Here is a 72,089-nt window from a genome sequence, read left to right on the forward strand (position 1 = left end):
TTTTAACTGAGGTGTAGAGAGGTAAAAGAACCTGTCCATGGCTACAGAAGGACAGAAGCAAAACTAGGAGCCGGTCCTAAAGTCTCAGCAGAGGGCTCTGTCCCCACGGTGGTGTCTCCATCCTTGTAGACGAGGGGCTGGCTGTACACAGAAGCTAAATGTTCCCTGGAGCTGTGTCTCAAGCCTTCTGGTCAGAGCAGGGGCTTACCCTGTGATCATTCCCGTTCTTCTCAGCCCTCTCGTGCTTCTGTGCAGGGTGGGAAAGGAAATGGGCAAGGCAGCCTGGGGAAGATCCTTCTGGAAACACAGGTGGCAGCCAGGAGATGGCTTCTCCTGCTAGAGAACCTTGTCTAGAAACCAGGGTCTGGGATGGCACTGATTAAGGGCAAGGTTTCAACTCCAAGGTTCTGCATGGAAGCTGTAGCCTCCACTGCCCTGCTCTGGACATGGGCAGAGGCATGTGCTTATGTGATGTTAAATTCCCATCTAGTATCTAAATTCCCATCTAATGTTTAAAGTGTACTTCTTCACACAATTCCTAAAGAGATTTGGATTAACCTTGAAGTTAAAGAGGAATGAATCTTTTTACGGGGTGAATTTTCCACATAAGGCAAACACAGATACATTAATACGCCAAGAGATTGTGTTAAAACGTCAGCTATTGACACCTGAACTTTAAGACCAGGCTAAGGCCGTAGTGGGATGTGTCTGTGGTGTTTCTGGTCCCTCCCCTACCACGCTAGGGCCCAGGTGGAATCACATCTGAGGGCAGGTGTAGCTTGTTCGTTGAGCAAAAGGAATGGAAAGCATTGCGGGCTAAAAACCTACAGAGTTCGCAGTTAGAGATGAAAGGCTGCAGAAATGTTTATTGAATACAGTGCCAGGTTTATAAATAGAACTTATTTACAATTTCCATAGAGTTGGTCCCCCATCAGAGAGGTGGTTAAATCTCCAAACAGTTTATCTCACGATTTACAGAAACGTTCAAGTACATCTCCTTTGCAAATCGCCACGGTGAAGGGTGACTTCGGTTAACAAAAGAACTACCACCATCTTTGCTACAGACATGTTTAATGAACATTATAATAGATTTGGAGAAAGAACACACACTCCACCCATGCCACTACCTTCTCACTCTGAGGAATACAGACAGCAAAGAATTTCTGTCTCCTACAGGGTAACTTCAAGGGATCAAAAAAGATAATAGTAACCGCCAGCTGAAGGGATAGATTAAGACACATTCGTGGAATCTAGTCACTGCCAAAAGGATAAATGTATTTAGGATATATAATAATTAATTCAAATGTTAAAAATAATTGAATGAACCAAGAGCAGACTTGACCAAATTTACATTCTTTGTTTAGGAAGAAGTTCCCAGTATGCTGAGGGGCTGCTAATATGCTGCTACTCCGACGGGGCCACAGCAGCACGAGGCCTACTGGGCGGCCACGTGTTACAATATGGTTACAAGTACAGTCAGACATGCATTTATAAAGAGAATATAAAAATATGTACAGTAGCTAATTTTCAATGTGTTTTAGGTTGCCGAAAGACACCAATTTAAAGTGTGCAAAAATTCGTTTGTCAAAAAATCAGAAAAAAAACCTTCCTTGGCAACAGTACGTCAAAAGCCCATCTGAAATATCAAGATACATTTGCCTTGCTCGACACCTACCCCGAACAGATGGAGAACAAAACTATGAAAGTGTATGCCAAGGACTCAGCAGTTTTTTATGGCAAGTCTCAGGCTCCAGCGGGATGCCAGTTAAACTAGTCACTATATATATATATTTATAGAGCAGTTAGAAGTAGGGGCAAGAGTTTACAGGAAGGTGCTGACCAACTTTCACAGTACTGCCACCTCATCCAGCCGTTTCCTCTCACAAACCCCTGCAGACTGCAAACACCCGACCCCTGGGCCGGTCATCCCCCTCAAAGGCCAGAGAGAAAGGCTACAGTGGACTAAAGTTCCCTCTGCACCAAAGTGGAACTCAGCATCCACTGAGTTTCAAGGGTAGTCTTTTAGGAAAGACTGCGGGATCACTAACATGGAGTCCACCCAGCTTCTAGAAAAGAACTTGGTGAAAGGGTAAGATAGAAGGCAAAGTTTCTGAAAAAACAAGCCAAATCGCCCTCAACCCTTTTTAAAACTGCCAAGAGGTCACCGGCCTCAGGCCTGAGAGTGGGTCAACAGTCAGGCTACTTGACCTCCCTGCAAGAAACACCCAGGTTATTAACTTACTCGAAGGAGAAACCCCAGTCCTGTCTCACCAGAAGAAAATCCCCAAGGTATTCTGAGATGTTCCGTCCAGATTCAAGGAGTTGTGAAAGTCAAGCCCAGCGCGTGACGTCAACCTCTCTTCTTCCAACCACCCAGTCTAAGGACCAGCGGCGAAGGCAGGTGGCCAGGCTCCTCTCCACGGCTCTGACCCACCCCTCTGGCGGGAAAGCTAAAGAGCTGCAAAATGCCAGACAGACAAGGAGTAGGAGAGGGAGAAGCTGAGGGTCTCTATAAAACAGCCCCGAAGGCACCCATTTGGCTGCCAAGAGCTTCTCACTGCCTCACTAGCAGCCTGCCGCTGTTCCCTGGCAAATTAAAACCTCTCACAGAAACACTCAAAACCCAGATCTCCTCGCTAATAAGATACAACCAAGTTAACACCCTGAAAAATGCACATCCAGCCTTCACTTCAAAAAGAGCTCTGCACTAAATCCAAACGCCTTTTAGGGAGCTTTGAAGCAAACCAATCCCACTGCAAAGTACCAGCATCTCTGAGTTTTGGTTACAGGTTTATAAAGAAACACAAAATTCCCTCTGGGCTGGGAGTTTTACTTTCAAGTTGGGAGCTAGCAGTAGTTCTACTTGGGGGGTGGGGAAGCAAAGTCAAGTCAACCTAAAAAAAAAAAAAAAAAAGTAAAAGGAGTCTAAGGTAAGTATAATCATAAATTAAAAACTGTGAATCAAAAGGTGACTGGTAGTGTCTTTTAGGCATGAAGAGCCTGGCTTAGAAAAGTGACTGCTTCTACCACACACAGCGAGGATTGAATTACAGACACACTAAATCATGTCTTTTGCACAGATGGTCTCAAGTAGTTACATAAAACAGGTAATCAGCAGCACAATTGATAAGAACCCCTAAATACATGCTTGAGAGAAAGTGGTTTTTTTCCTTCATTAAGAGCTCTACTGCCTGAATAATCATTAAGTTACCATAATTCACTCTCCCCCCTCCCCCCCCAGTGAAAATACAAGTAGACCTACATGTCCATAAATAAGATGAAGCAATCGGTATCTGCTTGGTTTTAGGCAAGGTCTCAGGCTCAGCAGTTGGTGCTGGGATTTCAGGAGGGAGGGAGGGAGGGAAACCCAATGCTGGGCTGTGGGCATTTAAAGGTACACTTGCCTCCCCTCCAACTGCCTTGTCCCCGTTTAGATCTCAGCTTTACAAAGCATTTAACACCACTTTAAGTTAATGGTCTTTTTATTGGAAAAAAAAAAAAAAAACTAGCATTTACAACTTGGAATGGACGTAAATTGTAATTTCTTGAACAGCAATGTTGACGGTTGTGCTGAAGTCCACAGCCACAGCCTACTCTGCTGGCTCCAAGTCATGGTTCAGAAGGTTTTAAAAACAGAGAGTCCAAAGATGCTCCCTTGATAAAGGTTTGTTTTTAAAAATTTGTATGAATGGTGATAGCCTGACACCCATTCCGCTCTAGCACAATGCAGACAATGCTAAACCAACACGCGTGGGCATGCCACCAGGGTGTGTCACGGTCACGACAGGTAGGGGCACGGGGAAGTTACAAGAGGGCCATCCTGCTAGTGGGGCTACGCCTGGACAGTTTATCTTCCACAGCATCCTGAGGTAAACCGATCTTAAATGTCTGTCTTCAGTAAACCAGCTATGACAATTTATGGTAACAAATTGAACTAGAACCCCTTTGAGTAGGCTTTGAATTTGTTTTTTTTGTTTTTCGTTTTTAATACAAACGCCTGACTGTGCTCAACTGTCAAGCTGCATGCATGAAAAACTGGCCAGCCCAAACAGTGTATTAACCATGAGCGGACGGACCTGCCAGGTGTCCACTAAGTGCTTCCTTATCATTAAGGTAGGACAAGTATTTATATCGGAAAACTGATGTAGCTTGATCTTTAGGGGACAGGACCACCAATCAATACATGCAGATTTTTTTGTGTGTGTGGACAGAAGGTACTCTTGACATTCAGTTTTGCTATATAGAAACAGAATGAGTAAATGAATTTTTTTTTTTTTTTTTTTGCAAGAGGTAAGTAAAAGATCAATTTGATTCTTCTAGAAGGGGGAAAAAAGGAGTTGAAAGTAGGTCTTCATTTTGCAGTCATCATCTGTACGAATTCTGAAAAGACAAATAATCATAACTTTCGGTTATCTTCAAAAGCAGCTTTAATGAACGTAACATCTCTACTCTGCATAAGGAAAAAAAAAAAAATCTAGTTCAAGTAGTTAACTTGTTTATAGATCCTAAAGGGAAATCTTAAAAACTGAGCTAAAGAAACTTGGTGTGTTACCTTCGTAGTTGACTTGTCCATCTCCATCAATATCTGCTTCTCTGATCATTTCATCTACTTCTTCATCTGTTAGTTTTTCTCCTAAGTTTGTCATGACGTGACGTAGTTCTGCAGCACTGATGTAACCATTGCCATCCTGTGAACATTCAGCAACTGTTACTGGTAGGGACTCATAGTGGTTCGGTGTGGGCAAGTAGGCCTTTGACTTAATTAAGCCCCTTGAGTTACTGCCAACTGTGGGTATGTCGACAATTCTCCGTCTCCAGTTCCCACCTCTACCTACTAAACACATGCAGTCAGCCAATGCAGACACTGCAGGGGCTTTTGAAAAGCAAACAGAAATTGAAAGTCACAATCAAGAAACTTGGTTCAAAATTTCTCTGCTATTTATTATGTTTACTCTCATCTGATAAGGTTACTACAATAAGTCAGGATATCTGACAATGAGATTACAGAGGCTCAGGCAGTTAGGTAAGTGTTCTAACTAGAACAGAACATTAAAGCTTTTAGAAATGACAGTCAGAAAGCCATATTTAAGTACATTCTGCAATGCAGACGCAGGGTTACCTTGTCAAAGACTCGGAATGCCTCGCGGATTTCTTCTTCACTGTCTGTATCTTTCATTTTTCTAGCCATCATAGTCAAAAATTCTGGGAAATCAATGGTGCCATTACCTCAAATAAAAAAACAAAAGCTCATGTAAAATAAGCGCTCCAGTGACACTACCCTGGAGTGATAGTTTTAGAACCACTTTATAGAACAGTAAGCATTTGCTAGGACAAACTGGTAAATTGTTTTATTATGTTGAGCCATCTTAGGTTTAAACTATTCAAATACTTCACAGGGCAATTTCACGGGATTCACATAATTCAAACCAGTGATCAGTGGCCAGGATAGCATTTAATGATGCAAAGGAAACTGCACATACAGATTCTTGGCCACTGAAGGTTTTGTACAGTTCAAGAGAAAAAAAAAGCCCATAGCAGTGCAAGCTGAATCTTTCTACTCCCAAGGGAGGCACCTGAGTTTGCCTTCCCCCGAGTTAGGGAGATCACTCGGATCTAGCTCTGCCTGCACTAGCGATGCTGGTGAAGGTCCATAATTGGGCCGCCAGGAGTACACAGTGTTTTTAGGGAAGAAAAGGATTATGAGCGGGAAAAAAGTTGACTTTGTTACGCAGGGACCATAAAGTGTTGGAAAGTCTTCTCCAGGAGGCACTTCTTAGCCACATTACGGTAAGTCACCTAATCGTTTTCTCCCCAACTCAGTATCTTTATTTCCCATTAAGGGCAAGGCTCAAAAGTGTTTTTTCAGCTCAGACTATTAACATTCAGGAAACTTTGTCAGGAGAATCTGTTCTGTGGCCAGTATTCCAAACAACTCCTCCTTTAAAACCAACAGCTCGATGAACACCCCAAAGACAAGTCACCAGATCAACAGTGTAACTTGGAACTAAACAGAAATAAAAATTAAATTAGAAGAAAAAAAGCCTTACGTTAAGTCACTCATTTTCACCAGTACCTTTAAATCAAAATAATAATTCAGAGATTCCTTCAAATCTATTTAGCCTCCAAAATTTTTAAGCATTATTGACATTCATGGAAGACAAAATTAATTATTTGAAATGCTCTCTTATAACCACACAGCGATGTCCTTCGGCATCGTATTTATTCATTGCGAGTACCAGATTCTATAGCTTGAGACAACTTTCCCCACCTTGTTCCATAAAACCCGAGGGCCTAATACACTTTGCCAGTCCCCAAGCACAATTTCCCCAGGGCTTACACAAAACATGAGAGCCACCCCATGTTCCCAGATGGCTGATCACCCTTAGCAGTCAAACAAGACGGAACTATGAAAAACCTCTTTTTCCAAATTACTAAGGATGAAAACGGTCTTTAGAAACAGTTCAAATGGGCTAAAGCCATTGTTAAAGAGCTGACCCAAAACCCCTGCTTCTGAATGTATATGACCAGGCAACTGTAATTCCATTTTATCACCTTATGATACCATATTTTTAAATGGCTACTATCATGCCAGTCATCAAGAAAGTAGTCTAGATCCAAATTGTTTATTCCTACCTCATCTTTTCGAAATTTACTAATGTTCTACAATGTTTGTAGATTTGATTAATTTACTTAAGTTTATTAAATAAATTAAAATTATTAATTTAATTGATATTATTTCCAAAAAACGTGTTTTCTTTGGTGGGGGGGGTAGTGATCAAAAACGACTTACTGATAGAAGTGCCCAATGAAAGGTCTATTGTCCACTGTTCTGGAGTCCAGAGGAATGACCGACCAAATGGTGACCAACTGCTAGAGGGGTTACTGCTTGTCCCTTCTGGCTCCACATCCTTCTACTAGCTTCTATAAATCTACTCCCTATGATCATCATGCACCCCACCTCCAAGCCTCAATGATCCTCAAAATTCTCTTCAATAAACACACTGACCGCTCACACTGTACTCACTTCCATACGTTAACATATGAGAATGCCCTTCCCCCACCTCACTTGGGTTTTTTCTCCTCTTAGAGACAATAAGCTTTTTAAAAAGGTCTACGGCTATTTATTTTTACTTTCCCCATAGGACTCAGCGCAGACTCGTGGGCCAGGTGATAAAAGACTGAGCTGTAGGTCATGGCGAGTGGAAAAGAACAATACTGTGATCCAATCCAGGAAATGTTCTAGACAGTGAGCAGGGCGAAAGGCAGGCCCATAATCTTCTATTTTAATTGTCAATGGCTGTAAGGAAACCACAGGAAGGATCTTTGCACATTTGCCTTGATCTGGGGACCTGAAAGACAATCTTTAACATGTCTGAACTTGAATTACACAACGCTGGCGTTCATTCATAGTTCTAAAGCCCTTACCATCAGCGTCCACTTCGTTGATCATATCCTGCAATTCGGCTTCTGTTGGGTTCTGACCCAGTGACCTCATGACAGTTCCAAGTTCCTTTGTTGTGATGGTGCCATCGCCATCTTTGTCAAATAGGGAGAAAGCTTCCTTGAATTCTGAAAACAAAAGTTTACCTTTTAGAATGAACGTCTTCACCCAACCCAGCCACAGCACGCCCGTCCCTTAACTTGCCAAAGCAAGCCATCCAAGTTGTGCAAGTTAAGGGAAACTGCCTGCTCTTTATCTGCTGAAACAAAGATCACAGCAGTTCTGTTGGACTGGCCTTCACACAGTAGTCCATAGAGCAAACGTCATTCCTGGTAAGCAGTTCCATAAAGCCACAATATTCTCACATAAAGAAGGCTAAGCTTCAACACACTTAATTTAGTCCTAGGTCCAATCTGACAAGTGAAGATTGGTCCACATGTTCCCTTATGGTCCCTTCCTGTTAAATTTCTAGAGCCACAAGAAATCCCTGTTTCACAGCTATAAGAAGAGGTGGTCACCAGAAATGTACAATCCCACGTAACCAGTGTGTTCTCTCTACACGGCATTCAGAGTATTTCAAAGGCATTCCTGGTTTCCTAAAGAGAAACCATCTCCAAAGAGTCCTCCAGGGAATATTAAAAGCTAAAATCTAAACTAAATCATTCGCTTCCCAGTTATCACAGTGGTCCTGACACTTATTTCCACCCATTCCTATTTAGAACAGCAAGTACAAGCTTTCACGGTGAATCACTAAAAGACCTGTGCCGTAAGAATTCTAAACTACACTTCTGAGTAGCAGGCTCCATGCAATCTCATTATATACAAAGCCTGGCACACCGTGACGCACAGTCAAATACTCCAGAGCATAATAAGTGGGTATTCTTAGTTCCACTTCCTTTCTCATTATCTCCAAAATGCTGACAAGGAGTAACACTTGACCTAAATATCTCTGCTTATTGTTTTCATTTAAATAAATTCTTAGAAAACTGCTCAGACTATAGGGGGAAGGGACAGAGGAGTCACCAGAACTGAGTCTGCCTAGTTGTGGTCTACTGAAACTCCCTGAAGTCATCAACTTACCAGCAATCTGTTCTTCGGTCAGCTGATCAGCCTACATAGAAAAAGAAAAGGTTATAATTCAATCCACCAGAGTTTGATCGAGGTCAACATGGTTTTTCCGATTACACTTTTAATAGTGATCTTTCAAAAATCAATCTTGGAAAAAAAATCAGCTGTTTGAAAACTTCAGCAATGTCATTTAATAAAAACAATTAGAATAAAGGGAACCCTTTACGCTATTTTAAAAACAAAGGATGGCAAAGGAAGTGACAACATCTCATTTCGGGTTTTCTTCTCTGGGCCTATGGCTATACGCTCTGCAGTCTAACTAGGAAGGGTCAGTTCATAGTTTGAAAAATGGCACCTCTAGTGGCAAAAGGCCCACTGCATCGGCTGCAGGGGCAGGCTCTGAGAAAGAAGAGCGCCACCTACTGCACCAGGGATGCCGCAGTCCCCGCTTCCAACCAAGAAGGGACCCAGCCTGCTGCTGCTGTCACCGCAGCCAGGATTGGGTCCAGGGGCAGACTTTTAGTGCACCTTGCGCATTGCTGCAGGCACTCCAAATCTCCAAACTGGCGTTACATAATGTCATTGGGTTGGATTAACAGGCTTTTATATCTATTTTATGAGATACAATTCAATGGAAAAAAAATATACAGCAATGCGTTATCCTACCAACTTCATTTCCATGTAACAAGTGCTTTCCAATCATTTAAATTAGGCAGTTATTTGTTAAAAGCCTAACATTTAGAACAGCTAAATGCCCTTGGTCAAATTATCCTGATTCAGGAGCCAGGAAAAAATGGAACTGTCCTACAGCTGAGCTGTTACAAAACTGCAAAAATTAAGTACGCAGAAACTACATAATAATTATGAGACTGTGCCCTCCCTTTTTTGGAGAGGAACTATTAACTTTGCTAGAGAATATTTACCTACTTTATGGATGACATAAGAGCTGCTCATAATAGAAATACTTGACTAGAGATGGTAACGGCCACGAAGGTAATTCTCACTTGCATTATTTGGCCTCGGCAACACTGAACCTGTGCCTCCAGCCAGGGGAATTCGAGATCTCAAGGAGAGCTAATATGTATTTTTATATTAATGAAGGACGCCTAATGAAGCCAGTTCCAGAATAAGTCCTAATAGAAAGCTGACGGCATTAAGTTTATTCTAACACGTAAGTGAAAACTTTCACAATAGGAATGATGTTCCAATATACTGATTTGGGGGAAGACACTTATGTTTTCAAATTAGAACTGGGTCTTCCTTCCTTTCTAACCCAGACATAGCACGTTGGGTCTTCTGTATACCGAATGAAGGAGACACGATAATTTACGTAATGCCAGGGCAACGTCTGTCTTGCACAACAGGAAGCGCTGCCACACCTCGCAAGAGAAGCTGTCACCTCACCGTGGAGACGGTCTCACCTCGCCGCAAAATTCTCGCATTATTGTGGTTATCGAGAGCATCAGCCTTCCTCGACAAAGAAATACACCCCGACCACCGGACCGCGCTGGCCTTGGGGGCGAAGGTGCGCTGAACCTGCCGGGAGCCACCTCCCCACCCCGCCAAGCCAGAAAACGCTGTGGGTGATGTCAGCCCTGCCCGCCGAGAGAGGAAGGGGGCTATGGAAAACACCCAGCGAGGCGCACAGCCGCATCTGGCAATCTAGAGGCTGCAGAGAAAGCGGAAACGTGGAGGGCATCTCCCTTCGGACTGGGAAGTGGCTCGGGGCAGAGAAAACGCCGGGCGAGGGGCCGGGTAGGGGAGCGGGCCCCCAGTGCAGGCGGGTTCAAGGGGGCGCCGCCCCTCCCAGGCCAGAGAGACCCCCACTCCCACCCCCAACCCCACCCCCCGGCTGCGCGGCAGGCGGAGGCCAAGTCCACCCCGCGCCCCCCACCCGCTTCTGCTCCCCGAGGCGGCGAGCCCGCCGCGCCGCCACCTCCTCCCGGAGCAGAAACTTTGCGTCTCTGCTGGAAGCCGAGCCGCGCGCCAGCTCCCTCCTCCCCCGCCTCTCCCCCGCCCCAATTAGCGCGAGCCGAGCGCCTCCCTCGGGAAGGGACCTCCTGGTGTACCGAGGCTCACGCACGCCTTTACTGCCGCACAGGGTGGGGGGCTGCAAGGGGGCGAACCGGGGAGACACGAGCCCCGGCCACACCACAGGGCCCCGCCCGGGTGCAGGGCGGCCGGCCCGCCGCTTCCGCCCTCTCCGCCCCCCACCCCGCGCCTTCCTGCCCCCACTCCACCCTTCCCCGGCTCCTTCCTTCCCAGCCCACGCCCGCGCCGCGCCCCCCGGGAGGGAGGAGGAAGGAGCGCCGGGAGAGAGTGCCCAGCGGGTACAGCAGTGTTGGGGGAAGGCTGACGGCGCCCCCCACATCCCGGCAGGAGCAACGTGCGCCACCGGCTCGCTCCGGCCCATTCATTCTCCGCTGCTCGCCCGCCCCGCTGCCTGCGAGCCAGGGTCTAGTGCCCGGCCCCGCCCGGCTCCCCCGCCCCGCGGGGCAGAGGCGAAGCGCTGCGGGCAGCCCGGGTGCGGCGCGCTGGATGCAGTGGTGCGGACTGGGGGAGGGGGATGGATGAAGACGGCTCCGATTCAGCTGGGGCCAGAGACCCTGCCCGCGGACAGCCCACGGCCAAGCCCAGCTCCAAGACGCACCAAAATTTAAATGAGGATCCCTGGCCGAGAAAACCGAGATGCAAATCCGGAATGCATCCTAAACCGCACCTGCTGCGTAACACCCAGAAAAGAAAAAAAACCCCACCAAAGAAAAGAAAAAGAAAAAGAGGAGAAAAAAAAAGGCTGAACTAAAAACTGGGGAAGAAATCATGGGCCGGCAGCTGCTACGCCGGCGTCTGCCACTCCCGACCTACCATGGTGCGAGCGAAGGGAGGAAGAGCAGAGAGAACAAGGGTGGCTGCACCTGCGCCGGGGCTGTGACCGCAGGGGTGCCTCTGCTACTGCTGCTGCTGCTGCTAAGGCGCTGTGAGCGCTGAGCGCTATGCCGCCACCGCCGCCCAACTGTGAGTAACGGCTCCGCGTCCGCGAGGCTTCCAGCACCACTGCCGAAGTGCGAACCTGCGCTCCGCGATATATATACGGCGCTCGGTATCCCTCCGCCTCAGCCGCGGCCGCCTCGTTCTGAGCTGCGCTGCGAGGGCCGGGCCTTGGCCGCTCGGCCCCGCCCCCAGGCGCGCCCGGCCTCCCGCCGGCCCCTGCGCGCCAGCCGCGGCGGGCCGCCGCTGGAGACCCACACGCGAAGGGTTAGGGTAGAGGCGCAGGGTCGCGGGGCAGGTGCGGCGAAGAGTCCCCGGAGATGCCCACCGGGGCCGGGGCGAGGACAGAACGTCAGCATAGCCCTGACTTGGGGCGGCCCTGGGCTTCAGAAGCCCAAGGCCCCTCACCCCAGCCCCACCCCCACCTGTGGGTCCCCCTCCTACCCCCACCTCACATCTCCTACCGCTCCTCTGGGGCACCCGGGTGCCCCTGGCCCCTGGCCTCGTCGTCCCCAGCTGGCCGCCTCCGTTGGGGAGCTGCGGGCGGTCCTAGGGTAGGGGGCGGCCGCGGGGAGCTGGGGACAGAGGAACTGACCGCTCTCCTTCTGCTGCCAGGGAGAGGGGTCTGGAAGGGGAAAGGCAGTGTGCCTCGTGCAAGAAATTGGTCAGACGTTTGCTTTTGAAAATTTGAAGTAATATCAGAGACAAATTAATATATGCTCAGTTGCTAAATCTGTGTCGTGTTCATATGCTTAGCCAGTCTTATTTTAATGTTTTTACGTTTTCACTGATTTTTTTTTTTTTTTTTAATGCCTGAATAATCTCCCTCTCCTACTGTTTGGTTCTCTTTTTCCTGTGGAAAATACTATTCATCCTGACCCCAGTCTTAGTGAAATTAATGTATCTGTGCATCTTCTATAGACTTTAAAACACATGCTTTGATTGTTTTTTTTGTTTGGTTTTGGTTTTTTTGTTAATTACCTGATCCTGAGAGAGATCAGATCTTTACTCATACACCGGTACAAACAAAGAAGGAGAAAAATAGATGCATAGAATCCCCTAGATTAGAGCTAGAACACACAGCTGACTGACTCTACTATGGAGCTAGACCATTTTTTAATGCACAATCTTAATTATATTCTTTTTCAAGTAGTATTTTAATCTTTAAATTTACTAATGTTCTCAATTTTCTGTATACTAGAGAAAGAACAGTATCAGTTGTAAATTTGAAGCCCAGAACTTTGTAAAAATCTTGACAAAATGCTGCAGTTTCTTTTTTGGCCAAGGCAGAGCACAGAATTTGATCTTTTGTTTACAGGGCCTGGGCAACAGTTGCAAGTTATCATTTGCTTACTGTTTCAGAGAATGTGGCAAAGTGTGTGATTGACAAGCTCTGCTTGAAAGGGCTTTGCTTGGTTATGTTTGTTTCTGGCTTTGACAAAGTCTGCAGGAAGATGTTTTAAAACAATGGAAAATGTGCAGGCACATTGTAGATGCCCCAGGACTTCTATGATAACCTCAGACAAGCATCTGTGGAACTGTTCTTACTGATATTCCTTCTGGAATGCTGCAGAAAGGGTGAACCTGCTGTACAATTTAAAGAGAAGCTGTAGCAGCAAGCCAGGGAATGGTACTGCCTTCCCTCTGCAGATGAGAAAGACATCATCCAGTTAACACATCTACCAATCACTGTCATTGTCATCGCCATCGTCATCATCATCATCTTGTGCTCACAGGGGTAACCTGAGTGGGACTAAAATGTATGTATATATATTTTTTAAATGTATATATTAATAGGAGAGTTGGAAATAGTGGAAAAGGGACTAATAAAAAGTCAATTAAAAGAATATTCAGTAATACAGTGAGTTACAGTCTAAATGGCCAAACACACTAAGGGAATTTGTATTCTTTTACCAGGCTTTTCATACAGCAGTTAGTTAAATACATTTTAAAACTTGGTATACATCGTGTAAGTAGGGGGAAATAGTGGCCTAGAAATGAAATGTGTTTGTTAAGGGTTTATTACCTTCTAATAGTCTTCCATTCCTTATAATTAAGTTGCTACAATCTATGGTTTTGAAAACCAGGCAGTTTCTAAAATAATATTTCTTCCTCTATCATTTAACCTATTTCACCCAAATAAAACACTTTGAAACTTTTTCATGATTTTACTTGCTAAAAACTGTATTTCAAAATTATTTTACTTATTATAGTAAAATTCATTATTGTGATTCTTCATATTTTACCAGCTAGAGTTCTCTTTTGGTAATTCTTTAATGTATCAAAGCACATCTTAGCTTTCAAGTCTATTGGATTTATAATGAGGTCATGCTTTACTCAGTTTTATGGCTAGTTTGACACATTGAAATATAAGAAGGTCAAGTGACTTGCCCAAGATCTTGCTCAGGGGCTCTAATATTAGATTATATATTAGTGAAATTAATACCTGAAATTTTTAAAGGTACCGTGAAGATTTACCTATTTACCTATTTCCAGAAGCAGGTTCTTCCGACCACCTAGATGATCACTGGGTTTTCATTAAAGGTTTCTTTAAGTGAATAAACTTCCTAATTTATGAAAAGATCAGGAATCAAGAAAATAAGCCACATTATTATGAAGTCATAATTTGCTGAGAACCAAAAAACTATGGAATATTTCATAATATTGATGGAAAACGGTTATTATTATTTATATAAAGTAATGTTAAATTGAAGAAAAATAGAAAGAATGCAACCTCAAGTCAGGAATCTCAAGTTCGAATATCATTTCTGTCACTAACCTGATTACTCGACCTATCTGAGTCTAACAGAAAGAATACAAATGTAATAATTTTACATACTCAGGGGTAAAACAAGAGGTTTGGATTTAATCTAAAAATTCCTTCCAGCTGTAAAACGCTGTGCCTGAGATTATAATATACATTATTATAAAATATACATGTATAATATATATTATACATATATTTCATATATGCGTGTATACACACAGATATATTCATATATTGAAGATGAAGAGGGCAAATGGAGAAATGGGAATGGTTTAAGAATTAACATTTGGACTTCCCTGGTGGCACAGTGGTTGAGAATCTGCCTGCTAATGCAGGGGACACAGGTTCGAGCCCTGGTCTGGGAAGATCCCACATGCCACGGAGCAACTAGGCCCGTGAGCCACAATTGCTGAGCCTGCGTGTCTGGAGCCTGTGCTCCGCAACAAGAGAGGCCGCGACAGTGAGAGGCCCGCGCACCGCGATGAAGAGTGGCCCCCGTTTGCCACAACTAGAGAAAGCCCTCGCACAGAAACGAAGACCCAACACAGCCATAAATAAATTAATTAATTAATGTTTTTAAAAAAATTAACATTTGCTGAGCATTGGCTATGGCCACGCTCTGTGCTAACTGTATTATTTTATCTTCCTGCCCATCCTGTGAGGCCAGTGTCGTTATTATCCTTATGTAGAAATCAAGGCACTGAGAGATTCAGTGATTTGCCTAATTTAAGTGGTGGAACCCAAAAATCTATTTCAGAGGACCAAGCATGTAAGCATTACACTATATCTCTTGTAATTTAATAGAATTGTTAATAGAATTTATTTTTAATTTTTTTGGAAGGAGCACAAAGAATGAGATTCAAATTTGGTTTTTAAAGAGATACTTCTTACCCAAGGATTTAAAACTAAAATAAGATCATAGGAATGTAGTAATAGCTGTATCTCCCACACAAGGAGTAGAATGCATAAGAAAAAGCAAAACTTTTACTTTGGGATGCTTCCTAGTTGGAGGACATTTCTCATTTTGCAGAGGAGGCCTAAAGAGGCGAGGAGACTTGCTCACTGTGAAACATTTAGTTGACTATATGCTTTCATTGAAAGAGATAGCCAAGAACTCCCTAATCCCAGTGCTATTCCATGCTGTATCTCTGGGAGTTGGAATTTTAAATTAAACACAGAGAGAGATAGATGATTGGATGGATGAATAGATAGATAGATAGATAGATAGATAGATAGATAGATAGATAGATAGATAGATAGATAGACAGACAGACAGACAGACAGACAGACAGACAGACAGATAGATAGATAGATCGATCGATCTCCTAGCCTTCATGGAGCTTACAGTCTTTTGAGAAAATGCCTATGTGTGTGTGAGAGAGAGAAAGAGAGGTGGATGGTTGGTTTGATGGTTTTTACAAAGTAACCGGTCTAAATTCATTCACTTGATATAACCATAGTCTGTTGTGTCTTCGTGGATGGATTATCTAGTTAGAGGATTTTCCTTAAGAAATTTGTAAGCTGTCTCACAGGAAAGAAATCTTGTCTTCTACCCTCTCCACCATCCCCAGCTCCCTCCTTCTCTGCCCCATGGTCCAGTATAATTTGATGATGACCCACCGTTTGGGATTCTCTTCCTCATTAATCATCTCCAATAGCCAGAACAGGTTCCTGCTGTTTGTGTGTGGATTTGCATTTCATTAAATGTTATGCAGGATTATTACACAAGCTTTACTCTCCCTATCAATGACAAAATACCTCATTATTTTTCCATATAAAATTTTGCTATTATCTTTTTTTTTTTTTTTTTTGCTATTATCTTTTATGAATGACTCTTAGATAGGTAAAGAATACAGGGAAAATTCTAACATTACATTCAAATTTGAAATGTGTTACCGTTGTAACAAAATAAGCAAGTGTTAGGCCATGACTTATTACCATGAGAAAAACATTATCAATTTTAGCATATGTCTATTTAGTGTCCCAGAATTTTAAGTGAATCATAACCAGACCACTACATGTCCTACTGTGTGTTCCAGCTTGCAGGGTTCATCAGTATATTTAGTTAATGATCTAAAGTGAAATATTTCCAAATAGCACCATTCACCTTACATATGTGCCCAATTCTCGTTTGTTTTTTAAACACTTTCTTTTGTATAGTAGAGGACACATCTTGCCCTCCATTCACAGGGCTTGTGCTTCTTTTGCTAGTAGCTGTGGTCATGGATTTGCACTATTCCCTCTCTGGCTTGGTCCACCCTTGTGACCAAGGTCATGAATATGCAACACAGCAAGTGTGAGGTCCGGGATAGAGAACAGAGCAAAATAATTGACCATAATGAGACTGGACCCATGACTTGGGCCTCGTTAGATCTGTGCTTTAATGGACTGAGTTTTAAGTCACAGGCAGCCAACAGTTATACAGACTTAGGGACCAAGTATGTGAATTCAGATTCTAAAATGCCCAACGGGATAAGATCATAGTTTTTGTGCTTTAGGTGTTTACACTAAATTTAAACTTTTTTTTTAAAACAATGCAGCTGACCTACTGAGCAATGTATTCTCTAAGCCATATTATTTTGGAAATTCCTGAGTCACCATTTTCCCCATTAATCCAAAAGTCAAGTGCAAAAGTAGCTTTAATCAACATCCAAACAGTAACCAGAAACTTCTCATTTCTACCACATGTGCTAGAGTGGGGGTCATACCAGAGAGCAGGTCTAAGACATCCATGCAACAATAGGCATTTAGCAGCTTATAGATGATTTAACAACTAGTCATTTGAGGGCTGTGTAGCCACAGTGGTAAGCTGGAATGGCAGGTTTTGGGGTGACTCAGTTTGCCTGAAGGGCAGAGCCAGTGATCAGCACAAACTGGTACTTTCACTGAGGTCTTGATATGCAGAAAACTGGACCATAATGATAATCAGAGAAACTGATGCTGATTGTGGATTATACCAAAGAATGTGCCTCACCAATTCCAACAGAATTAAGATTTACTTTGGTAACTGTGTGGTTTGGTTTTGAATCATAATGAATAGCCTTTATCCTGCCTTCTGGAGCCATGATGTTCAATACAGTAGCCACTAGCTACGTGTGGCTATTTAACTCAAAATAATTAAAATGTAAAAATGTAGTTCCTTCGTTTCACTAGCCACAGTCAAGTACTCACTAGGCCCCCATGGCTAGTGGTTACCATATTGGACAGCATAGAACATTTCCATCATCACAAAAGTTTTATTGGACAGCACCATTCTAGAGATTTAAAAAAAAAGGAAGGAGCATCATGTTTGCCTGGATCAAGAATCCTGAGGGTTCCAGATTTTTAGTACCACATCCATCATTCTTTGTTCATCCCAATGAGTTTGTTCCCTTCTGATACATGCAGCACACCGTCAGTCACCCAAATTAGCTTCATCCTGTCCCTTCTCTGCTCAGAAACTTTCAGAGGCTCCCCAATGCCTGCAGGAGATAAAATGCAAAGTCCTTGTGCCTAGCATTCAAAGCCCTTCAACAGTCTGTTGATCTACTCTTTCAGCATTACTTTTGTTATTCTACAAATATGGATTCTCTGCCTCAGACAACTTGGTTTACTCTCTGACCCCTGAATACGCATTCTGCCCTCCCAACTCACTGCCTTTTCCGTGCCGTTCTCAGTGTCCAGATGCCCGTCCAGATCCTCACCGCCAATCTAAATCGTACCAGTCCTTCACGTCCCCTTTAAATCACGCATCTTGCAAACTTTCCCGATGATCGTAGCTCTAAATGATACTTCCTCTCTCCTAAGTTCCTACACCTCTTACCCATTTCTACTTGATATTATCTTTTCATGTATTTTATCTCCTCAACCAGGTAGTAGCAGAAGCTACCATCTTATACTCTGAGCTCAGCATAGTACCTGATAATAAATATCAATAGATTATTTAATTGATTAATGGGGAGCTCAACTCACAACTGGGCTAGAGAGGATATGAGAAGTGAATTTTCCAAAGTAGAGAGAAAAGGAAAAGAAGTCTTTTGCTTTAATACTACCACTGGAACTGCCACCAGTAATGAGTCTCCCTAGATTTGGTGGCAGGTCATACTTCCTCAGGAATAGGCCAGACTGTTTCCTGCTTTGATCCTGACCTGTACCCTTCTACAGCCCTGAGCAAGTATGGACCTGGGCTGATCCTTCCTTCTTCTGCAATTCTTTCCCCACTTTCACATGACTGGATCCATTCCCTGCTTCCTGTATGGAGAAAATACGGCCAAAGGCAGGTGGTAGTTGAACAGAAAAACTGGAACTATCTCTGTCTAAGTCCAGTGAAGATGCTTCTTGAGTCTTATTCATTCCAAGTAGACACTCCGAGTCATTGGCTAATAAACCAACTCTAGGCATCACAACAAGATGACTGGATCATCTGGTCACTGAAAAGATTTGCCTTCAGGAGAGTTTTTAAGCTGTACAACTGAGTATTGGTGTGCCCCCTTTCTTCTCACATCCTCCTCTATAAACCAAAACGAAAGAAATTTTGTCTTATTTCAGCGAAAGGCTTGGTTATTTTTATTGTTTTGACAAAGAAAACAGTTATCTCCCAAGAAGAGGATAATATTGTGGCATATTATTTGCCAGGTTAAATGACTATTTCCTTGGCCAGTTAACCACACAGACTCAGCCATCTCATCTGTAAAATGGGTGTAATAACAAAACCTCAAGGGCTTGTGTGAGGGTTACATGCGAGAAAAGAATGTCGAATTAGTTTGTAAACAGTAAATACCTAGCTAGACAAATACAAGTTGTGGTTGTTTGTAATATCTAAAACATCAATCAGCTAAATACGGCAAAGGTCAGATAGAAGGCAATTCAGAACCAGTCAGGGAATCTGAAGCAGTCTAACAGTTCAGCAGTGGGAAGATCCAAGGTCTCCCATCTTTCCACGCCCCCAACAGGCTGGTGCCCAGGGCAACAAGCCCTCGCAGACTCATTCCCTCCACCATGCCAGTGGAATGCTGCTGAGTCATCACAGTCTTCTAGAGCAGCCGAAGAGATTTGTGACTCAGAGACCTGATTTATAGTTTCACGTTTCACTGCTCTAGCTCTTCTCTGCCACACAAAGTTTCCTAGTTGCACCTGTTTCACACAACGTTTGAAACCTAGGAAATGACCTCAAAACCGAATAGCAGCAAAATATAGAAGCCATGTTTTAAATTGCCTATTGACATAGTGATTCTAATAGAGGTATTTCTGACTTTCAAATCCTAAAGAAAGGTTGAGAACTGAACAAAGCCGTTCAGGACTTTGTATACACCTGTGGGGTACTTTGTATTTTGGGGTACTTTAAGACTAGAGCATGCATTTAAACCTGTGCTTTGTATGGTGATACCACAGGCTGCCACCGAGCCATTTTTACTTTCTAAACTCTGCTGCTTGTAACATTTGCTAGGTAGCCAGCTGGGTTGGGGGTTAGGTGTTGTGAAAGTCATGGAACAAGTTTTTCTTTCTGTGAAAGAGCACCATACTCTGAACAAGTCCATTCATACCTGTTTTAATCAGCTGAAGAAAAGAACCAAATTTTCAGGAACCAGCCTAAAAACTGCACAGTGAGAAATGAAGATATATCCATGATTATTCTTTATTAGCGTTTTGCAATACCCTAAAAAATACTTTGGAATGTTATGAAAAAATTATAATTCTGTAACTACTTACCCTTTCATTTGTTTGTTACTCATCTCAAAAAATTAGCTTCTTTGGGACTTCCCTGGTGGTCCAGCCGTTAAGACTCCACACTCCCAATGCAGGGGGCCTGGGTTCAATCCCTGGTCAGGGAACTAGATCCCGCACGCCACAACTAAGAGCCTGCATGCCGCAACTAAAAGATCCTGCATGCCGCAATGAAGATCCCGCACGCGGCAGTGACCTGGCGCAGCCAAATACATAAATAAATTTTTTTTTTTAAATTAGCTTCTTTGCACTACATTGTAAATAAACTACACTTCAGTTAAAAAAATTCTTTTTAAAAATTAGCTTCTCTGAGCTCTTTTGGGAATAAGGAAGGGAACCACTGCTAGCCTGAAGAAGACGTAAGTAAAGAAACTATGGTAAGGCTTAACAACAGGAAAGTGTCAGCAATTTAAACGAAGGTCAAAGATTTTAAACAAGCTGTATAGATAAGGCCTAGCACAGGGAACAATTCAGGACAGCCAATCCCTAAATGGAATCACAAAGTCCAAAGCAAAGTCATCTAGAGATTTTCCACAGTCACTTGGAGGCCTTGTAAATGATAACATTCCTCTGATCCCCTTAATGTGATTAATCTTTCATTAAAATGTTTTCAAAGGTCAAAGGAAAGATCAGTCTAGTAAGACCCTAAAGGCTGCTCTGTCCTGAACTTGTACTTCTTGGAACTTAGTTTTCTTATCTGAAAAATGGGAAAGGGGACCCAGATGGACTTTCTCTGGTGCCTCCCTGATTTAGAATTTTATGATTCTGAATATTTTGCTTGTGAAATTTGTGAGGAACTTGTGCAGAATTCCCTAGTAACTAGGAGACCCCTGGAGATGTGAATGTAAATAGAGCTAAGGTCATAGGGGACTTGACTCAAGAGTTACATCTTTTTATAAATGGTAAAAATTCAGATCATTATAGAGTTCCTACTTTGTTGAATGATACTCGGTTAAAATACTTAGAACAGACTAGGCCATGCCTACTCCCACTGACTGATCAATCCTGGACATTTATTTCCAAAAATAGCCAAAAATGATCAAAAGCTGGGAAGAGGACATTATCTCTTTACAAAGACCAGAAAAGCAACAATAAAAGGGGAAAGTGAGCAATTTTGAGTGTCACATTTTTTTAAAAAACATTTTCTTCTAAATATTTATATTCTTCAAAGAACATAATAGAATACATACAAAGGAAAGCTTGGAGATAAGCCCTGCTATTTCAAAAGATTAATGTCCCATAATGATGATATTTCCTTAACTTACAAATAAAAAGTGAAGACAATTCAAATGGAAAAAAAAATTGTGGTGTTGAAAAAAGAAACTATACCTTCTACACTGTAGACTCTCCATAAGTATTGGTTGATTGATTTTCTTGGAACTCAAAAGACCCTTTCACATCCAAGTTCTTCTTTCTACCTCTGTCCTAATTATTGTTCATTCATTCCTTCAATAAACTTTTATTGAGCTCATGGAAATGAAATTCACTAAACACTGCCAATATGAAGATAAATTTGATAGGCCCTGTCCTTGAGGAGCTCACAATTTAGTGAGCTAATGTGCTGACCACCAAAAGTAGCAGGTTTGGTATGTACTAGGATTGAAGTAAACTCAGAGGAATATTTTGTGGCACACTGATTCACATTAAGATAAACCTGGGATACACTTTACAGTAAACCTAACTTCTTGGTAAATGGGGACTCTCCCTCCAGAATGAAAATAAATGGAAAAGTGACTTTAAAAGCTTAAAGCACTATATGCAGAAGCAGGTAAGCCTAAATATAATGACACAGCTAAGTTATGGTCTAACTTCTTTGCAGCAGAATCAAATATTAGAGCTGAAAGGAAATCTGGAAATCATCTAATTCAATCCTCTCATTCAACAGAATAGAAAACTGAGGTCCAGGGAACAGAGAGGCTTAGCCAAGAATTTCCAATTTGTTAGTGGCACAGTCAGAGCTCTTATCTCACATTATGATCTGACTTGACACCAAGAAGTCATGGTACATATTTCCTATACCATACACATTGCAAAAGAAATATGATGTACTGTTTCTTTGAGTAGGTATTTTTATAATGAGTTGCTCATTTGGAAGTTCAGATATTTGCTCATTTGGCAAACATCTTTAGAGATGACTACTAGCCGCCTACAGAAAGAAAACCACAGCTTTTCTCCTTTTTGATCAAGACTTTGAGTAAAAGTCTAAGAAGCAGCAATAAACAGCAACTGGCAGCTATAGCCTTAGATCAGAGAACAACCTTTACACTGGTACAGAGCAGACACCACTACAAGTTGTAAAACCTCAGGGAAGACCATTAATAGCATAATCTTGGAAACAGGAATATACACTAGTTCAATCACAAAAATCATTAGATCATCCAAGTCATATTGTGTCAAAATCAGAGAGAGGATAAAATCACATTTAAATGAAATGGCAGTTCTAAGAAATCCACAGGATTTCATTTTCTTAGCTAGATTCTTACAGTAGTGAGAATAAACAAGTAACATTTCTTCTCTGCTAACTTTCTCTGTAGGACACTAATGGAAAATTATGTTCAGAGACAACTTAGTTCCCTTAATTCCTATACTTTCCTTCAATTATACAATAAAGCTCCCCAAATGCTTGAGCCATCTCACACTACAGCATCAGCTCCAGAAGATGTTACTATAGCAGAAAAACATGCGCTTGGGAGACAGGCAACCTAGATTCTGTTCTGCGCTCTGCTCCTCAATTGCTGTGTGACTGCAGGAGGGTCCATTGACCTTCCTGGATCTCAGACTGTTTCACTGTACAGTGAGGGATTAGAGGAACCCAGACAGACTATACACTAGGCAGACTATGGTACCAGATCTGGCACGTCTGACAGGTTAGTTCACTAAGCCTTCTCCTCTATCTAGGAGAGGCTTTCCTCAGGACACAAGAAGCTCCCCGTCGGTCTACCCAGGAGCTAACCATTGGCTCCCAGGTCACTGCCTGTTAAGTTACCCTCGTCTGTCCCGTAGCCCCCAGGCCGGCTCCTGGCGCGTCCCCCTCAGGCCCCTCCTGCTCGGCCGCGGCGGAAAACCCGAGCCCGCGGGACCACAGGAGGGAAATGGAAACGGGCCCTTCTGAAACAAAAGTGCCCACAAGGATGCTTGTCGGGCGGCTGGGCCTCCGCTCGTAAACAGGAAGGGTCGCCTCGGAGGCGGATCGAGTCAGGTTTTCGAGATAAGGGGAGGTTTTTCTTATTTCACCAGTGGCAACTGTTTCACAAAACGTGCCGGATGAACCGTAACGAGCACGGCCTCAACAAGCCAGGAGGCAGGACGAGGGTGGTTTGAGATCGCCCCTTGGAGTGCCACGTGCCACGGCAAAGGAACTCAGTATTGTTCTTAAAGCAACTCCTTACTTCCCGTCCCTCCGAGGGGAAGAGAATAGGCGAGCCTCAACCCTAAGCTTTTCAAGCGCGCGCGGGCAGGCGGGGCGGGGCGCGGGCCGAGGGCACTATATCTCCCGGCGGAGGAGCACACAGCACCTCTCGCTTTACACGCCCCAAAACGCGCTGCCTTGGAGCCGGTTGTTTAGTTGGCGCTGCCGAGGCTGCTTTCCTCGTTCAGTTTGACAAGGATGCTCTGATTGGCCAGCGCGACCCTGCAGTAGTTGGCCGGAAAGAGTCGAGGCGCCTGATTGGCCGCGCCGCACCTGCAATGCGTCAAGCCGCGGTGGGCGTGAATGCCCGTGGCTGGAGGGGCAGCCGGCCGCCTTCGGGAGGGAGCGGCTCCGCCTATGGCCGCCATCTTTACTAGTGGCAGCCGGGACGTCCCGGACGCAAAGGGGTTTTTCACGGCGCTCTTGGGCCAGTAGAAAAAGGCTTTGCGACAGAAGTTTTGTGGAGGGTTTTTTTTTTCCTTTTTTCCATTGTGGTGGGTTGTTTCGGTTTTGCTTAGGTGCCAGGGAGATGGTGGGGTTAGAATTCGAGGGCTCCCGGCTCAGGGCCGTGTGGCCATCCAGGAAGGAGGGGGTCTGACAGGACGTTTAGCCGCCGCTTCCCGAAAACCGCTGGGTCTGCGTTCTGTCGGAGAGCGCGGGGAGTGTGGTTTGACTCCTCTCCATTTCTAGAAGCAAAAGGGAGATTTGCTTCCTGGGCATCTTGCTCGGGCTGGAAAGCAGTTCTGGAAAGCTCTCCCGAATACGTCATGGTTCTTGCTCATGCTGTGCGCCTGCAGGGAATGCGTTTTTTGTGTTGTAGAGCTGTAAATCCAGCAGCCGTCTTGGAAACTATTTACCGGCTCCAGGGACAGTGGCCTGCAGGAGCAAAACGGAGCTCGCCTGACAGACATGCTACGAGACGTTGGCTGAAAATTATTTTAATCATATCAGTTTAGTTGCCTTTTTAGGCAGCTATTGTGTGTGTGTGTGTGTGTGTGTGTGTGTGTGTGTGTGTGTGTGTGCGCGCGCGCATCCGGCTTTCATTCGTCTCTGATATCCACGCCCACAAAAAAGAAAAACCCTCTTATCTTTTACTGCAGCAAAAGTGGTCGTTGTTCAGGACTCTCTTCAGTGGATATGGGTGAAAAGAAAGACTATGTTCCCTGGGTGAATTAGAGCTGGAGAAACGGGAAAAGGCCATGGTTGTCTTGGTTTAGCGGGAGTGATGTCTCTGTCGGTTTTGAGCTGCGTAGGTGCAAATTCGGTGCAGTGTGGGTATCCAAAGGTGAATTCTGGAGCTGCCTTGGTGTGGGTGTTGCCATGGCTACAGGGAGAGGTAGTTGGTGAGTTACAGGGGCCAATAAACCCAGCAAGGCCAGGCCTCTCCCTTGAATGAAGCCTTAGTATTAACTATCCAAGTTTATATATCCTGGCTTTCACCATTCCCATGCCGGTCCAAGATTCCTGGACTGATCATTACAGGCACACGTGGGTCTGTATTGATTCCTATATTGACTAATACAGGCGCAGTCCCTGCCTTGTATAGGTTTTCTAATTAGAGGCTGCATACGGGAGCATAATTTTGGAACCATTTGCCATACAATTTTTTTTTTTTTTTTGGCTGTGTTGGGTCTTCGTTTCTGTGAGAGGGCTTTCTCCAGTTGCGGCGACCGGGGGCCACTCGGGGGCCACTCTTCATCACCGTGCGCGGGCCTGTCACTGTCGCGGCCTCCCCCGTTGCGGAGCACAGGCTCCAGACGCGCAGGCTCAGTAACTGTGGCTCACGGGCCCAGCTGCTCCGCGGCATGTGGGATCTTCCCAGACCAGGGCTCAAACCCGTGTCCCCTGCATTGGCAGGCAGATTCTTAACCACTGCGCCACCAGGGAAGCCCTGCCATACAATTTGATGTGTAAGTTATTGCTACTCTTACCTCATCATACCGATTTTGAACATTTAATCATTGGCTTTTTATGCCTTTTCCCATAGGCAAACCATCACTTTACCTTAGGGTGCCTTCTGCCTAAAACTTACACTCCATTTTACTGTGTATCAGTATAATACCAGAGCACTGAGTTCATGGACATTGCAAAAGAAAAGACAATTGCAGCTTTGCATAATCGCCATATAGCAACAACCACTCGTGCCTCTGTGGAACACGCAGTAATTCAGTGTTCTTTGGCAGCTGCAGTGCTGGGAGTCCGCCACTTGGCTTGCTGTGTGAGGTAGAGCAAAGGGCTACATCTTCCAGAGTCTTGGTTTCTTCTGTAGTATGAAGAGAATCAAGTCTGTTTCCCAGTCCTTGTGACGATTGCATGAGACGGGAATGTGCCAGCACTGTGTAAATTGTCGAACTATTGACATAATGATATTCAGTTACTAAAGCATTTATTGAGTGCCAATAACTGTCTGACATTGTGAGAGGAAGATTTTCCTTCAGTATTTTCTGCTTTGTGGGGTGAACAGATTGACAAACTCAGATCTAAAATAAACCTTAAATGGCATAGTTTTTTTCTTAATTGAAGGCATAGTATTAATGTAGCCTTATTAGCATGCAGTGCCAGATTTGAGGGCCCTTAGGGTGACTAGCATATCAGTTTGCCTTGGTCTTTCCTGGTTTTAGCATCAAAGGCCCATGTCCTAGAAAGCCCCTCTGCCCCAGGCAAACCAGGACATTTGGTCATCCTTGTATTGTTTTCATTGCCACAAGATGGGAGGATGAACAGAATAGGAAATGAAGATTCCTACTGTATAGAGGCGATTAGGTTTCCCTGCAGCTGGAGGCTACTGGGCTCAAGAAAAGGGATGTCCTTGTGTAAGGTAAGTGTGGGCTGACGCCTGGAACTCAGCATGTCCAAATTCAAACATAATTTTATCCATCTTTATTGTTCTTCTCTCAGTCCCCACACAGGGCCTTCCTTCCTTCCTTCCTTCCTCTCTTCCTCTGTTTTCTTTCTTTTCTATCTTTCTGTTTCTGAACTTTCTTATTCAGTTCTAATCTTTATCTCTGGTAAAGGCTCTCCTAAAGATTTCGTCACTTTGGAGTGCAGAAATTCTTTTTTATGCCATGGACCCCTTTGTCAGTCTGATGAAGCCTAATGCTGCTACGGTTCATTGCTGTATTCATAATTGAAGGCATGCTACATTTCACTTAGAGGTTAGTGAAAAGAGATGTTCTGCTTTTCCATCCAAGTTCATGGACCTGAATTGTCTCCAGGTAGGCCAGGTTCAGAACCCCACTCCTTCTCCATTGCCCCATTGTAGTTCTCTTTCCACCCTGTCCTCTTTTATACTCTTTCACCTTTACATTCTTCTTTTTTTTTTTTTTAATAAATTTACTTATTTATTTATTTTTGGCTTTGTTGGGTCTTCGTTGCTGCGTGCAGGCTTTCTCTAGTTGCGGCGAGCGGGGGCTACTCTTCGTCGCGGTGTGCAGGCTTCTCATTGCAGTGGCTTCTCTTTGCTGCAGAGCACGGGCTCTAGGCACGCAGGCTTCAGTAGTTGTGGCTCACGGACTCTAGAGCACAGGCTCAGTAGTTGTGGCGCACGGGCTTAGTTGCCCCACGGCATGTGGGATCTTCCTGGACCAGGGCTCGATCCCGTGTCCCCTGCATTGGCAGGCGGATTCTTAACCACTGCGCCACCAGGGAAGTCCCACCTTTACATTCTTGCCATTATATGTCACCACCATAGTTCAAGACACTGTGGCTGTGTTCCTAACTATTGCAAAAATTGTTCTCCCACCCCTAGTTCCATCTTATGCCCAGCTGATGGAGTAGTTTTTCTAAAGCACATATATGACTATATAATTTCCCTCCTCAACCTCCCATGGCTTCCTATGGCCTCTAGCCTTAAGTCCATTTTCCTCAGGAATTCCTTCAGGGCCCTCCATAATCTGATCTTTCAGTCCTAATAATCTACTACCCTTTGCAACTCCTAAATTTTGGCCGTACGAACTGTTCTTTATCTTTGTGCTTTTTCCCCTCCATCTTACATTCACGTTGCTCTTTGGGCCTCGATTTCTGATTTCCATCATCTCTGCCTAGCAGAGTTCTAACATCCTTAAAGACTTACTTCAAATGCAAAGTTAGCTAAGATAACCTCTTCCTCCACTGAACTCCCTCAGTGCTTTATTTTACCCTCTTCTGTTCTGTCTACTTTATTATGAGTATTTGATTACTCATTCCATCAATGTTTTTCAAGTATCTGTTGTGAGTGTGGCCCTCTACTAGGGGCCATGCGGATATAAAATAAAACTGATTCGAACCTTGGTTTTTAAAGGACTTGTATTTTGGGTTGGGAGGTAATGTGAACCTAAGTAACATTTTTTTCAAGGTAAAAGAAAACAAGTATTTCAGGCATCCAAAGGGAGAACTCACTTTGCTAGAGGGATGAGAGAAAGCTTTGTGGAGGAGGTGGCATCCAAGCTAGCTTGGAGGATCAGTGACTTACACGGATGTACGTAGGGAAGGCGTTCAACACAGAGGGAATACCAGGAACAAAGCCACCAAGCTGAAAAGAGAAGGGTATGCCAGGGAAGGGGAAAGAAGTTTCGTCTGTTACTAAGGGGCCTCATGGGAGACAGGCTGGTGGCAGGTTGATTAAGGCTAGATAGAGAATGGCCACACATTCCAGGCCAGAGATAAGATGATGCCGTTGCATGGAATCCATTGAAGAGTTTTGACAAGAGACTGACAGAATCAGAGGTGAGTTCAGCATAATTATGTGGCAGCAAAGTGGGAGGTGAATTTTACAGTGATACTGTAGACAGGGAGACTAATGAAAGCAATAAGAATAATGGCATATATTTATTGAGCCCTTACAAAATGCCGTGCAATATCCTTCCTTGCAATATCTCATTTATAGCTCACGAAAACCTTATTATTCACTCCTTTTCACAAATAAGGAAATTTAGGTTAGAGAGGAATAACTAACCTCTAAGGTATAAGAGGTTAGTTATAATAACTAAGTTATAAGAATAACTTATCCAACTTCACCCATGGTGACAGGGTGGGAAGTTGAACCCATTTACTCTATGCAGTAGTTGGTCCATGAATTAGCCTTAATCTGAAAGTGTTAGCAGTGGAATTAGAGGAGAAGATCCAAGAAATGATATATTTTTTTAAATTGTCTTTATTATGTTTTGGCTGTGTCAGGTCTTAGTTCTGGCATGCGAGATCTTTTGTTGCAGTGTGGGTTTTCTGTCTCTAGTTGTGGCGCACGGGCTCCAGGGCACGTGGGCTCTGTAGTTTGCGGCACACGGGCTCTGTTGTCGAGGCGTACGAGCTCAGTAGTTGTGGTGTCTGGGCTTAGTTGCCCTGCAGCATGTGGGATCTTAGTTCCCCGACCAGGGATCGAACCCAGGTCCCCTGCACTGGAAGGTGGATTCTTCACCACTGGACCACCAGGGAAGTCCCTGATACTTCTTAAATTATAGTACTTTATGTACTTAAAGTTTGAAGTGAAGAATGAAAAAGCAACAAATGTCACTGTGGTTGGGCTGAATTCCTGGACTGTCTTCTCCAGTGTTGGTTTCATCATGTATCTCCTACATATTTTTCTATATGAAGGAAATAAGACCAGTAAGCAAAATATGTTGCCACAGTTTTGCCTCACTTTACGAAAACTCATGATATCAAAATGGGGAAAGGATATAGATGCTACTTGGGCTTGGCCTTCTACTTGGACTCCTCAGAAACCTCATAGAGGAAAAGTGCCAACAGCAGTGGCCTGGAGGTGTGCCAAGTTATGCTTCCAAATATTCCTGTTGATTGGGCATGTTTCTGAATGTGAACTAGAATTTTTCAGTGCATTTGCCTTCGGGTGAAAGACCTTGGGTAGTACCTGCTTAAAGATATTTAATGGTTTCAGAGCACTGGAGGAGTGATTTTCCTATGCTCTGGTCAAGTCAGCATCCCCCTGGCCCCCCACCGTGCCCCTCCAAAAAATACACTAGCAATAAGGAGGAAGAGCATCAAGAACAATTGCCCTTCAAGAACCACTGGATTATTTTGTGTTTCCCTTGGTACTGTCTTCCCAATCACCAAAGACCGTAAAAAGAGGAGTATTTATTCCAATCCCTTCTATTCCACCTCTCCCTACCCTTTATACTTCTGGTCTTTTCCTGATTATAGATGGCAAAATTAAGCCCTGTATATGTCAAAGATCCTTCAAACCTAGGAAAGGCTTTTCATCGTCAGTAGTTCTAGTATACATTTTATAATACACTGACTACATTTTCCCTTTTGCTAATGTTCTTACATCATTTTGTGTGTTTTTATCATTCTAATTAGATCATAAGTTCCTTAAAAACAGAAATTACCTTAAAAAAAAATGCCCACCACCTGCACCATTGTCCTGCATATAGTAATCACTCAGTCTTGATTTGTCATTTTTCTCCTCTTTTTCTGATTTTTCTAGTCAACACTTATCTCTGATGACAGCATTGAAAAGTTTAATGATACTCTAGAAAAAGGATATTCATTCAAGATTCATTCAACAATGTTTATTAAATTCATTCTGTATGTCAGATACCCTTGAATGTGAGTGCTTATTACCCTCTCCTGGGGTCATGGTTATTAGCGGTTTTGGGGTCATCAACACCTTTGGGTGTCTAATAAAAGCCATAGAAACCTCCCAGAAAAACATACACAAAATAATTCTGCAACTCTTGTCATAGAGTCTAGACTTTCAGACTCGATCAAAACCAAAACATTTAAAATCAAAAGATCCTCTTCAGTGGGATGTGTTTAGGCCTTACCACTGTATGAATCACATATGGTCTATCTATGTAGATAACTATATACATAGGCATTCATATGTAGTTTAGTTGATCAACCGTATATGTAGCACTAAGGGAACTATTTCAATACTATTTCAACTATTTCAATTTATAATTGTTGTTTTTAATCATAAGACTTTAAAGCAAAAAATGGCCATCTTTTTGCTACTGGAATTTGGGAGGCAAAATACATTATAGCATTGTTTTTTTCGTTAAGATAAGAGTTGTAATTCGCCACTGATGCAAGCATTTTTCAAACTATAATATGCCATATTGGTAAATCTAGTCTTTGAACTTTTTAAGTTCTGATCTCTCTTTTGTTTTAAAGTCTGTACAACCTGAAATATATATAATTAAAGTCAGCTAAGACCTGGAGTACGTAAATAAGATTTTTCACAGAACATTTTCCTGTGAGATTTAGTACAATTGATTTTTTTTTTAATTAATTAATTTATTTATTTATTTATTTATTTATTTATTTATTTATTTATTTATTTTTGGCTGTGTTGGATCTTTGTTTCTGTGCGAGGGCTTTCTCCAGTTGCGGCGAGCGGGGGCCACTCTTCATCGCGGTGCGCGGGCCTCTCACTGTCGCGGCCTCTCTTGTTGCGGAGCACAGGCTCCAGACGCGCAGGCTCAGTAGTTGTGGCTCACGGGCCCAGTTGCTCCGCGGCATATGGGATCTTCCCAGACCAGGGCTCGAACCTGTGTCCCCTGCATTGGCAGGCAGATTCTTAACCACTGCGCCACCAGGGAAGCCCACAATTGATGTTTTGATCAAAGTTTGTTTATTATCTTGAAAAGTATTTTCATTGAAGAGAATGAGTAGTGATTGCCTGAGTTACTTTCAGAACAGTGGGTTACCAGTGGGTTTTTTGGTATTACTTTCCTTGTGCTGCTCTTCCTTATTAACATCAGGTTTGCTAAATTTTATTGCAGAAAGACTGATAAAGAGAAACCCTGTCATCTGGAACCTGAGATTTATGAATCTGTGTAAAACTTGTATGTTTAAAAGGTGCAGAGAGGGAACACAAGCTGTCATTTGAGAATTCTTCTCTGTGTGAATAACTAATGATGGTATAACTGGATACCAAACAAAATTTACAGATGTCTACAACTCTTTACCTCTACCTGGAAACTTGTTGCAATGATTATTATTTCAGGAAGACAAGGTTGCTGAGATTTCCCGAAAGGATGCAATTCCAAGTGGCCTTTAGGAATCCAGTATGACAGATTTCTTTGTTGCTGGATGAAGTCTATTTTAAATGGTAAAATGATCTGATTACAACATAAAGAATCTTCTACCCATAAAAAAGATCTCTTAAAAAAAAAAAAATCTCTAGGTGGTTCAAGCATCATCAATATCATCAGTGAACATTATTGAGGTTCTTACCTGGGCAAGGCACTCTGGGAGTACCGAGCTTGCAAAGAATTACACATAGCTCTGACCTTTACATTCTCACAACTAAACTATAACCCACATGCAGGCAGGGACCATGGTTTTATTTAGTTAGTTATTTAGTTAGTTACACTTATGTTTGCTTATACCCTCAATACTTACAACCAAGTCTGGCATACAATAGTTGCTAAATAAATGTATGTTGAACATCTGAATCAATAACTATTAAAATAGTTGGAGAGGAAAAAAGAGAGTTAAATGAAAGAAGAAAAGCTTCTATTTTGTAATGTAGCTTTTAAAAGGAAAAATACTACATATGTTCTTCTTTTAAAACACCTTTATTATGTGATATTTGATACATATAAAATAATATATATAGTAAATGTAAATTATTAAGCATATTAAAATAAGCCCCAGTGAATTCACCACCTATTCAAATAATTAGAAAATTACCAATACTGTGGAAAATAACTTGTGTACTTCCCAATGTCATCTTCCTGCCTCTCCCTCAGCCCAAACTGCATTCTCAGTTCAGGGGTATTTTAACTTTGAGATGGATAAACCAGACACAAGGATTTACAGAGGACAAATCTATGTGATTCTTTATTAAGAATTAATACATTTAGTAAGTGATTGAGAAATACATTTGTTAATAATCATATGGAAGATCATTTATTACAGGCTCTTTGAATACCATAAAAAGGTAGTAAGGGTTACTTCTGTGTGCTGAATCCTGGGGACATCGGAACAGCCTACCTATGCACTCAGAGAAGGCATATATTAGAGTTCACTTTTTTGTTTTGTTTGTTTTGCCTTTCCTTCCCTCTTATGGTGTAAAATAATTTTTGAAATGTCATTTTTGGGGGGAAATTTACTTTAAATTGCTTTTCTATTTGTCATACAGTATGTTTTCTATTTCATAGTCTCAAAACTGTCTTTAATCACTTGGGGTATGTTTTTACATCGATTCTTAGTGAAACTCTTCCTGTGAGTTGTCTGTGAAGAGATTTTAAGTTATAACCCAGTAAAGATTTACTAAAGCAGAACATAAGAGTAAAGAAGCAAGCCACAAACAGAATGGCATTATAGAAACATTTATCTTATCAAATAAGAATCCTTACACCAATGTTTACTAGGAGCATCCTTTTCTACAATACATAGTATAGTGTATCATGTCTAGTATCATAAACTCAAATTCCAGAGAAATATAGTATTGTAAATGAATAGGGTTTCTTTCCAGAACAATTTCCCCTTTTCATTAATCTTTCTACATCTGGTTTCCATTGTAGTTCTATATGCAGCCATCAAACAAGTTGTCTTTCTGATTTCTTTCTTTTAATTTTTTTAAATTAATTATTTATTAATTTTTGGCTGAGTTGGGTCTTCGTTGCTATCTGCGGGCTTTCTCTATTTGTGGCAAGTGGGGGGGCTACTCTTTGTTACAGTGCGCGGGCTTCTCATTGCAGTGGCTTCCCTTGTGGAGCACAGGCTCTAGGCACACAGGCTTCAGTAGTTGTGGCACGGGGGCTCAGCAGTTGTGGCTCGCGGACTCTAGAGTGCAGGCTCAGTCATTGTGGTGCACGGGCTTAGTTGCTCCGCGGCATGTGGGATCTTCCCGGACCAGGGCTCGAACCCGTGTCCCCTGCATTGGCAGGCGGATTCTTAACCACTGCGCCACCAGGGAGGTCCCTCTTTTAATTTTTTATCTGACATAATTTCTGACTTACAGAAAAGTTCTAAGAATTGTACAAAGAATCCCCATGTACCCTTTATTTCCCAAATGGTAAAACATTTACCACATTGGCACATTCATACATGTTCTCTTGTGCTCTCTCTTTCTTGCGGCAGGCATGATAGCCCTTTGTCCCTAAACATTTCAGTGTATAATTCCAGAAATAAGGTCATTCTATTACATATTACATAACTATAGTACAATTATCAAAATCAGGAAAAGGACATAATAACATTGTCCAGTATTGTCCAATCTACAGTCTTCATTCAAAATTTGCAAATTGTCCCACTGCTGTTCTGTATAGCGAAGTAAAATCCCAGATCATGCATTGCATTCAAGTGTCATGTCTCTAGTGTCACGTAATCTGGAATCCTTCCTCAGTCTGTGTGTTTTTCACAACAATGGACTAATTTACAGCTTTCTAACCAATGAATATGCTGAGAATTTTTAAGGAAGTAAGTATATTTCAAGTAACTAAATTAATCGCTGTCAGGATATATAGAAAAAAGGTTTAGGCACTAATTATTTTATGTTACATTCATTAAAAAATTATGCCAAAGAGATGGTAGAGCAAAAGATGAGAAAAAGCAATTTAAAATTCTAGACTTTGTCCCCCCATCCTAACCCAATTCACTCTTTTTTACAGATGAGAAAATAGAAAGCAGACCAAGACAGATTAGGTAATTGGTCAGAAGTCCTCTAGGGCTTCCCTGGTGGCGCAGTGGTTGAGAATCTGCCTGCCAATGCAGGGGACATGGGTTCGAGCCCTGGTCCGGGAAGATCCCACATGCCGCGGAGTGACTAGGCCCGTGAGCCACAATTGCTGAGCCTGCGCGTCTGGAGCCTGTGTTCCGCAACAAGAGAGGCCGCGATAGTGAGGGGCCCGCGCACCGCGATGAAGAGTGGCCCCCACTTGCCGCAACTAGAGAAAGCCCTCGCACAGAAACGAAGACCCAACACAGCCATAAATAAATAAATAAATTAAATAAAATAAAGTAAAAAAAAAAAAAAAAGAAGTCCTCTAGCTCTCCTCTGGATCTCCGTACTTTTCTCTGTAGCATATAATGCTTAATGGGAAAAAGTCAGTATAAAACTCTAAAAGTAGTACATTGGTTTATTTTTATTAATTCCATCTACTGTGTTTGGTTTGCTCATAAGAATTCTGCCAACCAGTTGTCTCTATCTGTTACGTATGTATCCCATACGATAGTTGTATAATAGTTGATATTTGATTTCTATTATAATGTTTATAATGTAATGTTTTGTCACATATAGAAGTTAAATTTATCTTAGGACCATTTACACAGTATTTAGGCAGTAGTGTGATAATTTGTCTAGGACACAAGTGTAACATGACCTTATGTACTTCACAGAAGACAGGATGGGCTCCAGGCTATGCTCTGAAGGAGAGGAACCTTTTAACCAGGTTCAGTCACCCTTGGTATGTGAGGGGGTTTGGTTCCAGGATCCCTTAGGATGCCAAAATCTGCAGATGCTCAGGTCCCTTGTACAAAATGGCGTGGTATTTGCATATAACCTATGCACATCCTCCAATATACTTAAAATCATCTTTAGATTACTTATGGTACCTAGTACAATGTAAATGCTGTGTAACTAGTTGCTAGTGCACAGCAAATTCAACTTTTGCTTTTTTTGAACTTACTGGAATTTTTTTTTTCCGAATATTTTCAATCTACAGTTGGTTGAATCCACCGATACAGAACCTGAGGCTACTGAGGGCCGACTGTACAGCTGTAAGCTTTTCACCAGAGTATCCCTGACAGGATAGGGGACAGAAGAGATTTATTGCTGCAGGCCTGAGCTAGTCTACCCAATGCTACACATTTTTTTGAAACTTCATGTATTTCATGTTTAAAATTTATACATATTTTATGTTTCTTTCAATTAAGAAGATGTTGCACCTCCAAAACCTGTCTAAGAGATAGGACTTACTACTCCTGTAGCTTCAAATACCACTCCATATTACCGCACCCCAGTTTGAGAAACACATGAACAAATTTATGAAGAGAGTTGTGGAATTCCATGCCTGGGGTCCAGGCAGAACAGAGTGGTAACTCATGAGAGTCACTTTGACAAGTAAAAGGCAGTCTGTGGAGAAGTGCAGAAGTGGGATTTGAGAGCAGTGAGATAGGGCAGAGCAGTTTATGTGGCCTTTGATGCCACCATGAGGAGCTGAAGAAATATAGTGAACGATAGGATTAATGCCAATTGGGGTGAAGAAAACCAGGATTCTGGGTCTCTCTCTGCTATTCCCTATGCCATGTGACCTTGGGCAATCTGGATTCTGGTTTCCTTATATGGAGAAAGGCAAGACTAAAGTAGGTGATCGTGAGTTTTCTTCTGGCTGTAGTATTTTGTGATTCATTATGAACTAATAGAATGCATTAGCTTGTTAATAGTTTCCATGCTTCATAATTTCCAAATTTAATCTGATAGATGCCCTTAATATTATTACTAGCCACACACTGCTGATAATATGCAATATTTATTTCAAGGCAACCAGTATACTTACACTTTTAAAACTATCACTATGAAATCTAGGCCTGCCATCTTATGGATCCTAAATGGTACTACCAAAATACAGGGTAGTATATTTGTTAGTGTCAAATGATTTTTGAACAGATCAAGAGAATACCTACTTATGTATATGTAGCTTACTTCCAAAGGAGTTTATACAGTATTTTGAAATTTATTTTCTTTGATAATTCTTAATTTAACTTCCTAAGAAAGAATCCAAGTAAATCTAAGTATCCCCTACCTCCAATTTTAATTGTTTATTGATCCCAATAATTATTTTCTAGACAGCATTTCATTTTCTAAATGGCTATAGGTAGTTCCTTTGCTTTTGAAATTGTTTGGAACAAGAGAATGGTTCTTTGAAGTGATTGTGGGGAAGTGCTTGCATGCGTATTGTATGAAAGCTGTGATCAGCTACTCATCCGTGGTTGTGAAGTGTAACAGTCTTCCTTTTTTCTTTTTATATAGCTATAAATTATTAGAGTTGATGGTTTCACATTGCAGCTAGAATGAGTGTTTGTGGAATTCACTCCTTCCATCTCCTGCTGATGGACCTTAGCATTTATCTTCTGTCGTGTAAAGGATCCAAAACACAGAACTTTTATCCACAGAGAACATGGGAGAGTTAGTAGGAAACATTTTTCAACTCTTTCAAAACTGTAACTTTAAAATATTGCAAATAAAAAAACCAAGGAAAAAGGACTCTGCTTCCTAAGGGAATTATGGAATTTGTCTCTAATTAAACTTTGTTTTGTCCAAAACAGATCCAAATAAAATTGTTATGCCTCTCTTCCCACTAACATAATTTGAGACACTGAAAATAGTCTAAGGATTGCTTTTGAAGTCCATTCTGAAATTTTATCTGGGGCCCAATGGTAATTCTTCTGTTTAAGGTTGCTGATGAAGCTTTTTAAACCACACTCTATTTCCCACTGGTTTTCAATTTATTTTCAGTATGCTTCAGTATTTGTGGAGGTTTTAATCCCTTTCAAGTTGAAACGTGATTATTATAGTATAGAAGGCAGCATTTGGACATGGCTGACAGTACAAGCAATTGCTATAACTAATTTTCATCGGTATGAGTCTTTACAACTGAATCAAACAGCAGCAGCCCCTATCAGTTACAGAGAACAGTAGGGGAGATCTAGCCAAACCATTTCAGTTTCTCGGGGCTCTCTTTTTTGCTGAATAGAGATGTTGGCTGAGATTACCTTCTTCCTGCTGCCTCTTGGAAGGTAAATGCTTTTGCTAATCATCTCATGATTTAATTATCAGATCTCCTTTCTTTAGAATTTTCTCTCTTGTTTTGACTAAGTCCTATTAATGACTTTCAGGAAACAGTGTAAATTGTTATTTCCACACTGAGCCCAATCAGAAGCCTGTGACCTCTGTATTTTTCTGTTTATTTTGGTTATATATTTTGAGATTTTTATGACCATTTAAAATGTTTTAAAATTCTGCTCAAAGTTAAAAGTTTTCTTTTTAGTCTGACTCTAATGGTTTATTTAAAACATATTTGAGAAAGCTTTTGGTTTTTACTTCCAGTTGCTCAATTTATGTTTCAGAATTTCTAAATCATCTATATTTGCTTTTACTCTTAAAATATACTGTCATTATAAAATTAAATGACTATACCATGTGCCAACAATATATTTTATAGAAATGAAATTGTTCACAAAAATGAGTCACTGTTGGAAAGATACCTCACAAATGAGTGTTTTGTGAAGTTCAAGTTTCACTAAAAAAGGTAAAGATTGAAAACACTCTAATGCTTAAAGCTGGTTTTGGGGAAAGAATGCAAATGTGTAATGTACATGTTGAAACTTAAGTGTTAAATTTCAAAATTTAGCTTAATTTGACTCCTGCCACAGGAATATTCCAGAGGTCATAAGTCCAAAAATAAAATCATTGCCAATTTTGTGCCTTTCACTTAAATATTCAATTAAGTAATTTTTTAGGCAATTACTTTTGGAAGAATAAGGTACCAGCGTAAAATTTAAATGGAGCCAACTGGTTTCATAGAGTTGCATGTAATAAGATATATAAAAAAAAGCTTAAGTAGAATTGCTTAGTAATGGAATAATTTGGCTAGAAAAGAAGTAAAATAGATCATTGTTCCTAGGAAAACTCAAGCATAAGTTGAGGTCACTGTTGGAAATTTTGTAGAATATATTTTTTCACTGGAGGGAGTTTGGATCAGATATACTCAGAGATCCCTTTTAACTCTAAAAGTCTAATAAGATTTCAGTAAACTTTAGACTAATCCTTTATATAACTAACGTTAACAATTTCAGAGAGTATGAATGGGAGGCATTTTGGGGGGTGTTTAATCATTATTCTGGAAATATATCCTGAGTTGGGGCAATGAAGAAAAATCTGTTTCCCTTTTTGCTGCCATTGAAGGCATGTTGACAGTAGAGAAAAGAAAAATGAACTCCTGTAGCTCTAAAAACGTTTTATAAAAGCAATTATCTATTTCAACTTTCTCTTCTATTTCTGCTGATCTTCAGCAAATCCTTTTTAATAAAATGTGAGGATCATTTCCTGTCATTATTGGGTTCTAAAGTTTGATCTCCCCAAAAAGATGACTGTCCTTTGTGAACTGGCTGTGTGTGGTGGCCTGTACCTTGTGGGATCTGGATGTTGATCAATGGTGAAGATTTTTCCATTTTAATTCCGGCAGAAGAACCTAGTGATCAGAACTCAAGGGCATGATTCTTCCCTTTTGGGTGGGTACCAGCTACACGTCCTCTCACTGTCCCCCAGCATCATCTAGTCGAAGAGGAAATGGTTCCCTGGCTGCCAAGTGTCAGTGAAGCGCTGTGTTAGAATTCTCTGGGAAGGGGTCTCGTTGACCCTTGGTAAGTAGTAATCCGGCAGTTTGTTTCTGACCAATGGTAAGCTGACCCTTAACAAAACTGTGACATAAGAAAGGTTATTTTTTTACACCATTCACCCTGGTTCCCATCATCAAGTCGCAGCTTCCATCTTCAGACATTCAGAGTCTTGATTTAGTGTTCTCCATGACACACCCTCCCCTCGAGCTTACTTTCTGGGAAGGATGTTATTAATATGCTGATGCAAATTTAGGTTAATGTCTTATCTCTCTCAGGGATATGTGCATTTCAAACCTTCTTCTATGGAATGATAGCATCAGCTGACAGCAGAGGTATTTGGGGGCCCTTCTGGAAATTATATCATGTTAAACTATCTCCCAGCCTGTCTTCTTTTAAGGTCTTAGCCTCTAGTTCCATCTCCAGCATGCCCCTCTTATCTCTTTCTCTCATTCATTTATTCAACAAATATTTATAGAGCTTCAGTATGTGTGATGTACTAGGCTAGGCACAGGGAGTACCGCAATAAACTAAAGAAAGGCACAGTCCCTACTGCAATGGACTTTACAGTCTAATGAGAGATTCTGTCAAATAATCATATAAATACATGTCAAGTTATAACTGTGGTAAGTGCTATGAAAGGGAGAACAGAGTGCTGTGTATATATAATAGGGGCTCTAGCCAGGAGGTCCAGGACATATTCCCTGAGAAAGTCTGATTGAACTGAGTGGGAGTTAATGAGACAGAAGGATTGATAGGATGTACTGGTCTCCTAGGATTGCCATAATAAAGTACCAAAAATTGGATTGCTTAAAACATCAGAAATGTATTATTTTGTGGTTCTGGAGGCTAGAAGTCCACAATCAAGGTGTCAGCAGGGCCGTGCTCTCTCTGATGGTTCTAGGAGAGAATCCTTCCTTGTCTTATCTAGCTTCTTGTGTGTGCTGGCAGCCCCAGGTGTTCTTTGGCTTGTAGATGTACCTCCCAAGGCATATGACTGCCTTCTCCCTTTGTGTCTTTATATTTCCTTCCCTCTGTACATGTTGGTCTCTGTGCCCAGATGTCCCCTTTGTAGTAAGAACATCAGTCGTATTAGATTAGGACCCACCCAAATGACCTCATTTTGTTTAACTTGATTACCTCTGTAAAGACCCTGTCTTCAAATAAGATCACCTTCTGAGGTACTGGGGGTTGGAGCTTCAACATATCTTTTTGGGGGCCACAATTCAACCCGTAACAGGACAAGAAGAAGAAGAGTAGAAGAGTGTTCTCTGCAGGGGAAACAGTACACGCCATGGTCCTTTGTGAGAGGAAGCATGGCCTCTGTGGAGTAGCAAGTGAGGGGCCGTGTGGTGTGAGAGGAAGCTGGAATGGAAGTAAAGATGCGTGGTTAGGCCTACGTCAGGGACTTTGGTCATAATGTGAGAGCAATGAAACTTTATTGGAGGATTTCAGCAGGAATAAGACGTGATCAGATTTGCACTTAGAAAAAAATCACCCTGGCTACAGTGTGCAGCATGGGTTGGTGACAGCAAGAATAGATGCAGGTATACCAGTTAGGAGGCTACTGCAATAGAGCAGGTGAGAGAGGAAGGAACATAAAGGGAATTGGTCACAGAAAGTAAAATAAGTGAGCCTTGATGATAAATTGGATGTAAGATGGAGGAGGGAATGGTCAAGAATGATTCATTTCTAGATTTCTGACTCACTTGTGTAAATGCATGAATGAACCAGGATATGGGCAAACTTGTGAGCTTACTTTGGACATGCTGGTCCTGCGGTGCTCCTCTTAGAATCGTCAGATCAGCATTTGTAGAGCTGGGGCTTAGAGGGAAGGTCCCGGCTGAAGACGAAAATTAGAATCACTGGCGTGTAAGTGATAATTGAAGGTGTGCATCCTGGTTGAGAGAGTCTACAGGGAGAAGAGAAGAGGGCCTAGGGCGATAGCAGAAAATAGGCCCACAAAGGAGATTAAGGCAGAGCAGCCAGAGACAGAAGAGGAAAACTAGGAGAGTGTGGCTTCATGGAAGCCAGGGGAAGAGGGAGTGGTCAAATGCAGCTGAGAGAGGCGAAAAATGTCCATTGGATGTCGCAATATGGAAGTGATTGGTAACTTAACAGAAAGATTCTTTGGGCTAGTGAAATGGAGGAAGCCGGACTGGAGGGGTGTGATGAGTGGGAGGAGGGTAATGAAGACAGTCTTTATAAACACTGACACTTTCCAGAAATTTGGCTGTGAAATGGTGGAAGAAGTAGTTCCTGGAAGCAGAGTGTAGGACCGTCTTAGCTCGGGCTGCTGTAATGAAGTGCCATAGACTGGGTGGCTTAAACAACATTTATTTTCTCACAGTTGTGAAGGCTGAAAGCCTAAGATCAAGGTGCCAGCATGGCTGGTGTCTGGAGAGAACTCTCTTCCTGGCTTGTAGTGGTTGCCTCCTTGCTGTGTCCTCACATGGTGGGAAGTGAAAGCGAGAGAGAACGAGAGAGAGCGTGCAAGCTCTCTGGTTTCTCTTAGTAGAAGGGCAATAATCCCATCATGAGGGCCGCAACCTCATGACCTCATCTAAATGTAATCACTTCCCAAAGGCTCTGTCTCCAAATGCCATCACATTGGGGGGTTAGGGCTTCAACAAATGGATTTTGGGGGAACAAAATTTAGTCCATAACAAGAGAGTGTGGTTATTTTTCTTTAAATGGGAAGGCCTTCAGCATGCTGAAAAGTTGCAGTTGAGGGGTAAAGATTAAATATTTGAGCAAGAGAAGGGTAACTGAAAGCACGCAGCAAGAGAGGACAGAATAGAAAAAGTGGCCTTAGATAAAAGAGGAGATACTATCTCGCTTAACGGTACTCTGGGATCTTGTCCTTTGGGGGATACCAGCAGGGGTGTGGAATTGCACAGAACCACGTAACCTGTGAGTGTTCTCAACCGTCGGGATCTCTCTCCTTAGGTTCATCACTGCCCCACGCTGCTGCATAGAAGAGGAGCAGACTGTCAGTGTCTGCAGGTTTTAATACATTTCAAGTATCAAAGCAAATCATTTTTTCCCTCTTCTCACCCCTTCTCACCCCTGGGCCAGGGTAGGGTGGGAAGTGGGAAATAAGGTGACATTTTCTGGGACCAGACCTATAAAAGAAGGTGGTGGTGGCAGTGGTGTTTTCCTCATAATCCACTACGTCTATGCTCCCCTCCCTTCTCCTGAGTATTTCTTTCATTAATAGAAATCAGCCTCTGAGGAGCAGGGTCCCTTGGAATGCTCTCCTTAGGACACCTGACAGGTAGGGGAGCCCACCGTCTTCCCTCCCTGAGGCTTCCCCACGCCCCTGCTCTCTCAGACGGCCCTCGGACTGGGCTGATGCGGCAGGCTGGGGCAGGTGCTTTTTATTCCAGTTTAATAGAATCTAATCTGGCACCTGCTATAAATACAGGAAGACCCAAAAGTCAAGCCTTTAGTAAATCAGTTTGGTAAGATACACCAGGTGGCAAAAGAGATAATCATTTCCACTTTAAAAAATAAAACTTTGTGATTTTCAGTCACTTCAAGTCACACCTTCTGTATTTTTCTTCTGAGACAGTAAAAAAAAAAATTATTTCTTTTTTTCATGCCATGGTCTAATCAAGTCCAGCCCAGAACAAAATCGGCCTAGTCCTCTCCGCGGGGGTGATGATTCTTTTTGTTGTATTCATCATTTCTGGCTCCTTCTACTTTTTAAAATTCTGGGTTTAACTGGTCCTTAATATAAGCGTTCCTGGGACTCCTCTGTGTTTCCTGTTCTCCTGTATTCCATTCTGCATTTCCCAGATTAAGCTTCGTGTCATGGGTAGGAATTTGTGGGCTGGCCTTCAGCTGCACCTGCTGATAAAGACTGAACCCCGCTGGCAGGCAAGTCGGGAACACGCTGGTTCATGCTGGCATAAATGGGCTTAGGGTTTCCATGAAAGTCTTCCTTTCTTTTTTTTTTTTTTCACTGTCTTTGTTTTATTTTTTTTGTAATTTATTTCCTTTCTTATATGTTTATTTTTGTCTTTTGAAAATATTGAATAAGCATTTCCTGCATTTCTCATTGTGAAAGATTTTTTAAAAATACAGAAGTACTTAGAGCAAAATGTAAAACAATGTCTCTGCCATCGCTCTTTTCCAGCACTCCCCCTGCCAATTCCATTTGTGATTTCTTTAGTGGGATTTGCATTTTTTCAAAATCTTTTCTCGTTACATATACCTAAATACTCTAAGTATATACTATATATTACATATATAGTATATATATGTTTATTTATTTTATATATCTTTATATATGTATAAATACATATATACATATTTTGTATATATTACCTTTTATACATAATATATATTATATATGTACATATATACACATTTATGAGGGTTCTGTTTACATTAGCAAGATCAAATCATACATATTATTCTATGACTTGGTTTTTCATTTAATATGTTTTTACAGTCGTTCTCTTTCCCTTCTCTCCCTCCCCCTTATTCTTTTTAATCACTGCGAAGTATTCCATAATACAGATGTATCATTATGTAACCAACTTCCTATTGATGTTTTTGCTATAACTGATAATGCTGCAGTCAGTGGTCAGTGCTTCCTTTGCATTTTTGTCCATGTGTGAAAGTATTTCTTTAGGTTAGATTCAAAGGGGTGGTATCCTGGGCGTATGCATTCAGACTTTTGGAAAATGTCGGTGGCACCCTTTCTGCCTCCACTTGTTCCCTCAGCTGGTGCCGCCCTGGAACTCCCTGTTCTGGTTTGACTGGTCCTCCTGGCTTCTCAGAGGAGGAGACGCTGTGGAGGCTGGGGACTGAGTGGGCAGCGTGGCCGCCGCTGCTGGTATATTCCCTTCAGTCAGAGAACCAAGGAAGTTCAGAACTGTGGCAAAAGCAGAGGATCTCAGGAAGAGCCGCCAACACAGGTGCAATCTTGGTTTGCTTAAGTGGAAATTAACTTCTTCTAAGGCTTTACCCAATGATATAAGTTGAGATAACTGCCTAACTTGTATTCAAGAAAAAAATGAAGTTTGATTTCTACCCTACACCATACATCATATGAAATTTCAGATAAATCAAAAAATTTAGTAACTATCTGCTTTGGGAGGAATTATGACCGATTTTTGTTTTATTATTTTTGATTGTCTCTAGTTTCCAAATAGTTCACATATTATTAAAAATTATTTTAAAAGAATTTCATGTTGGAACTTCCCTGGTGGCCCAGTGGTTAAGACTTTACCTTCCAAGGCAGGGGGTGCAGGTTCAATCCCTGCTCAGGGAGGTAAGATCCCACATGCCTCATGGGCAAAAAAACAAAACATAAAACAGAAGCAATATTGTAACAGATTCAATAAAGACTTTAAAAATGGTCCACATCAAAAAAAAAAAATCTTTAAAAAAATTTTTTTAATTAAAAAATAAAAGAAGAATTCCATATTTAACAAGTACTATTTCTAATTCATTAATCTCTCTTCATCTCTTTATATCCACATATTAGAACATTACCCTCTTTTGTAGAGTCTCCTATTTGAGGGTCATGTTTTGGAAATCTTTAGTGAGTAGAGGTGCCAAGTCTTGCCTTAAAAATATGAAAGAGCAGACCTAGAGATAAGAAAACTTTTGTAACAAAATTGTATTATGATTTAAGACATGAGACACATTGTATAATATGTAAATGGCCCACAAACATGCTCCTAGAATTACATTCTGAGTATATTTCTGGCTCATTTTTTACTACGTGTGGATAAATACTGTTGTAGATGTTCAGGAATATAACAAATATTAACACTACTATTTTAACTCCCCCAAATATTTATGGATTCTATTGTGAATTAAGAAAAATGATATCACTTTCAGTTGTTAGCCCTCCTTGAACTGAGAATTAGTTCACTCATGCAATTTATTTTTAATTCACTTGGTTTTACTCAAAATTGTTTTTCTGCAAATTAAAATGCTGCTCTGCTTGCAAAACAACTCAGACACCCCGAACATGCTGACTCGCTCCACCTCTTATTCTCATCTTTGATCATAGCTGCAGGACATGGTTTCCAGTGAAGATGGTTTTGCTCATCAAGTCTTCTAAAGAAAAAGTGCCATTTCCGTATAGATGAATAGTCAGTTTTAATTAGTTTATCACTCTGGGTTTGATGAAACTCGTTAATGGATATTCGAGATAACTAAGCAGAGGAAGATTGTTGGGTGTCCTCTTTTTTATTCAACAAATTTTGTATAGCACCCACCAGGTGCCAGGCTGCATGCAGCTCCCCACCCTCATTCCTCTCTCCCTTCATACCTACTATGTGCCGAGTGTGGTGTCAGACCTTGAGGATCCAATCCTGAGAGACGCAGACTTGCTGTCTGTCCTCAGGGGGCTTGCAGTGTAGTAGATATAGATGAGTGCAAACTGTGTAGTTGTGTGAGAGGAGTATGCTGGGGAACAGTCAAGGGGAAAAGAGTAAGCTCAGAAAAGGCTGAGGAGAGGAGAGGCGTCTTGCTGGGTCATAAAAAATGAGGAAATGCTTATCGTGAAGGGGAGTTCATCACCCTGGCAGCAATTTGGGAGAAAGAGGAGAGAGAAGCTGGACCAGGGCAGGGAGACTAGGTGAGTGATGATGGGACCCTGGACTAAGGGAACAGCAGTGGAGGAAGAGAGATGGGAACAGATGCAATATGTGGTGAAGAGACAGAAACACAGTCTTTTTTTTTTTTTTTTTTTTAGTTTTTTCTGAGATACATTTTAAAGTAATAACTAGAATTATGACTTATAACATTATACCAGAACATATAAGATTTTTAGAAATTTCACATAATGTCTGAAACAATTATATTAACATATTTCCATACAGATAACCCAATGAAAGTTTAGTATTAGTTGTTTTGTTTGTTTGTTTGTTTATACTGCAGGTTCTTATTAGTCATCAATTTTATACAAATCAGTGTATACATGTCAATCCCAATCGTCCAATTCAGCACACCACCATCCCCACCCCACCACAGTTTTCCCCCCTTGGTGTCCATATGTCCGTTCTCTACATCTGTATCTCAACTTCTGCCCTGCAAACCGGCTCATCTGTACCATTTTTCTAGGTTCCACATACATGCGTTAATATACGATATTTGTTTTTCTCTTTCTGACTTACTTCACTCTGTATGACAGTCTCTAGATCCATCCACATCTCAACAAATGACTCAATTTCATTCCTTTTTATGGCTGAGTAATATTCCATTGTATATATGTACCACAACTTCTTTATCCATTCGTCTGTTGATGGGCATTTAGGTTGCTTCCATGTCCTGGCTATTGTAAATAGTGCTGCAATGAACATTGTGGTGCATGTGTCTTTTTGAATTATGGTTTTCTCTGGGTATACGCTCAGTAGTGGGATTGCTGGATCATATGGTAAATCTATTTTTAGTTTTTTAAGGAACGTCCATACTGTTCTCCATAGTGGCTGTATCAATTTACATTCCCACCAACAGTGCAAGAGGGTTCCCTTTTCTCCACACCCTCTCCAGCATTTGTTGTTTGTAGATTTTCTGATGATGCCCATTCTAACTGGTGTGAGGTGATACCTCACTGTAGTTTTGATTTGCATTTCTCTAATAATTAGTGATGTTGAGCATCTTTTCATATGCTTCTTGGCAATCTGTATGTCCTCTTTGGAGAAATGTCTATTTAGGTCTTCTGCCCATTTTTGGATTGGGTTGTTTCTTTCCTTAATATTGACCTGAATGAGCTGTTTATATATTTTGGAGATTAATCCTTTGTCTGTTGATTCGTTTGCAAATATTTTCTCCCATTCTGAGGATTGTCTTTTCGTCTTGTTTATGGTTTCCTTTGCTGTGCAAAAGCTTTGAAGTTTCATTAGGTCCCATTTGTTAATTTTTGTTTTTATTTCCATTACTCTAGGAGGTGGATCAAAAAAGATCTTGCTGTGATTTATGTCAAAGAGTGTTCTTCCTATCTTTTCCTCTAAGAGTTTTATAGTGTCCGGTCTTACATTTAGGTCTCGAGTCCATTTTGAGTTCATTTTTGTGTATGGTGTTAGGGAGTGTTCTAATTTCATTCTTTTACATGTAGCTGACCAGTTTTCCCAGCACCACTTATTGAAGAGACTGTCTTTTCTCCATTGTATATCTTTGCCTCCTTTGTCATAGATTAGTTGACCATAGGTGCATGGGTTTATCTCTGGGCTTTCTATCTTGTTCCATTGATCTATGTTTCTGTTTTTGTGCCAGTACCATATTGTCTTGATTACTGTAGCTTTATAGTATAGTCTGAAGTCAGGGAGTCTGATTCCTCCAGCTCCGTTTTTCTTTCTCAATATTGCTTTGGCTATTCAGGGTCTTTTGTGTCTCCATACAGATTTTAAGGTGATTTGTTCTAGTTCCATAAAAAATGCCATTGGTAATTTGATAGGGATTGCATTGAATCTGTAGATTGCTTTGGGTAGTATAGTCATTTTCACAATGTTGATTCTTCCAATCCACGAACATGGTATATCTCTCCATCTGTTGGTATCATCTTTAATTTCTTTCATCAGTGTCTTATAGTTTTCTGCATACAGGTCTTTTGTCTCCCTAGGTAGGTTTATTCCTAGGTATTTTATTCTTTTTGTTGCAATGGTAAATGGGAGTGTTTCCATAATTTCTCTTTCAGATTTTTCATCATTAGTGTATAGGAATGCAAGAGATTTCTGTGCATTAATTTTGTATCCTGCAACTTTACCAAATTCATTGATTAGCTCTAGTAGTTTTCTGGTGGCATCTTTAGGATTCCCTATGTATAATATCATGTCATCTGCAAACAGTGACAGTTTTACTTCTTCTTTTCCAATTTGTATTCCTTTTATTTCTTTTTCTTCTCTGATTGCCGTGGCTAGGACTTCCAACACAATGTTGAGTAATAGTGGTGAGAGTGGACATCCTTGTCTCGTTCCTGATCTTAGAGGAAATGCTTCCAGTTTTTCACCATTGAGAATGATGTTTGCCGTGGGTTTGTCGTATATGGCCTTTATTATGTTGAGGTAGGTTCCCTCTATGCCCACTTTCTGGAGAGTTTTTATCATAAATGGGTGTTGAATTTTGTCAAAAGCTTTTTCTGCATCTATTGAGATGATCATATGGTTTTTCTTCTTCAATTTGTTACTATGGTGTATCACATTGATTGATTTGCGTATATTGAAGAATCCTTGCATCCCTGGGATAAATCCCACTTGATCATGGTGTATGATCCTTTTAATGTGTTGTTGGATTCAGTTTGCTAGTATTTTGTTGAGGATTTTTGCATCTATATTCATCAGTGATATTGGTCTGTAATTTTCTTTTTTTGTAGTATCTTTGTCTGGTTTTGGTATCAGGGTGATGGTGGCCTCATAGAATGAGTTTGGGAGTGTTCCTTCCTCTGCAATTTTTTGGAAGAGTTTGAGAAGGATGGGTGTTAGCTCTTCTCTAAATGTTTGACAGCATTCACCTGTGAAGCCATCTGGTCCTGGACTTTTGTTTGTTAGAAGATTTTTAATCACAGTTTCAATTTCATTACTTGTGATTGGTCTGTTCATATTTTCTGTTTCTTCCTGGTTCAGTCTTGGAAGGTTATACCTTTCTAAGAATTTGTCCATTTCTTCCAGGTTGTCCATTTTATTGGCATAGAGTTGCTTGTAGTAGTCTCTTAGGATGCTTTGTATTTCTGTGGTGTCTGTTGTAACTTCTCCTTTTTCATTTCTAATTTTATTGATTTGAGTCCTCTCCCTCTTTTTCTTGATGAGTCTGGCTAATGGCTTATCAATTTTGTTTATCTTCTCAAAGAACCAGCTTTTAGTTTTATTGATCTTTGCTATTGTTTTCTTTGTTTCTATTTCATTTATTTCTGCTCTGATCTTTATGATTTCTTTCCTTCTGCTAACTTTGGGTTTTGTTTGTTCTTCTTTCTCTAGTTCCTTTAGGTGTAAGGTTAGATTGTTTACTTGAGATTTTTCTTGTTTCTTTAGGTAGGCTTGTATAGCTATAAACTTCCCTCTTAAAACTGCTTTTGCTGCATCCCATAGGTTTTGGATTGTCGTGTTTTCATTGTCATTTGTCTCTAGGTATTTTTTGATTTCCTCCTTGATTTCTTCAGTGATCTCTTGGTTATTTAGTAATGTATTGTTTAGCCTCCATGTGTTTGTGTTTTTACGTTTTTTTCCCTGTAATTTATTTCTAATCTCATAACATTGTGGTCAGAAAAGATGCTTGATATGATTTCAATTTTCTTAAATTTACTGAGGCTTGATTTGTGACCCAAGATGTGATCTATCCTGGAGAATGTTCTGTGCACACTTGAGAAGAAAGTGTAATCTGCTGTTTTTGGATTGAATGTCCTATAAATATCAATTAAATCTATCTGGTCTATTGTGTCATTTAAAGCTTCTGTTTCCTTATTTATTTTCATTTTGGATGATCTGTCCATTGGTGTAAGTGAGGTGTTAAAGTCCCCCACTATTATTGTGTTACTGTCGATTTCCTCTTTTATAGCTGTTAGCAGTTGCCTTATATATTGAGGTGCTCCTATGTTGGGTGCATATATATTTATAATTGTTATATCTTCTTCTTGGATTGATCCCTTGATCATTATGTAGTGTCCTTCCTTTTCTCTTGTAACCTTCTTTATTTTAAAGTCTATTTTATCTGATATGAGTATAGCTACTCCAGCTTTCTTTTGATTTCCATTTGCATGGTATATCTTTTTCCATCCCCTCACTTTCAGTCTGTAGTGGGTCTCTTGTAGACAGCATATAGATGGGTCTTGTTTTTGTATCCATTCAGCGAGCCTGTGTCTTTTGGTTGTAGCATTTAATCCATTCACGTTTAAGGTAATTATCGATATGTATGTTCCTATGACCATTTTCTTAATTGTTTTGGGTTTGTTTTTGTAGGTCCTTTTCTTCTCTTGTGTTTCCCACTTAGAGAAGTTCCTTTAGCATTTGTTGTAGAGCTGGTTTGGTGGTGCTGAATTCTCTTAGCTTTTGCTTGTCTGTAAAGCTTTTGATTTCTCCATCAAATCTGAATGAGATCCTTGCCAGGTAGAGTAATCTTGGTTGTAGGTTCTTCCCTTTCATCACTTTAAGTATATCATGCCACTCCCTGCTGGCTTGTAGAGTTTCTACTGAGAAATCAGCTGTTAACCTTATGGGAGTTCCCTTGTATGTTATTTCTCATTTTTCCCTTGCTGCTTTCAATAATTTTTCTTTGTCTTTAATTTTTGCCAATTTGATTACTATGTGTCTCAGCGTGTTTCTCCTTGGGTTTATCCTGTATGGGACTCGCTGCGCTTCCTGGACTTGGGTGGCTATTTCCTTTCCCATGTTAGGGAAGTTTTCGACTATAATCTCTTCAAATATTTTCTCTGGTCCTTTCTCTCTCTCTTCTCCTTCAGGGACCCCTATAATGCAAATGTTGTTGCGTTTAATGTTGTCCCAGAGGTCTCTTAGGCTGTCTTCATTTCTTTTCATTCTTTTTTCTTTATTCTGTTCTGCAGCAGTGAATTCCACCATTCTATCTTCCAGGTCACTTATCCGTTCTTCTGCCTCAGTTATTGTGCTATTGATTCCTTCTAGTGTAGTTTTCATTTCAGTTATTGTATTGTTCATCTCTGTTTGTTTGTTCTTTAATTCTTCTAAGTCTTTGTTAAACATTTCTTGCATCTTCTCGATCTTTGCCTCCATTCTTATTCCTAGGTCCTGGATCATCTTCACTATCATTATTCTGAATTCTTTTTCTGGAAGATTGCCTATCTCCACTTCATGTAGTTGTTTTTCTGGGGTTTTATCTTGTTCCTTCATCTGGTATATAGCCCTCTGCCTTTTCATCTTGTCTGTCTTTCTGTGAATGTGGTTTTTGTTCCACAGGCTGCAGGATTATAGTTTTTCTTGCTTCTGCTGTCTGCCCTCTGGTGGTTGAGGCTATCTAAGAGGCTTGATGGGAGGCTCTGGTGGTGGGTAGAGCTGACTGTTGCTGTGGTGGTCAGAGCTCAGTAAAACTTTAATCCACTTGACTGTTGATGGGTGGGGCTGGGTTCCCTCCCTGTTGGTTGTTTTGCCTGAGGCAACTCAACACTGGAGCCTACCTGGGCTCTTTGGTGGGGCTAATAACAGACTCTGGGAGGGCTCAGGCCAAGGATTACTTCCCAGAACTTCTGCTGCCAGTGTCCTTGTCCCCTCGGTGAAACAGAGCCACCCCCCGCCTCTGCAGGAGACCTTCCAACACTAGCAGGTAGGTCTGGTTCAGTCTCCCCCGGGGTCACTGCTCCTTCCCCTGGGTCCCGATGCGCACATTATTTTGTGTGTGCCCTCCAAGAGTGGGGTCTCTGTTTCCCCCAGTCCTGTCGAAGTCCAGCAATCAATTCCCACTAGGCTTCAAAGTCTGATTCTCTAGGAATTCCTCCTCCCGTTGCCGGACCCCCAGGTTGGGAAGCCTGACGTGGGACTCAGAACCTTCACTCCAGTGGGTGGACTTCTGTGGTATAAGTGTTCGCCGGTCTGTGAGTCACCCACCCACCAGTTATGGGATTTGATTTTACTCTGATTGCGCCCCTCCTACCGTCTCATTGTGGCTTCTCCCTTGTCTTTGGATGTGGGGTATATTTTTTGGTGAGTTCCAGCGTCCTCTTGTCGATGATTGTCCAGCAGCTAGTTGTGATTCCGGTGTTCTCACAAGAGGGAGTGAGAGCATGTCCTTCTACTCCGCCATCTTGGTTCCTCTGTCCAGAAACACAGTCTTGATGCCTGGCTTCGAGGGGTTAAAAAGAAAGGAAAAGCCAAGGAAGACTCCCAAGTCACAAAGCCTTGGAAGTTGCCTGGGAGGGTGGGTATTGGTACTGTCCCAGGACACGGGGACAGGTTTGGTAGAGATGAACAAACAGTTTGAGATTTGTGAGACCCTGGCTGAGTATATATCAGTCTGAAGGCAGTGGAGAGTCTGGACCAGAAATAGATTTGAGAGGCATCTGTAGCTAAGAGCTACACTTAACAGCTAGAACAGAGCCTAATGTTTTAGACTCTTAGACTCTCACTTTAATTATTATATTGACAGAGCCACTCTCTCATTTCCATTATTTCAAATTATTTATCCCAAAAAGGAGCATTGCCAGCAGTAGATAATCACAGCCCTGTGATGGCTAACTTTGAATTGTATCATCTGGGGAGTTTGAAAATGTAGAGTCCTAGATCCTAATCCCAGAGAATGATTCAGTGAGTGAGGCAGAGAGAAACATTCCAAATATCCACCCTCCTCACCTTTTTTCTCAGCTCCTGGCAGTGAATGGTATCATGTGACAGGTTCTGGCCAACAGACTGTGAGTAGATGTGCCAGGAGTCACTTTGATGGTCTTCTTCACCTGGCACATCAACAGCAAGAGGCTTTATCTCCACGGTGGAGCCACCAGAGAGAAACAGCCTGCGTCCCTGAGCCCCTGCTGAAAATGAGATGCCCTGGAGGACACTCAGAGCCACAGCGGACTTTGCGTGAGTGAGAAATAAACCTTTCAAGGTGAAATCGCCGAGCTTCTAGTGTGTGTCTCTTACTGCAGCATAGCCTGGCCAATCCTGACCAATGCAGCCTGCCTTCTAGGGGTCCCAGAAACCAGTTTTATAAACATGCATTATTGGTGATTCTGGGGCAGTGGCCCACTGACCACACTTTGTGATAAGTGACCACACTGACCTTTTGTGATAGTATAGGTCTCATGGGTACCTTAGAATCTTCCTCAACACCCAGAATGTTAGATCTTCCATAAAGGAGGTTTGGCTAGCAAAGGGTGCACCCTTTGAAATGTTAATGGTGTATGTCTTTTAAAGGAAGCATGATTCATCAGCATAATTAATGTATTGATCACAGTTTGTTGAGCATTTACTATGTGCCAGGCACAGCACTAAGTGCTTCACATGCATTATCTCATCACCCCCACCCTTGCAAGGCAGACAGGATTGTAGGAAGACATGGGTAGGAAGTGGTAGAGTGGGATTTGAGCCCAGTTCTGTCTGACTCCAAACTTTTGCTCTGACTCATATGCTCTCAATTTGCAGACTCTACCCTCCTGATGTTTTAGAGCTGGGGTCCTGCAGTTGAGGGTGACTTTAGTGACCCCATCAGAATGACTTGCAAAGGTTGTGGTAATACTAAGTGTTGTGTAGTATTAAATAGTAAACAGTTTCTTAAACCTACTTCATGATTTTCAGCTAAGCATTTTTCAGGCTTTGAGGACAGCTATCTAGCATACTTTCAACTTTCCTAACAATGAATGAAGGTTTTTTGATTTCTAAGGGCTGCAAAGGAAGTTTGCTGTGGGGTTACAGTTCCTTCTCTGGGGATCCCAGACGCTAATGAATTTGCATATCAATAAACCAAACTGATAACACAAATTGCTTGAAATAAATTCCCTTAACAGGTCTCTATGCATTGACCATATGTCAAAAAGTCTAAAAAATAGTCTCCACAGAGAAAGACAAATACTATATGATCTCACTTATACATGGAATCTAGAAAACCCAAACCCATGGAAACAGTAGATTGGTGGCTGCCAGGAACTGGGGTGTTGGGTGGTGATGAGATATTGGTCAAAGGGTACAAACTTCTAGTCATAACATGAATGAGTTCTAGGGATCTGTTGTGCAGCATGGTGATTATAGTTTACAATACTGTATTGTATATTTGAAGGTTCCTAAGAGGGTAAGTCTTAAATGTTCTCACCATACACACACACACACAAATGGTAATTACATGAGGTGTTTAACTAACCTTATTGTGGTAAATATTTTTCAATATAAATGTCTATCCAATTATCATATTTTACACTTAAACTTATGTATGTTATATGTCAATTATCTTTCACTAAAGCTGGAAAATAGTCTCCGGATCAATAGTCTATATAGTTCATCCTCTCTTGATTCTCAACAACTCAGTGTTCTCAATCTGCTTAAAAGCAGATCTGTCTCTTCTTATGATACTAGAGTTAAATTAGGCCCAGTCTTCTCCCAAGTCATACAGTTTTGCATTTGCTCCTTCTCCTGGACAGGTAACAGGACAAGCCAACTCATGGACACGAAGAGAACAGTTATGGCCCACTCAAAACCAGAGCTCAGCTAATTAGTGGATGGCAAAGCAGGAGGCAGGAATGTTTAGTAATCATAACAACAACAACAGCAAAAAATAGCTCGAACGACTTCTCAGTAAAAGGAACTGTTGTCCCAACAGAACATGGATGTGCTTTTTAAAATCTGTTAAATGTCAACTCAGCTGATAGGGTCCAATGTTGACAAGCATTCAAAAGGACATTTTCTTATCAAATAGAGAACCTTGTTGCAAAATCATTATCTACAGTCTACAGTAGTTGCTAATCTTGTTAGGAACCTTGACTAAAACGCCCTCTGGATTTATTTTTCCCTTAACTTCTCTTCAGAAATGGGTAGCATGGAGGGAGAAGTTACCATGGGATACCATGACTGGGAAAGTGATTTACCCTGCTATTGCTAGAAAGGTTGGTTAGTTGGTTGATACAATTTAATGCCAACTCCCAGAGTAATTAAAAATTAGAAGAATGATTTGGTTCAAGCTCATGAAATATCTCCAAGCACGATTTGCTCAAGTCCCATTTTCAAACGAAGGGTCCTGGAAGAAAAATGCCCCTACAGTTCCAAAGTGCCCCATTGAAGAACCCACATCTTGCCTGCAGTGAGGAGCCGCAAAGGCAGGGATTTATCCTGGGTGGAAAGTTCACTGAACATGCTGTGCTGGCTTTTTGAAAATTACTTGTTCCAAAAGCCATTCAGAAACCAGTAATTCTATTAGCTTGGCTTCTGGAACAGTTGCCTACCTGCAGTAAAAAGTAATTACAACTGTCCGCCAGCAAATAATTGCTCCAGTGTCTAAACGAATGGTGAATCTTCTCTGGAAGGAGTTACTGTTCTTCAATGAGTCAGCTCAGACCATGTCTCTGCTTTGGTTGCTGACGGACTGGGCCATCTGCCTAAACCAGTGAGGGAAGGGGAAAGGGCTGAGCGTGCTTTAATTGGTGGAAACAAGGCAGGACAGGGACTTCACAAAGCTTATCAGCTGCAAGGCTTTTCTGAGCCAGGCAAAGCCCTTCATGAAGACACGGGCACCCAAGGCAGCTTTCAGGTCAAGGACTTGGCCACTGACTGTGAAACCCAGTCCCCCTTAAACCGAGTTCCCTTACGGAGTTTATGATTAATCTCTCTATTCAAAACCTCGATCCCTTTCTTGTCTCCTCTGACCTCAATCCTGTGCTAACTGAACAGGAATCAAACAGAGTCAGATGACAAAGATGGCTGTTCTCGGTAACATTGTTAATATAGCAAAATTGCTATTATGGAGATCATCGTTAACGTAAAGACTCAGAGCAAGATGAGCTCACAGATCCCTGAGCCATGGACCATCTGGCCAGAGAATCATAAACCGGAGACATCCTGACTCGCGAAACGACAATTAAGAAATGTCACAGAAATGTCACAAGATGATTAATCCCAGTTTCTTTGTTCTTCCCCTTTAAAACAGCCCTAACTCAAAGACCAAGATGGAGTGGATCTGAGACTAGTCTTCCACTCCCTTGCTTGGCACCTTGCAAATAAACCCTTATTTTGCTGCAAACATCCGCTGTCAGAGTTTGGTTTTCTGCACCGTGGGTCTTGCTCTAGAACAGCTGCATCAAAAAACCTCTGACGCTCTGGCCTTTTCCTCCCATTCTTTGCCAGTGCTCACTACATTTACAAGGGAGCCTAGTAGACAGGAATCCCTGTACCCACAGCTGGGTAACAATGGCAAGGGGTGTCCAGGTAGACCGTTTCCAGAGGAAAAGAAGGGGAATGGTTTAGCAAGGGCAGGAGGTCAATTTGCAAAAGGAAAATTTCCAGTAAATTGGAACAATGCTTTTCCAATAACACTCAAAGGTCCAGGTGCTCAGGATTCCTGAAGGACTGCAATATCACCTCTGAAAAGCCAGCTCTACTTCGGTTGGCATCCCCTACGTCATAACAGCTGGCAGAACTGGGGTACAGCAGAACTTCCTCCGGACTGGAAGATCAGAGTTCGGGCCCAGTTCTTAGATCTTCCAGGCCTCTGTTTCGTCACATGTGCAATGAGAAGAGCAGTTATTGCTGAGGGCTCTGACTTGGAAATTCTCTAGATTTGGGGCACAGTTGGGCTGTGTGGTCTGAACACTGGTGGGACGCTATGGGCAGCCAGCTTTGGGGATGACGGCTTTTAAAGGGCTCCTGTGCGTGGAGGTCCAAAGGGCATTGTGAAGCCCTGGGGGGAATTTATAAACTGCTGTTGAGTTGGTAGAGAGTAGATGGTCTGGTAGAAGCCAGGCTCCGTGGTAGGTCTGTGCCTAGAGGCTGGCGCCTTGTGCAACTGACCAAACTCTCACAGCCCTGATCCTATCCATTATCCTCCGCAAATGAAGATGAAGCACTGGGGGAATGTTACATTGGTGAGCGCGTTATGAGGGATGGGCCCCGCCTGCCGAGCCACCAGCTTCCTGCTTGGTCTTCCATTTCAGTAACACCTAATTTGGCAACTCACAGTTGCCTGCATCAATAACAGACCGTAGCGTGGTTCTGTGGCTGTGCACCAGCCCCTGTTTTTTGTTCTCTCTTCAGCTCTAGTTTAATATTAATATTGACTCATGATATTAAACACCTAACTTAACTGCGGACACAGTTTCTCCTTAGAGACCAACAATATTGGTTTAGAATGTGTTGCAAGGAAGACATGAATTCTTTCCTAAATAATTATGCCCGAGGTTAGTTGCATAGGTAACAGTAATTAAGCAAATCCCTGAGATAGTGATTTACAAATTATTAATGCAAAGTGTATTTTCTTTCTCTCCACTGTAGATTTACTTTATTATCACATCCATGAAAAATGTTAATAGAAATATGTATATTTAATATGCACCTATTAAGGATGTCATTTGGCTTTTCATTTGCCGCTTTAAACCACTTTCAACTCCAGTGCTTTTATAAATTACAATTTTTGAGGCAAAGACTAGGGAAATAATTCACCTAATTTTTGCAAATTACTTTGTTCAAAATAATTTGCAGACAAATTTTAACCTTATGAAACTCCCATTCCCCCATCAGATTATGTTTCGTTTTGAATGTAACATTCCACATTTGTTCGGTAAGTATTCAAGTGGGCTCTTTGTGGAGCCCTGGGCGGGGCACCTAAGTGCTGTAGAAATTGAGAATAAACACTTGACTGTTTTTGCTTTTAGTTACCTTGGAGACCTCTTTCATTGTCAAGGTTGAAACCTTGGAGAGCTCGTCCTTTTTCAAGATTTTCAACTCCATGCTGACCTTTCCAGCTCTGTAGACCTCCAGGCCCACATCCCCTCTCAGGTATCCTGTCATCTGAAACCAAACTCCACCTCTAGGCTGGTCTTAGGCTGGGACGTGCCTTTGGCTGGGCCTTGAAGTGTGGGGTGTGGATGGGTGTGCGGAGAGAGGCAGGGGAGGTGTTCTAGGTAGGAAAGCAATTAATTAGGAATAAAACAGGTGTGGTGGCACCGCTCTCAGGCTCCTGTGGACTGGGGTGATGGGAGAGAATTAAAGCAGGTAAACCTTGTGTTCCACTGATGATCAGTGAGGTGGTGTCAGTGCACAGAATGGAGTGGAAGGACCCTGGAGGCAGGGGGACCGGCCAGGAGGCTGTTTTACTGTTGCAAGTATACCATAGGACAGTATCGATGACAGTGACAGACCATTTCCATCCTTTTGGATGAGAGGGTCATGGGCCCTTTGAGAATATAATGAAAGCTATGGGTGTGATCCCCAGAAAAATATGCACACATATACCACATATTATGTGTGGTTTTGGAGGGTTGGTTCATGGGTCCAGTAGGTGATTTGAGGTCCCCAAAGGACACAGGAATATTTGCGCGGTCTAACTGGCGGGAGTAAATTGGGAGACTCTGGGAAAGAAGGGAACACGTTTAGTTTCGTACAACAGGACAGGTGAGTGGGGGTGTGCTCAGGACAACTGGACACCTGTCTGGAGCTGTGAGGAAAGGCCAGGCAGCATGGCTGGAGGGGGAGAGCTGAGTCATTTGATTCAGTCGCAAGAGTTTATATTTTGAGAATGAACGGGTTTCCTGAATTAACAATAAGCAGAAAGCAATCAAGTATTTCCCAGTATAAATGCTGGGGGCACTATTTATGTGGGTAATCTTCCTAGAAGTGTTTGAGATCACTGTGACAAAAGCCATACATAAAGATTAGACTCTAGGTGAATCCCTAAGTAAATTAGTTCATTAATATTCATTATGAAGCTTAAAAATTAAATGTAAGATGTAAGACTCAAGATCAGGATAAAAGATGACCATCTAAAATTATAGTTATTAGGGACTTCCCTGGTAGCCCAGTGGCTAAGACTCTGCGCTCACAATGCAGGGGGCCCAGGTTCGATCCCTGGTCAGGGAACTAGATACCACATGACGCAACTAAGAGTTAGCATGCTGCAACTAAAAGATCCCGCATGATGCAACTAAAGATCCCTCATGCTGCAACAAAGATCCTGCACGTGGCAACGACGATCCCGTGTGTCACAACTAAGACCCAGCGCAGCCAAATTAAATAAATAAATAAATATATTTTTAAAAGGGTATAAATGCTTTAAAAAATAAATAAAATTATAGTTATTAAATAAGCTTAAGATGAACAGATACATCAAGATGTCTCAGATTTTCAAAATTGCTTTCGCAGCGTCTACAGGCTGCAAGGGAAGCAGTTGTAGGTCAGAATAGCATGCCTCCGCATCCCAGCTTCTCTGCCTACATCACCCCAGCTGGCAGCCAAAGCAGCAGCATATTTTGACCCTGTAACCTGCACTCAAGGTGGGGCTTTTTGGAGACTGATTTCCTGGGAGCAGATGTGTAGAAGTAGGCTGCTCTCCCAGAAGAGATGAGGGAAAATGATATGGTTAGTTCCCAAAATATCCAGGGCTGCCATCCACTCTCTACAAGAAATCACCACTCTGACATTTGGATTTGGGGAATTCACCAGTTCTAACCGGAGCCAAAGAGTCACACCTATTTCAGAGACTAAGGGTGGGACACATCCCTGAATCTTCCCTCAGTCACCCTCCCGTGCTGTTGCCACCTTCCCAAAAGTTCTGGAGGTCATTGGGCAGGCCATGCAGGGTCCTGAGTGGGTCTCAGCTGGCACTGACCACAGTATAGCCATGAGCCACTCCGGCCAGAACTGAGCACATGTCATGACTTTCTCGGAACCTACACCCTCTGTTCACTACAACCTACGCTAGGTCTCTCCATACAGGCTCTTCAGATAACCTGAAAGCAGAGACTTTAAAATGGATTTTGTGCACTGTCGGTGGGAATGTAAATTGATACAGCCACTATGGAGAACAGTATGGAGGTTCCTTAAAAAACTAAAAACAGAACTACCATATGACCCAGCAATCCCATACTGTGCATATACCCTGAGAAAACCATAATTCAAAAAGAGTCATGTACCACAATGTTCATTGCAGCTCTATTTACAATAGCCAGGACATGGAAGCAGCCTAAGTGTCCATCAACAGATGAATGGATAAAGATGTGGCACATATATACAATGGAATATTACTCAGCCATAAAAAGAAATGAAATTGAGTTATTTGTAGTGAGGTGGATGGACCTAGAGTCTGTCATACAGAGTGAAGTAAGTCAGAAAGAGAAAAATACTGTAGGCTAACACATACATATGGAATCTAAAAAAAAAAAAAAAAAAAAGGTTCTGAGGAACCTAGGGGCAGGACAGGCATAAAGACACAGATGTAGAGAATGGACTTGAGGACACAGGGAGGGGGAAGGGGAAGCTGGGACGAAGTGAGAGAGTGGCATGGACTTATATACACTACCAAATGTAAAATAGATAGCTGGTGGGTAGCAGCCGCATAGCACAGGTAGATCAGCTCCGTGCTTTGTGATCACCTAGAGGGGTGGGATAGGGAGGGTGGGAGGGAGGGAGACGCAAGAGGGAGGAGATATGGGGATATATGTATACGTATAGCTGATTCACTTTGTTATAAAGCAGAAACTAACACACCATTGTAAAGCAATTATACTCCAATAAAGACGTTAAAAAAAATGGATTTTGTGGGCACTCCTGGGCAGAGTGATTTACTTACCAAGATAATTGTTTGTGACACTTTCCAGGAGCTACATAACTTTTGGGATCCATTTGGATGGTTATGACATAGGAAGTCTAAAAGCCCCCTGCTCCCCAGAACTTGATACAACTGGAATGCTGTTGCTTATTTATTTTTACAGCACTTGTCCCTTATCAGGAAACATCAAATGACAAGAGAGGTGACTCAAGCCAAGGACTCCAGTGTCTGGTCCTATTAGTGGATGAACCATGTTATTGGGTGTGCTGTAGCTCTGTGCGACCTTCACTGATGTTTGGAATGAGGACCCTGAGATACATACCATGCTGCATCATTGAGGAAGGATCAGACAAGACATCCACCAGTTTTTACAGGTGTTCTTTACAATAAGTGTTGATGCAAAATAAGATTTTCTCCTTGACTCCCAAAAGCAAAATTTCCAGAACTGCCTTGGTCTGCTCAGCTGAAGGAACCAGGGCTGGATTGGTGGGAACCTGTCCTGGGTAAGGGGCTCCTGGAGGGGCTTAGACAGGCCTCATCAAAGAGCTGGGTTTAGGGCTTCCCTGGTGGCGCAGTGATTGAGAGTCCGCCTGCCAATGCAGGGGACGCGGGTTCGAGCCCTGGTCTGGGAAGATCCCACATGCCATGAAGCAACTGGGCCTGTGAGCCACAATTACTGAGCCTGCGCGTCTGGAGCCTGTGCTCCGCAACAAGAGAGGCCACGATAGTGAGAGGCCCGCGCACCACGATGAAGAGTGGCCCCCGCTCGCCACAACTAGAGAAAGCCCTCGTGCAGAAACGAAGACCCAACACAGCCATAAATTAATTAATTAATTAATTAATTAAAAAAAAAAAAAAAAAAGAGCTGGGTTTAAATCAAGGAGAAAGCAGAAGACAGTGTTAAGAGCCAGAGAAGCCATCCTGAGCATCAGGTACAAGGGTCAGGAAAGGCCGTAAGCAGGGAACAGGGTGGGGGACAAGAAATGAGGGGTCAGGTCAGACGGATGCTTGTATGACAGACAGTGACTTGGGACCAGCCCTGTGCCGGAGGAGGCAATGGCCCTGGGGGGCGGGGCGCAGGGTGGAGGGGGACCTGTTCTAATGGGAGGTGACCAAAGGGATTTGGGCAGATTGACCAACTAAGAGATGCCAGAACAGAATGAGGAAAATTCCAGAAAACAGAGGTTATATTTTTGAGACAGGAATAAAATTCCTAAAATTAGAGTTTGAAGTCTCCTTGTGTGATGGGTATTTTGCATATCTATGCACAGGACTAATAAATGCTTATTAGTTACATGGCTACCCCTTGTCTCAAGCACAGGCTTCCTTCCGGTGTTTTGTGTGGTCTGGTCTCAAATTGCCTGAGTAAGCGAGGGGCTGCCCGGGCTTCTGGGGTATTTGTGGTGCAGGGTCTTGTCATCAGGCCCATTTTTCTGAGGCGATAACAGGTCTTTGCTCCCTCCCTTTGTCCTTCCTTTTGAATAGTAAATCCCTCATGCCGGGTGAAAAGCCTCCCTTTCTATTGGCACATCTGAAGTTCCTGTAGGTTGAGGGTCAGGAGCAGAGTGGGTCAAGCTGGCTGGAAGGAGCCTGGGCCCCATGTGGTTGTGGGTTTTTCACAGGCAGTGGCTTGCCGGTGCTGAGTCCGGACTCCCACTGAGCCCGTTTGCTGCTTCTGTTGCCTTGTCAACCGCTTCTCCTGGCTCCTCACTGTGCTTCTCGCTCCTCTGTGATTGTGGGAGCAGTTCAGTGAGGCCCCCTCTAGCCTTTCCTCACATCGGCCTCACCTTGAGTTTTCCAGCTGGGGCCATGCACTACATGGGATGCTTCTCCTGGGAATGACACAGGGTTTTCAAGAGATTAAAACAAACAAACAAACAAGACAAACCCTGGGGGAATGTCATCTCTGTGTTATGTTCCCTCAGCCCTTAGAGCCCAGGGCAGGGCTAGGAATCTTGTCACTGCTGACTAAACGAAATATGGAAAGAAGTCAGATGCATGGAACACATTTAGGTGTTGGTGCAAAGCATGACCATCACTTCTGGCAGTTCTAAAAATTGATAGGATGATACGACATGTCAGTACTTTCAAAATCTCAGTCTCTTGCTAATACGCTGGATCCTAGAGATTCTTGCTTTTTAGTTCTGTGGTTCGCCATGAACATTTGCAGTTATTCAAGGGCAGGAGGTCAGGTTTTCCTGAACATTCTGATTCTGAAAGCTTCACTTCTGGAAGGTCATTCATAAGCCCACTAACACGGAGCCCAGTGTCGCTGGCTGGCATATTAGAGATGCTAGTTTAGTTTTCTGTCTTTATTACATGATCCCTTTTAAAAGAAAAACTCCCCCAGTACTATTCATCCAATTGCTCAGTCTCATGCCATGATGTATAAAGTTTTACAGTAATTGAAAAAGCAATGAATAATACCCCAGCCAGTAAATAAATCACAAAGTTCATTAATTCAAAGCACTGAACATCAATTTGTAGAAGACTGTAGCACAGAGTAAAATAACATTACCTACAGTGTAAGAATGGGAAAGTGAGAATTAATTTTATTTTAATTTTTAATGCACTTAGCTCAAAAAAGATATTAAACATTAACATAATTTAATATATATGCTGGCATTTATTAAACCACTGATTCATGAACAAATTAAGCAACACATATTTTTTAAGTATTAAAGATTCAATAGTGATAATTAACTTGAATGTCAAAGAGGAAACCATTATCAGCACATTCTGCAGAATCCCCCAAAGATTATGCAACCCATATGCTGAAGGATTGTGAAAGGTTGCAATCAGCTACTTGATAATCCCAGGAGAGGTTGAAAGACATTATGCTTTCACTTGTTCTGATGAATCAGTTAGCTAAACGTTTGAGGATGGCAAAACATCAGGAGATGAATTTCTGTCCTTGATGCCAACTTTCACTCTAACAGAGAAAGATCTATTTCTTCTATTTAGGCAAATCAAGCTGCATTATGGAGGTTCTGTCTACAACATAACCATCAGTAATGATGCAGAAGGGAGGGCTACACTGTGAGTGTTAGTCTGAACGACCATCACCACTAGGTGATTTCACTGCTGAGGTCTTCGAATTTGAGGGAACTGCCTTGAATTTTGATTCTTTAAATACAAAAACTAACTCAAAAGAAGTAGCAAATTGGGATGATTTTTCACTAAAAGGGAAGAGTTGTCACTCTGGGGACTGAATTAGTGGATAAACCAATCAGGGACTAAACCAACATATACTGTTATGTTGTTTTTTTCCTGGTTGTGAAAGTGCACTTTTTTTGTGAAATTCCACTTGGTTGGTGTTGAAATTGTGCATAGGATTCCAAGCTGCTAAAAAAAGGAATCTATTGTCTTTGAAATTTGTCAGTGTATTTGTCTATTCTAACAGGGCCTTTTGGCTTAAATTATGTAGTTTGATAGGCTACAATAATCAAATTAAATGCATGAGTGCCAGTGTCCGCAAAACACACCCATAAATTCTATTGGTTAATTAACACTTTTTTATGTTCATAATTTTTCTGCAAATGAATCTCTTCCACTCAAGATTGTAATCTGCCTCACATCAGTGGCCTCCGCTGGTGCACCCCGTAGAGTCACTTTGGCTCATAGTTTGTAATTATTTATGCAAAAAATTAGCAATCAGAATTTGAAATTTATTTAAATAATCCTGGAAGAAATAAATTTGGGACTGAACTGTCCTTTTGAAAATAACTTTTTTCTCCTTTATTATAAAGGTTAAAATATTCATTTTATATTATTCATAAAAATATAAAATTGAATATGTATCTTTCTCAGAGCTCCACTATCCAGATGTCACTTTGTTTACATTGGGGTACATAACCTTTTTTTTGCAAATATACATATATGTATTTCCAAAAGTGTGGTCATACTAAGCCTATTGTTTTAAAACCTGTTAAGAGACATGTCATAGGGAATTCCCTGGCGGCCCAGTGGTTATGACTCTGCGCTTTCACTGCCGAGGGCAGGGGTTCAATCTCTGGTCAGGGAACTAAGATCCCCTAACCTGCGGGGTGCGGCCAAAAAAAAAAATGTCATGTATCATGGCAGCTTTCCATGTTAACAAATATAAATCGGCTTCATCGCTTGTGAGGCTGCATAATATTTTACTTTCTGGACCTCTAGGTTGTTTCCACTTTTCACTATTTGCAATAGACTGAATTGTGTTCCCCCCAAATCCGTATGTTGAAGCTCTAACCCTCAATGTGACTATATTTGGAAATAGGGCTTTTAGAGAGGTAATTAATGTTAAATAAGGGTGGAGCCTTAATCCAATATGACTGGTATCCTTATATGAAGAGGAAACAAAGCCAGAGCAAAGCCACGTAAGGACACAGTGAGAAGGTGGCCATCGGCAAGCCAAGGAGGTCTCAGGAGAAACCAACCCTGCTGACACCTTGACCTAGAAGCATATCTAAGATAAATTTTAAGATAAATTTCATGAAAAGGGCTAGTTCAAAAGTATTCCCTTCAGCATCTCTTCTTCCCCTCAACCTTCTTCCCCTCTATTTTCTCTTCTCCTTTAACTTTTTACCCGTATTACCAAATTTCCATCTAGAAGATTTCTACCGAGGTATCTTGCCACCATCAGTGTGTAATAATATCTGCTTTCTGCACAAACTGGTATTTTCAGTCTTAAAATCTTCACCATCATTTATTGTGGTGAAATTTGCATTTCTTTGACTATTAATAAGAACGCTATCTTTCCACCTGATTATTTGTAAATCTTTTGTGAATTGCATTTTTATTTCATTTTTCCCATTTTATCGGGGAGAGGCACATTTTCCTTATTCATTTATAAGAGCTCTTCATATGTCTTAAGGATATTAGTCCAGATGACCTAGTTTTTTTTTAAAAAATGATTGCTTCTCTTTTTACATTTGTTTGTGACAGTTTTCTGTAGTTCAGAAGTTTAAAAATTTAATCTAGCAAAAATTATTTTCTTTTTGGAATTTATAAATTTGGTGTCATGCTTAGAAAGATCTCATTTGACTCAAGATTTTAAAAATACCTATATTTCCTTCTAGTTTTTCATGTGTTTTAAAAATATTTAATCTTTGATCCTCCTAGAATTTATTTGCTACTAAGAAGAACTAGGGATATGATGTAATTTTTCCTCCAAACTAAAATTTATTTCAAGATCATTTATTGAATAATCCATACTTTCTTTACTGATATGAAATACCATATTTATGCTAGATCAAACTCTGTTTCTATACTCTCTATTCTATTATGTCTACCTAGTTTTAAACCAGTGCCATATCCATATAAATTACAGTGGATTATTATAGCAATATATTTTAAATCTGGTAGAGTAAGTTTGTTGGACTATTTTAATTTAAATGGCATTCTCAGCTCTTATTACAAGGTTATAAACAATAGTTTGGATGGGATGAAGAAGGGCGTTGCTATTACCAATTGAGTCTTTAATTTCATCTCTGCTGCAGTTATACTGAAAAAATATCTCTTACATTGTCCCACCACGTCATCTTATGAGCATTATCTGCTAATGTTTGTGTTTCCCATTCTGGATTATGAGATCCTTGAAGGCATCTTGAGTGATAGTTCCCTCACTTGGAGTGATAGTTTATCACCAGTATAAAGCATAGTACTTAGCATGCAGTTAAAAGATAGTTTTGCTTTTTATTTTTTAAAATAAAAAACAAGGAGCTATTTTTTGTTCTCCATCTTTTTGATAACTTTTTCATTTCTTTTAGTTGATATTTTTTTTTTTTTTTGCATTGAAGCATCATTTCAGTATTAACCGCAAATTCTCATAAGCTGTTTGTAACACAAACATCTGTTTGTAAGTTTTTTGTAAGACTATGACTTGAATTAGATCATCCTTGCTTAATAAGCCTGCTTTTAGTGACCCTGTTCCAGCAGATGTTATTAAACACTTACTATATTCTGTAAAAGCGTCAACCATATGATTTTGTAGGTTGGACTGCTAGTAGCAGTGTCAAAGGAGACTGAATGAAGAAGAGTTTTTTGTTATGTTTTGGTCAAGGCTGAAGCATGTCTAGCACTGTGTCTAATCTTATTTCTGGCAATGGTTTTTCATGGTCTTGTTTTTTACCACACACAGTAAGTAAAGGAGAGTACAGTCTCCTCTCCTGCTTTTAGGTGGGCAACCCAGCCTAGCTTGAGGAAGAGGGCAGCGCAGATTAACGGTGGTAAGGGGATGGATCTGGGGGTGTGTGTGTGTGTGTGTTGTGTGTGTGTAAAGGCAGCACCTTTACAGTTGTACTTTTTTGATGGCACAGTGGTGTCTATGTGGGTACTTTCATTCCTGTAGGAGACACTAAGAATTAACTAAAAATTTTCAAAGGGTTGAACCCTAAGAACTTAGCAAAAAAAGAAATTGGAAAAAAATAACACCAAAAAAATCCTCTGTCCTTATACCTAATTCAAGGTAGTGGTTGCCTTTGGAGAGAGGGTGGTCGGGAAGTGGGTTTGGAAGGGTACACAGGGAGTTCAATTTTATCTATAATATTTTCTTTCTTTTATTTAAATCAGGATTTTTCAGCCTCAGCATTGACATTTGGGGCCAGATAATTCTTTGCTATGGGGATTGTCCTGTGCATTTTAGGATGTTTAGCAGCACCTCTGGGCTGTATTCACTAGATGACAGTAGCATCCCCACTGTGACAACCAAAAATACCTCTAGACACCATCCAATGTCCCCTGGGAGTCCCCGCCCCCCACCCCCGACCCCCTGCCGAAAGCCACTGATTTATAATAGAAAACAAATAAGCACAAATAGAACTAATTAATAGAAAAGAAGAGAATATTTACACGTGCTAATTGGGGGCAGGGGTAAGCACATAATCATTCGTTGTATTATTCTGTATCTTTAAACTCTTCCTAAAGTCTCAAAAGAAAAATGTATCTTTTTACTCTTTTTTAAAAGATCCAAATCTTTTAGCTTGTGATAATCGAAAGTGATGTTTCCAATAAACTGCTATCTTCATTCCACGATAGGTTGGGCACATTCTTGCAGAGCCAACCCCGGGGGATGCTGCTCTTTGATCTGCTGTTTCACACACTGATTTCAGAGATTTTTGGTAATTCATCTTCACTCCTGATTGCTATATGTTGGCCTAGATTATTGCTCCTGCCTGATTCCCAGCAATCCATAAAGCCCCCCCTTCATATTTTTCCCTGTCTAATCCACCCTTCATACTGCACAGAGTGATTTTCCTAAGACACAAATATGTGATGTCCCTTTACTTAAAATCCTTCAAAATCAGGTCCAAATTTCTTCCCAGGGTGCAACCTTGCAGTGTGATTCCTATGCAGATCACCTGAAGTTTGCACAGACTTACAGGTTGAGGGCACTGTCCCTGATAAGACTGCTCTCCTTCAGATGCCAGTCACAAGTTCAGGGGCCCCCAGCCTACCTGCACTTCTGACCAACTGGCTACAAATTCAGGGGTGCCCTCAACCACCTAGAGCGACTCATAAAACTCTCAAGAAAGTACTAGACTTACAACTATAGTTTTATTATAAAGGATGCAAATCAGGACCAGCCAGATGTAGAGCTTCTGTGCACTCTCCTAGTAGACTCAGGATGCACCCACCTCCTTGCACATTTGATGTATTTGCCGACCAGGAAGCTCACTGGAGTCTTGGGGTCTCGAGTTTTATTGGGGTTTCATTACATAGATATGATTGATTGAATTATCACCCATGTGATTGAACTCAGTCTCCAGCCTCCTTCCACTCCCTAGAGGTTGGCTGGCTCAAAGCCCCAACCCTCTAATCACATGGTTGATCTTTCCAGCATGACTGGTCTAAGTCATGACAGTCATGCTGGAAAGTCAGCTCGTTAGCATAAACACAGGTGTGGTCAGGGGCCACCATGAACAACAAAGGATCGCTCAGTAAATGCCAAGGATTTAGTGTTTACCACTGAGACAGGACTAGACCCAAGGACCAGACAAATTCTTTACTGTACAACACAGGGCATCAGGGTTCTTCAGGATGTGACCCCAGCCTCTCTCACTTCACTGCAGCCACATAGCCCTGGTTGAGAGTCCTTGAACACACCTTGCTGTTTTAGAAACTGGACTTCTGCATGTGCTATTTCCTCTGTCTACATGTGTTTTCTCCTTTGTCTAGCCAGGGAACGCCCTCTTATTTGTCAAGACCTAGGGGAGCAATTCCACCTCTGCGGAGCCCTCCCAGGCAGAGTTAATCCCCACCTCCCCAGCGCTGCTAGTACACCTTGTTTGTTTATAGATTATCTTTGCACTTTGTTTGTTGAGATGTCTGTATGTCCTGTTGGCACGTAATGTAGTGACTGCCGAGTGAATGTTTCATGGAGTTTTGCCTACATTATTTGAAGTTATATTTGTCTTTTTAGAAAGTGTCCTCTTGCCCTTTTTTGCTGCCATTTTCGCCACCTCACTCTTCATGCTCCAGCACTGTGGCAGTTCCTCATTACAGACATCCTTTCTTGGCTACTGGTGGATGAGCTATCACTTAAGATCTTGTTGCTGACAATCCTGCCCGGCCATTCATGTTTTGGAAAACTCACGGGTAACACTGATGAGACAACACAAGAAGTAAGGCTTGCTAAATATCTAGAAGTAGGAAGTGGTTAAGTAGAATATTTCATTGGATGAAATATTATGCATCTAATGCATATTTATGAGGTTTGTAGTAAAACCGAGAAATGCTTATACAGAATATTAGGAGGAAAAGTAATCACAATTATGATGAAAAAATATACCCATAAACTAAGACCCCAAAAAAACATAAAAGAAAGAAAGAAAAGGCCTCTGTAGAAATACCCCAAAATAGTATTTGTCTTTGGGTAATGAAAATATGGGCAATTATTCCCCATCTTCTTTATACTTTCCAGTGTTTAAAACTTTTTTTTTTTTTTTTGTATCAAGCATGTATTGCATGCTTAAAATGGTAGGAGGGGATAATTCCTCTCTGTACTCCTAAATAGGTGGGCACAAGGTGAAACCAATTTAATTTAGATACTTTCATTTGCAACTGGAAATTTACAGGTGAAAAAAATGCACATTTTTGTTCTTTTTGGCAATGAGAGGAGGCAGTGAAAAGAGAGGCAAAGATGGGAATAAGAAAGGGAGGAGATAAACCAGCCACTCTGGCCCCATACTTAAAAGACATGCTGCCACAAGCCAGGAGAATCGCCACGGAGAGAAAAGGCAATAGGATAAAGGAGTTTTTGAATGGAAACTGGGACCAACCAGTTCTTAAAAATGTCACTTTCCTAGTCAAAGAAAGGCAGCCTGACTAGTGGGGATTTAACTATTTGCTTGTTAAAAATTACTTAAAAAAATAAAAGGCTTATGTTTTTTCACTGATCCCTTTCTTTATCAGTATAACTTATAAAACATATCACTTTCTGGAAGAGCTCTAATCATAACAGAGACTGAAAATTCAGGGCATTTTGGGAAGAAAGGCTAGTTTAAGAGTAAGCTACCCAAGAAAATTCATTTAATCTTTTAAAACTCTGGTTATAATCCCTTTTATCCAAAGCTCTTAGGTAATGCCCTCAGCCTGACCACATAACCCTCCTTATAGGAGAGTAAACCTGAGTTTCCTCCTAGAGACTCTTGTAAATGCTAACATCATTACCAAGCATTGTTGCTGACATTCTTCCGTAATTTCTGCACAACTTCTCAAAACTTTACATATTTCAGACAGATTCTTGAGTATGTGAACTGCGATTAGGCATAAATAGGCCACTTTAGCCATGACTGAAGAACAATTGCTTGGGATTGTGTCCACGTATTAAGGCATTCTAACCTAAGACATGCCATCCCTTCTTCCTCTTAAAAAAAAAAAAAATAGGGAAAGCAGATCACAGCAATGAAATAGCTCAGGCTCTTTTATTTCCTTGTTGATATCTCTGGTTTCCAAAGGCACATTTTCTTTCTTTTACTACATAGGGACTACCAGAAAATTCCTTAAGATTGAATGAGTTGATAGACCTGTTTCTCCAGTTTGCCTGAGTTAGTGGGTAAAGATTCCTTTCTTCTTAAGATGAAAAGAGTTTGCTTTTACATGCTCTTCATAGGCCAATGTTGACCGTAAAAATAAAAGTCATTATTCAACCAGCAAATATGTTTATTCTGGGATAGTGGAGGAATTGCAATTCGGGACAAACAAGCTAGAGCAAAAGCCATAGGCAAGTCCAATAAACAAAGGAGAAGAACATTATTTTGTAGGGAAAAAGGAGGGCATTGGGAGGGGTTGTTTTGAATGAAAGTCCATTAGAGAAAGTGAGAGTTTGGGGTAATGATGGTTTCTTGTTGACTGAATTGCTGGGGTATTGGATTTCATGTAGGAGACACACTGTACGTCTTTTCCTGTTGGGGCCTGTAATTGATGGTTCCTTCTTGTTGGTGATTCTTCTGTTGGGGTCTGTAATCAACAGTTCTTCCTGTAATTGAGACTGAGTGGTATGTGCATGAGAGCTCTCCTGCTTCTAGCCTCCCAAATCCATTTTAGTGAGGTTTCCCTTTATTAATGTTTATACCAGTTTAAAAGTCTCATCATCATTGAAACTAATTAGAACACCTCTAGGCTCTGGGATTATGACCTTGAGTGTAGAGATGTTGTCATTTATTCATTCATTCACTCATTCATTCTGTATCATATAGGACTCTTGGTTGTAAGTGACAGAAAGTCAACTGGAATCTGTTTAACTGAAATGAGGGATACATGAAAGGGATATTGGGCTGTTTTCCAGAATCCAAGCATAGACCCGAGGCTCCAGGGACAACTAGAATTAGAGTCCCGTACCCCTCTTCTCCAACTCACATCTGCTTTCATCCTTCTCTCTCTACAAGCAGGTTTCCTCTACTTGTCCACCAGCTCCTGGGCTATTATATCTTGCAGTCCAGACACACAAAGAGAGACCAGCTTCTCTTTCTCAGTTCTAGTTCCAGAATTCCTGGAAAAGAACTTTGCTTGGCCTGGATTGGGTCAGAGCTGGGTTGAACACTGACCAACTAAAGACGTGGCCGAGTTGGGTCACATCCTTACCCTGACCAATCAGATTGGGCCAGGACAGTAAGGCCACATTGTACTAACACGACCACCCTGTGGATTCAGAAAAGAGGGTGCTAATTAAGCAAAACAAAAGGTGTCCACTACCTATTCTTTTTTCTATAATATCCTTCTCCAAAAGTAAATGGGAATTATGTAGGTGCTATTTTGGCAACAAACAAGTACTGAGCACCTACACCTACCTACTTGGTGTCTAACTGCCTCCTGGCAATCCTTTTGTTCATGTTGTGTCTTCTATGACATTGTTTAAAGGCTGTTTTCTATGGTTTTCAGCCCCTACCTCATGCCCGCGTCTTTTTCATTCTTCATGGCCAGTCTGACTGCCCACTTTACTGAGATCAAGATTGTATAACCTCTCTCATCCAAATCTTCTGCAACTAAAATACAGCCCCTTTTCATATATCTCTCCTGCACAACCGCCCCTGCCCCACATCTTTTCCTCCCAGCTTTGGAGAAAAGATTCACTCTTGTTGGTGTCCAAGGGTGATCAAGGTCTGTGAGACAGGCTAAATGAGAGTACATTAGAAAGTGTGACAGATACTAGAACAGCAACTTATCAATTTAGAGTGAGTAATCTCTACTACAAAGAATAGCAACATTTACAAGTAGTTGAGCAGTGCATTCTTTTCCTTTAGTCAAGCTCCATACAAAACCAAATCATAATTTGAAAACATTGTTGGTTTATTCAAAGTAATTCCTGCAAAAGGCACTGGAAATACCCAGTCTATAGGGTGAAATAATAGTGATAATAATAATAATAGTTAAGTGAGTTAGTTTCATGCTCTCTGGGGTGGTTTTTCCTGTGCAGAAAAGACTATTCAAAAGTTTACTTTTATTTTTGTCTAATGGTAAAAAGTTTGCAAGGGTCCAGTGAACTATGGCCTTGGGTCAAATCGGCCCACGCTGATTTGCATGGCCCACGAGTTGAGAATGGTTTTTACATTTACAAATGTTGTAAAAAATAGAAAGGGGAATAATATTTTGTGACGCGAAAATTTTTGAAATTCAGATTTCAGTGTAGTTGCCACAGAGACCGTATATCCTGCTATGTCTAAAATATTTACTATGTGACCCTTTTCAGAAAGTTTGCTGATCCCTGGTTTAAAAGATTAGTGTTCAGTTTATTGAAACAACAAATTCAAAACCTTAGTGTGTTCCTAAGCTTTTAAAAAAACCAGATG

At 41.6% G+C, this 72,089-nt stretch overlaps 1 protein-coding gene and 2 long non-coding RNA genes across 5 annotated transcripts; 1 reads left to right on the plus strand and 2 right to left on the minus strand.

Moving 5' to 3' along the window:
• Positions 1 to 839: 839 nt before the first annotated feature.
• On the minus strand, positions 840 to 11,563 carry CALM1 (calmodulin 1). The gene is made up of 6 exons (XM_082451467.1): positions 11,375 to 11,563; positions 8,522 to 8,552; positions 7,426 to 7,569; positions 5,120 to 5,226; positions 4,553 to 4,688; positions 840 to 4,380 (listed from the first exon to the last, which is right to left on the minus strand). Exons 1-6 carry the CDS (start codon positions 11,375 to 11,377, stop codon positions 4,352 to 4,354), a joined length of 450 nt encoding a protein of 149 aa, XP_082307593.1. The 5' UTR covers positions 11,378 to 11,563; the 3' UTR covers positions 840 to 4,351.
• A 3,284-nt stretch (positions 11,564 to 14,847) lies between these two features.
• Positions 14,848 to 23,556, minus strand: LOC309655789. Its single transcript, XR_014260995.1, has 2 exons — positions 23,483 to 23,556; positions 14,848 to 20,163 (listed from the first exon to the last, which is right to left on the minus strand). It is a non-coding gene; the product is annotated as an uncharacterized lncRNA (long non-coding RNA).
• A 1,656-nt stretch (positions 23,557 to 25,212) lies between these two features.
• LOC309655786 lies at positions 25,213 to 60,369 on the plus strand. Of its 3 annotated transcripts, XR_014260989.1 has the most exons (4): positions 25,213 to 25,286; positions 26,085 to 26,194; positions 51,945 to 58,546; positions 60,001 to 60,369. It is a non-coding gene; the product is annotated as an uncharacterized lncRNA (long non-coding RNA). The 3 variants fall into 3 exon arrangements; XR_014260990.1 differs by lacking the exon at positions 25,213 to 25,286 and having other exon boundaries at positions 26,074 to 26,194; XR_014260991.1 differs by lacking the exons at positions 25,213 to 25,286; positions 26,085 to 26,194 and adding an exon at positions 34,308 to 43,586.
• The last annotated feature ends 11,720 nt before the right edge of the window (positions 60,370 to 72,089 follow it).

Source organism: Balaenoptera physalus (genome assembly GCF_965194825.1).
Source record: "Balaenoptera physalus genome assembly, chromosome: 2".
NCBI classification, from domain to species: Eukaryota; Metazoa; Chordata; class Mammalia; order Artiodactyla; family Balaenopteridae; genus Balaenoptera; species Balaenoptera physalus.

Excerpts from the sequence above, each read along its gene's own strand:
- CALM1 (XM_082451467.1), bottom strand. Across the intron at positions 7,570-8,521 it reads GACCGAAGAACAGATTGCTG|AATTCAAGGAAGCTTTCTCC; the intron begins GTAAGTTGATGA and ends TTTTGTTTTCAG. Across the intron at positions 5,227-7,425 it reads CAACGAAGTGGACGCTGATG|GTAATGGCACCATTGATTTC; the intron begins GTAAGGGCTTTA and ends TTTTTATTTGAG.